Source organism: Antennarius striatus, chromosome 18 (genome assembly GCF_040054535.1).
Source record: "Antennarius striatus isolate MH-2024 chromosome 18, ASM4005453v1, whole genome shotgun sequence".
NCBI lineage: Eukaryota > Metazoa > Chordata > Actinopteri > Lophiiformes > Antennariidae > Antennarius > Antennarius striatus.
In genome coordinates, this window is record NC_090793.1 from 19,978,969 (window position 1) to 20,031,381 (window position 52,413).

General features: G+C 50.0%; 1 protein-coding gene across 1 annotated transcript; it reads right to left on the bottom strand.

Moving 5' to 3' along the window:
- Positions 1 to 723: 723 nt before the first annotated feature.
- ephb3a (eph receptor B3a) lies at positions 724 to 28,502 on the bottom strand. Its single transcript, XM_068340341.1, has 15 exons — positions 28,015 to 28,502; positions 21,641 to 21,705; positions 18,651 to 19,323; positions 16,880 to 17,035; positions 13,816 to 14,151; positions 13,059 to 13,183; positions 12,823 to 12,979; positions 12,632 to 12,740; positions 12,145 to 12,197; positions 11,559 to 11,681; positions 10,903 to 11,150; positions 7,890 to 8,105; positions 7,442 to 7,591; positions 4,146 to 4,339; positions 724 to 2,209 (listed from the first exon to the last, which is right to left on the bottom strand). Exons 1-15 carry the CDS (start codon positions 28,076 to 28,078, stop codon positions 2,098 to 2,100), a joined length of 2,781 nt encoding a protein of 926 aa, XP_068196442.1. The 5' UTR covers positions 28,079 to 28,502; the 3' UTR covers positions 724 to 2,097.
- Positions 28,503 to 52,413: the final 23,911 nt, after the last annotated feature.

A 52,413-nucleotide genomic window follows, 5' to 3' on the forward strand; every position in this document is an offset into this window, starting at 1 on the left:
AATCTCACTTCTGACATATCAGAGCTGGGATGCGGTGGGAAAAACTCCAACAGAAATGTTTAAAATAAACTTGTTTTTTGGGGCTTGATTAAAAAGCTGGGCCCCGTTTCAAAGCCAGGCTGAGAAGCATGCAGACTTTCTCCTCCTCAGGCTGGAGCTGGATGATGTTCGTTCCAGGTCCAGAGTCTCTACACTCCGTCTGTGTTTCCCCACAAAGCGTTTGGCTTCACGTCAGACACACGATAGATGCACGTTTCTATCTGAAGGCCTTTTGTGTCGACCTGGTGCTTGCCTCCGGCATAGAATTGATTAAAGAACACGCATGGAACGCCACACCACTGCCGCTCCTCCCCATCAGTGATGACACCGCCGCCAGGAGACGAGCTTCCAGAAACGGGTTTCAGCCTCCCTGCATTTGTACCAGCCGGGCTTGTGTCCTCGCTGGAAGATTAAAGCCGGACGACGGCGCCGTTTGGTGTGAATCCAGATCAACTTTGCCTCCTTGAAGCCTTTCCAGCAGCCTGAAATCCCCCAGAATGCTCCTGTGGTCCTGCTAATTGGCGAGCCGCGTAGATTAACCTTAAATCTTAATGAGTCCAACCGGAGCGGCTGTGATATTCCGACTGAGGAGGTGAAACACACTCGCAATTCCCTCCTTTTTTATCCCTCTGCCGGATGAGAGACCTGGTGAACCCGCCAAGAAATCAAAGAGAATACCACAGCTCCATTTAATAATTTATTTGCATATGATTATCGTAAAAATACTGAAAGAGAAAATGCTTATTTTTGTTCTAGTTTTCTGGCATTTTTTACAATCTAATACACCTTTTAATTGCACAGGAAAAGTCTGCCCTAACAGACACACATGTTCTTCTTTCGTGGTGACATATAGTTTCAGATATGTAAGGACCATAAAACTGTAATTTCTCCATTTGTTCGCCCCTCAACAAGAAACAAACAAGCATATAAACGAGGGTCACAGAGAGGCCTGAACCAGCTCCAGTAGGTGTCGCTGCTGAGCTAACGGGGCTAATAGAAATAGTCATATAGGTTTATATACAGGCAGTCGTTTTAGATAGGAACTGCGCTGAAAGGAAATGAACCCATGAGCGATTCGTTCAGTGTTTAGAGGTCCGGTCTGGATCGCGACCTTTTTTTAATTCCAGCTGATCTGCAACGCATTTGACAAAATGCGTTCCGTCGATGAGTGAAAAATCAAGCATCGTAATAAAAAAGGTAAGCCAGGGTAAAAAAATGCACAAAAAACCAGCTCCTTGCAATCATCGATAATAACTTAGCATTCAAAACAATGCATATATATGAATCAAATAAGGTTCGTTAATAAAAACATGGACGTTCGAGTCCACACAGCAAAAATGCCACCAAAGCAACAGTTAATGTGGAACCAGTTTTGTAAGGACGTTTCCACTTTGGCATGCACACGACCACCACGTGTCCCGCACAGTGTCAGTTCCATCTGTCCTCGGGCGGAAAGACGGCGTGAAGACTTAGATGTTCTGTACAGTTTGCGACATGAAGATCTCCCAGTGCAGGTGGAAGACGGGATTTAAGAGTAGGAGGACATATAAAGGGTTAAAAACAACCGAAAAACCCAAAGGAAATCTGATGATCAGGGTAAAACCAGGGGAGAAAAAGGAAGTTCTAGAGATTTGGAGATGTTTCAAGAGTGTTTAAAGCAAATTCTTGCTCGGTCTTGGCACTGTTGTATTATCTAGACGTCTAGATTGACCTCCCTGGTCCGTCTGTCTGAGGGTGAGAAGGAAGAACCACCGATTCCCAACCGGTAGAAAACACATGCAGACATGCAAACACAACCTGAGAGGGGGCAGTAGGAGGTTTGGCTTCATGTCGATCGTCACAAATCCACAAGAGTCAAGAAATGAACACACACACACTGCAAATGGGAAGTTCTCTGGAAATGGAGCGAGAAAGAAATCTCCGTCGTGGTCCTCTTTCTTCTTCAACCGGCGCTTCCTTCTTTTATTTTTCTGGTTATTTTACATCATTCTGGTCGCGTCAGAGTTTCTAGGTAGTTTGTTCGCCCCAACCCGGTTCGGTCCAGTTGGCGGAGACGGCTCACACTCTGATTGGGAGGGTTTGGCTCAGCTGCTGCCGGATGATTTCCTGACTGGTGTCCGGGCTCTTCCTGTTGTGTCCGGGGAGCGTTCCTCCGAGGCGCAGCAGGTCCCTGCCAACACAGAGCTTTTAGTCGTTTTTGGTCAAATCACGCTTTTGACCTATTTATTTTAGACACTCTGACCTTTTATGTTCTCACGGGCCACATAAAGTGATGTGGCGGGCCACATTTGGCCTTGAGTTTGACACACGCGATCTAGGCCAGTCGACTAATCGATGAACGTACAGCCTCTATTTTGAATTCTAACTTTATTGCTTCTCTTAAAAGTAGTAGAAAATGATTCAAACAATCGACCAAAACTACCGCTCCAAGTTCATCTCAGACATCCACAGCTTGAAATAAGATTTATAAATGTGGAGGGCCACATTTGGCCCCCGGGCCTTGACTTTTACACATGATGCTCTAATCGATCCTGGGCATCAGGCTCCGGCGACCTCGAGTCGTAAACAACCAAAAAAACAGAGTCATGAGGGGAAAGACAGGAATCTGCTGACCCGCTCCGCCTCAGCCCGAATCTTTTCATCACATTTCCCAGTTTTAATAAAAGTTCAACATATTTCTCGGCTATCTCGGGGAAATAACGACGCACCCTCGCCGTCCTCTCCTCCTCGTTCTGAAGGTTCTCCTCGTGTCGCTGGAGATGCTCTGCAGATAAACGCCGGAACTCATATCCTCTCCCTTCCTCTGCTATCTGCTCCCACATCACCAGGCAGCCAATGGCGGGCGAGGATGGAGCGGGGAGCGCTAACCGCCTCCGACGCCACGCAAAAACACCAGAGACGCGCTCTAAATCACGCTCTGACAACACGACCCGCTCTCCCTCTCCCTCTCTCTCCGCTGCATCCAGATGAGGCCTCAATGAAACAACGGCGTGTCGTCTGCGTACGTAGATACGCATGCTAACAAACGCAGGCATGCGCAGACGCTGGCGTCGTCACCCCCCCTCCCCCCTCCCCATGACGCATTAAAAAGCTCATTAGCAACCTAATTAAACACATTCCTCTCTTTTAGCTTCTCCTCCATCTCCCTTATTACTCACACTCCATCACCTCCTGCTTTTCCACCTCAGCAGCTCGGGCTGCCGTCGCTCCTATCACCTAGATTCCAGCATCCAGCCAAGTATCGGAGGACGGGGGGGGGGGTGGATTAAAGCGAGGTCAGCCATTACATTTACACACACAATTAGCTTCACTGAGCCCAAATCCTGGCATCAGAGTTGCTCTTGGGGATGGGTGTTGGAGGGGAAGTGTGAGCCAAGGAGCTGGCCCCGGACCCAGATACTGTATGCATGAATTCTGCCTTTTGTGCCTGTCGGAAACAAAAAAAAAGGAAACCGTTGCCGAGTCGCCGAGTCGAGGATGTGCACTTGATTCATTATACATCACTACTGAGCCAGGGATCTGGCATCTAAAGCAACCTTAATCATACTGTTGACTGGATGCCAAGGCAACAAAATTCAGAACAAACACAATCAGCCAGAAAAGGATGGAGCCGCCGCTCTCCGAATGGAGTCGAGAAACAACTTGTCGACACGCGGGAGGCTACCTATGAATAAGTCAACTTCTACGCTTCCAAAGGAAGAACTGGAAGGAGTCCGGCTGGCAGTTTTAAACCCCCTCAGCTCAAAGGCAAATCCAATCCGAAGCGTGAAACAAAGCAAACCCCGCCAGCCGGAGTTTGTGTCCTGTGACGTCTGGTTCCAGCAGCCCAGAGGCGACACGGCGTGAAGCTCGTCTCCGGACCAGGAGGAGCCTTCATCCCGAGAAGAGCACCACCCGCTTCTGCCGCTATCACAGAAACCTTCAAAAGCATTCCGAGTCCGAGTGAAACAAGCAGAATTCATTTCATCTCCACAATAAACTGCTGCACCAGCTGGTGAATGTGTGTGTGTGTGTGTGTGTGTGTGTGTGTGTGTGTGTGTGTGTGTGTGTGTGTGTGTGTGTGTGTGTGTGTGTGTGTGTGTGTGTGTGCCCATCGCTGCCCTCACCCTGAGTAGGTGCTGGTCACCACCTTCAGGCTGGCGGCGTTGCGCAGCAGCTTGTCCAGGGTGCTGACGATGCGACAGAACTTGGGCCTCAGGTTCCTCTCCTTCATCCAGCACTCCAGCATCAGCTGGTGCAGCACCATGGGGCAGTCCATGGGGGGGGGCAGGCGGTAGTCCTGCTCCACCGCCGTCATCACCTACCGGACAGGAAGTCACTTAGCGTTGGTTCATTTAGGGCGCTTGGTGCCGGCTTCGACTTCCTTCATCCACACCAACTAATCCAACTGATTCAGTTTCTACTGTGAGCCTTAACGTAACATTTGATCAACGCTCAGTTTCTACTGTGAGCATTGACGTAACATTTGATCAACGTTCAGTTTCTACTGTGAGCATTGACGTAACATTTGATCAACGCTCAGTTTCCACTGTGAGCATTAACATAACATTTGATCAATGTTCAGTTTCTACTGTGAGCATTAACGTAACATTTGATCAATGTTCAGTTTCTACGGTTTTCATATACAAATAAAAGTTGATTGATTGATTGATTGATTAGCGGAACCTTTGATCCACGTCAGTTTCAATAGTTAGCATTTGATCAATATTCAGTGTTTCTACTCTTAGCATTAATGTAACCTTTGATCAACGTTCAGTTTCTACAGTTAGCATTAACAGACCTTTTGATCAACATTCAGTTTCAATAGTTAACAATGGAAATGCTAGTATGCTAACGTTCACCGCGTTCACCTTAGTTTAGCCGGCTGAAATGCTAAATGTCACTAACCAGCACAAGAACAGCTTCAAGAACAACTTCAGGTTCATTTTTGTCCCGGCCCCGCCCTCACACCTCTACCCCTCGTGTCGATGGTTCATCCTCTGAGGACCTTCAATATCACGACTGATTCACCAGCAAACGGTCAATCAATGCTACACATTCAAAGCTCGCAATCACGTTTTAGGACGTGAAGTTATTACAATCCATCCATCTGCATAATATTTAAGAATAACCGACCTGACAACTGTAAAACTGTTTTTCTGCTAATTATCCACAGAGCGCTGCTGCTAATGTGGTAAAACATTTAAATTACGTGACATTTCACATCTACAGAGTGAGAGAGAGGCTTGTTAGCACAACAACAGCTTTTCTAAGACCAGAAACGCGTTTCCTTGGCGCTGCAAAAGAAACTTTGCATTCACACGACGTCGCTGAAGATAAGAACTACGACACTGACAAACGCTAACTTTGGAAATCAACGCCACAGGCTAATAACACGGTAGCACGGTTAGCAGAGTCTGTTACATTTAGCTTGTTTGCTAAATGTAAAGGACTTTTCAGCAGTAATGTGACGTTTTTGAAAAATTGCATCCTAAAGACATTTTTAATGATTTTTTGGACCCACGTTATTTTATTATATACGGTAATTTAAACATTTATACATTTGTTTTTTGCGTGCGGTTCCTGGAACGCATTAACAGTGAGTAACGAGGGATTACTGTAATCCAGAGTTACTGCTTTCAATAGTTTCTGCTGTAATATATTCATATCCTCATTTTTATTCTATAAAACAATGCTCTCCAGAACTATAAACACCCACGCGTTCAAACCGGCGCGATCGATACCAAAGACAATGAGTGGGGGGGGGGTGAAAACCTTCCGCTCATTGATTGGATTTGGACTCGGAACAGCGTTTCTCTCCACGCTCCGTGTGGGTTTTAACGTCCCAACACACACAAAAAAAAAAACTAAACCTGCCATTTGGGAACAATAAAGCGTTCCTGCAGCCCCCCCCCCGCTGCTGGTGCTTTGATTCTCCAGCTGTGCTTCTAGCGGCCAGCACCTCTGTTTATATCTCCATTTGTTGACTGGGTTGCTTATTGAGCGACGACTGTGGCACAAAGGCTTTCATTACTGCATGTGGGTTTTGTTATGAAAGTTAGACAGTGATCCCTCGCTCCTCCCGGTTAATGCGTTCCAGGAACCTCACGTGATTAATGAATTCCGCTATACAGCAGTTCCTCTACTGACGAATGTCTCTACGTACGAAGTTTTCTACTTACGAAACGCCTCAACAGGAAAATATCGCCTCTAGTTACAAAAGAAATTTCAAGTTACGAAAGGTTAAAGTACAGTTTGGGCTGATACTGATACGCAACATTCTCATAGCTGCTCTTCCATTGGCTATTACCTAGCATCCTGGCATCCCATTGGCTAAGAGGGACCTCTGTGTGTAACTAGATAGGTGTCTATGCAGCGTCCTCGTCATTCGGCCCTCGACCCATGAGGTGTTCTGATAGTTTTACATAAATATATTAACTTTTAGAGTATTCACTATGGACCCCAAGAAAGTGACGAGAAAAGAGGAAAAGAAAAGACGAAGAAAAGAGTTTTTTTGTCCGTACAAACAAAGCAAGAGGTCATAGAAAAGCCTGAAAAAGGGATGCGTTTGGTTGATCTCTCCAAAGAATATGGCCGTAATGCATCTACAATCACCACGTTATTAAAACAAAAGGAAGTTTAAGGAGTTTAAGGCGTCGCGTGGGTGGTTGGAGAAGTTCAGAAGGAGGACTGGAATTCACTCTGTTGTTCATGGTGGGGCAAGAGGGCATGAAACAAACAGGGCAAAAAACAATGAGGACAGCAGTTAAAAGGTAAATGACCATCATTTTATTCTTTACTCTATTCTTTGTTTTTTACATTATTCACAACTCTCATTTATAGTGTAATAATCTAATTCTAACATGTATTTGTTACATGTTTTGATGCTTTTTTTATGCTTTATAAAACATTTTTGTCTGAATTTTGGGGAAAATCTGCGATGAGGTGGAGTTGCGAGTGTTGATGCACGCATAAATTCCCGTTGTTGTTCAATCTGTAGGGTTTTTTATTTGGCTATCAGCGTTACAAAATCTCTTTTTGAAGCCCGATTTTGGAGCCGTTATTCCTGGGAGGATGAAGTAGAAGAAGAACCTGAAGATTTCTTTTAACTGGAGTAGTTACTGCGTCTGTGCTGTGCAGATAGCCTCCAGGTAACAGAAATAATAAGAAACTCTTTTCCTGAGGAGGCCCTTGTGTGCGTGTTTGTGGTATGGATTTGGGGGGGGTGGGGGGGTGGAGCTGTAAATACTAGAAACACAGCTGCACAAAAACCTGCAACTGGGAGATAAAGACGTCCGAACCGACCCGGGTCCAGAGAGTCACGCTGGAAATCAAAGCCCCAGCGGCTCAGAGGCCGTAAACTTAATGCATGTGCCCCCCCCCCACACACACACACAGATGTGTGTCGGACTGGAAAACTCACGTCCTGGTTGCTCATGTCCCAGTAGGGCCGCTCCCCGTAGGACACCACCTCCCACATCACGATGCCGTAGCTCCACACGTCGCTGGCTGACGTGAACTTCCTGAAGGCGATGGCCTCCGGTGCCGTCCACCGGATGGGGATCTTCCCTCCCTGTTACACACACACACACACACACACACACACACACACACACACACACACACACACACACACACACACACACACACACACACACACACACACACACACACACACACACACACAGCACGGTTGGGGATAGACGTTACAGCTCTCTTGCAGGAGCGAATGCAAATTTCCCAGCACGCTTTGCACGCTAACGCAAATATTGACAGTCGTGAACACTTGTGCATATGCACAGAGCGTGCAACCAGAACGCTGAGTCATCACACACACTCTCACACACACACACACACACACACACACTGACCAGGGAGCTGGTGTAGGTGGGGTCGGCCGAGGTGTCGTCCAGGAAGCGCGACAGACCGAAGTCGGACACTTTGCACACCAGGTTGCTGTTGACCAGGATGTTGCGGGCGGCGAGGTCCCGGTGGACGTAGTTCATGTCAGACAGGTACTTCATCCCCGCGGCGATGCCGCGCAGCATCCCCACCAGCTGCGTCATGGTGAAGCGACCGTCGTTCAGCTGCAAGAAAAAAAACAAAAAGAGATGGAGAAGGGATGAAAAACGAGCCGAAACAAAACGCAAGAACAGGACGACAGGGGAGAGGATGGAGATAAGCAGGAGGACGAGCCAATCCGTCACCGCGGAAACGGAAACATGACATCTGTCACCACGCTAACGGCTGCTCCTGACAGGCGCTGACAGCTGACCTTTTTCACGCGTGCTGTCCAATTAGCTGATTAATTAGAGTCTTTACGGTCGTACGTAACCCATCGGCTCCACGTCGACTCTATGCAGACGACAAACCGCCACGTGTTACCAATTCTTCTTTGTTGTTGCTCAAAACGCATTTTTCCAATTTTAAAGTCTTTTTTCCCGTTTTAAAGTCCTTGTTTTGCAGAATGTCGGCTTTTATGTGAACATCTGAGACGCATCTGAGATCCGGGCGTTCGGGGTTTCGTTCCCAAATCCTTCCGTGTTTGCAGAGCGTGATGCTGTGGGATAAACCGGGGGATGGCGAGACATCAGCACTCCAAACCTCAGACAGCGATTCATGTGCAGCAAGTTCGACCCCCCCACACCACCACCACCACCACCACCACCACACCCCCCCGACCTAAATATTTGACAGAAGTCGTATTTAGAAGGCGGAAAACAAAAAAAGTTTGACATAATCAGTCCGTTCTTTGACTCCAGCAGGAGAAAGCACAGAACACGACGGAGCTGTAAACACACACACACACACACACACACACACACACACACACACACACACACACACACACACACACACACACACACACACTCACGCTTTGTAGTTCACACGCTTCACTGACGTCCGACAGGACAACCAATCAGAGAGCAGGGAAGTGTAAACAACCATGATTCACAACAGGCGGCGTCCCTAGTTGGAGTGTTCCCTGAGTTATTTCTGTATGTCTGCGAATCTTTTCTACATGTGCATATGTTTTGTGCTTGTATGTATGTGTGTGTGTGTGTGTGTGTGTGTGTGTGTGTGTGTGTGTGTGTGTGTGTGTGTGTGTGTGTGTGTGTGTGTGTGTGTGTGTGTGTGTGTGTGTGTGAGGCCTTGCAGCTAATAATCGTTCTCATTACTAATCAATCATCAATAACGGCTGGCGTCCCTTACTGGTTATTTATCACTTATGTTCCGGGTTCTGAATGAAGCTTTACTTTGTTGCCATGACGACCAACCTGCCGATCGGACAAAGGTAATTTGAAGACGCCATCCTGGGCGAATTATTCAATATTTACTGAGGAAAATAAGTGACAGATTGATCGAAGGTAATCTGTGTTGTTTTAAATTGATCGCTGGGAGCGACTTTCTCTCAACTATTACTTCATGATTTACTGATTACAACAAATTTTCGTTTCATTTCATTCTAGTTGATGAGATTAAAACAACATCTCCATCAGATTCTTCTCCATTATTCAATAAAGACAGGATTTTTAGTTTATTGGTGATAATTTTAAAACCCAAACAAAACTTTGTACAGCGAGACAAACTGTCAAATATGAAGAAGAAATAAAGGATCATGTTTGTCATCCTTTCGTGATTAATGGCTTCAACATTGATTGATTATCTAATCCAGGGGTGTCAAACTCGTTTTCCCCGAGGGCCACATCAGCTTAATGTCTGTCCTCAAAGGGCCAGAAGTAACTAATAAATGTAACTAAATGTAACTTAATGTATAAAATAAATGTAACTACTCCTTAATGTTATATAACTCTGAATTTATTACTTATTCTAGTTACAAACATTACAGTTACACGGAAAAAAACATGTTTGTTTGTTCAAAATGGGCTGAATTACTGCATTGTGGGAAACGCAGTTTTTGGTCAAAGCACATTTTTTGACTTATTTATTTTTAGACACTGACCTTTTATGCTGTCGCGGGCCACATAACATGATGTGGAGGGCCACATTTGGCCCTCGGGCCATGAGTTTGACACATGTGATCTAATCCAATCAACTAATCAATGAACAGACAGCCTCTAGTTTGAATTCTAACTTTATTGCTTCTCATAAAAGTAGTAGAAAATGATTCAAACAATCTACAACAACTTTAAATCTCAGAAACATTCGACTTAGAAATACGAGAAACAAACAAAAGCAATAAATTAATGACTAATGCTCACACTTCATCTCAAACACCCACAGCGTGAAATAAAATGTATAGATTGTATTTTTGATGTAAACTTTAAACAGAAACAGAACCCCTCCTTCCTCTGGTCCTTCTCTCCGTTCGGCTTCCGACTTCCTTCCGGTCGGGATCGGACGTTTTCTGAGTCGTCAGCTGCTCTCAACCAACAACATCACGCCGTCTGTCGGTCGTCACGGCGCGTCAGCGTCATCCATAAAACCGCTCGTACGTTTCTGAGGGATTAACCGCTTCTCGGTCCGAAAACGTGGCATCGGTTTGCCGGCGGCGGCGTTAAGTTTGTGTAGGTGGTGACGGTCTGGATGGGAAATCGGATCACTAATGTATTCCGTAGCCGCACAAAGACACTCGACAACACAGAAAGGAGGCTTTGCAAAGGTCTGTCATGTGACGGCCCCCCCGCCAGCCCGCAAAACCTGTCAGCATCAGTCGGTCGCGTCAAGCCGAGACGCGCCGCCTGTCTCCAGGCGTTCCAGTGCACATTTAATCTCCATCACTCATCCGGCGTGCGCCTCGGGGTGTTTCGTCAAACACAACCCAGAGGTGTGTGTGTGTGTGTGTGTGTGTGTGTGTGTGTGTGTGTTCCCCTTCGCTTTGATGCCAACACAGCGTAATCCCCCCCACCCGGGCGAGCTTACCCTGAGGAAGGAATCCAGCGCTCCGTTCTCCATGAACTCGGTGATGATGAGGACGGGGCAGCTGCGGGTCAGGACCCCCTCCAGGCGGATCACGTTGGGGTGGTCGAACTGCCCCATGATGGAGGCTTCGGCCAGGAAGTCCCGCCTCTGGCGCTCGGTGTAGCCCGCCTTCAGGGTCTTGATGGCGACCACCATCTCCCGACGGCCGGCCTGTTTGAGGCGACCGCGACACACCTCCCCGAATTCACCTGAGTCGGGAGAAAACGGTGGAAAAAAGGGGGGAGTGAGGGGAGAGGTGAAGGGGTGAGGACGTGAGGGGGGGAGTGAAGGAGCTCAAGGGTCAAAGGTGTTGGGGTAGGAAGGGAGGGAGTGGCCCGAATAGAGAGAGACGGGGTTTGCGTCGGGCGTCTGGATCCGAGTGTTCACAAGAAAGAAGGACAGGAAGTGAGGAAGAAAGACAGGAAGTGAGGAAGAAAGACAGGAAGTGAGGAAGGGAGGAGGGATCGGACGAGTAGAGCAGACTGTCATCTGAGGTGAGGCGATGACGCATCAGAGAGACGAGCTACAGAATCCTCCATCCTTTCTAAAGCGGAGACCTTGGGTGCTGACGACACCCCCACACCCCCCCACACCGCTTATATTCCACCGCCGTTCACCTGCGCCGATGACTTCCTCTATCTTCACGCAGGAGATGTCGATCTCTTTGGCGAACTCGTGGATGGCGTCGTTGGGGTCCTCGTAGGTGAAGGGGTCGATGTAAACTTTGACCCCTGGGGAGACTGGAGAGGAAACGACACGGTCAGCATTCTACGTTTTCAGCCAATCGGAGAGGCAGGATCCATGACATCATCGGCGGGTAAAGAAGTGTTTTTTTTAGTTTTTTTGGAGGAAGAAATGTTATTGATTAGAGTCAGACGCTTTGTGAGTCACAAACGCAAAACCACACCGAGGTTTATTTATCTGGATGTGGATTTGAAGTTCTTTTTTTTTTTTTTTTTGTTCCCGGGTAAAATAAATAAATCCAAAACTCCCAAACATGTAAACAAAGTTTACATATAAAAGTGAGTTTAGTGTGGAGCACGAGGAGAACGTCAGGACATCACGGGACGGCCGCCTGATGGCTTCCTGCCTCAGTCCGCTGACCAGGTAATTGATCGAATCAGTCGAGTTAACTGTACCGGCATGACCACACACACACACACACACACACACACACACACACACACACACACACACACTCACTGTATTGCTGCAGCTTCTCGGTGTACTCCAGCTCCGAGCCGCTGCGCTGCTTCCTGTAAACAAGCACAAACAAAGTCACGCCGGCGACATCGGTAATCCTGTCAGTCTCGGAACGCAACGCACTTCCATGAGACACAAAAGTGTTTTAAACAGCCTATCAGAGTGTGGGAAAGAGGTCATACAGATATAAGGTGGTTTAATATCAGTATAATATCAATGATAAAATAATTAGTTCGTTGTTACATCGCGGAATTTCGTTTTTGCGTCTGGTTCCTGGAACGCATTAACGACAAAGAACGAGGGGTTAATGTACTTCCTGGTACGGCCGGTGAAGCATCTCAACTCCAGCCGGCTGTTTACGCTGCAAAGCGAGTCTGACCCATTAGAAAGTGTGTTAAAATTTAATTAAGGTGTTTGTTTGGAGCCTAACGAACAAAAATGAAACCGTTGCCGCGGGCGTCCGCTGCTAAAAAATCCCAACACTCACTTAAGGCAGACCACGGCGATCACCACCAGAGCCACGATAACCACCAGCCCCGCCGAGGCCGAGCCGATGATGAGAGGCAGCTGGTCCTGCACCGACGTCTGGGGGTCACCTAGGCGACAGCAAACACAAACTGACTGGAGGACGACCCTGAAGCTGATCGTCCGTCAGCAGAAGCAAAGTGTCGTCCGTACTGTGCAGATTGGTGCTGAAGTCCATGGGGTTGCTATAGCGACCGTATCCCGCCACCGTGCGAGCCCGCACCTGCACCACGTAGGGCGTGGCCGCCCGCAGACCCTCCACCTTGGCGGAGCTGTGCTGCGACGTGACGGTGTGAGACATGGCCTGGCCCTTCAGTGGAAACAGGAAGTAGCGTTAGAACGTCTTCCTTCCGCCCAGCTTCCTCTTCCTGTTTGCGTCGGACTCTCACCCTCTCGTGGTATTTGATCTCGTAGTCCAGGATGACGCCGTTGGGCTTCTCGGGCGGCAGCCAGGACAGGCTGAGCGCGTCGGAGGTGGAGCGCATCAGGTGGACGGTGGGCACCGCCGACGGCGCTGAAACAGGAAACACAGCTGACGCGACAGGAAGCTGCTGGCGTTAGCCGCCAAGATTTACTCATTCGATGTTACGAACCATCAGAGGAAGATACAGTGTTTTCCGCACCATGAGACGCACTGGACTATAAAGCGCCCTGGATTATAAAGTGCACTGGATTATGAGGCACACTGGATTATAAAGTGCACTGTTGGTTTTTGATAAAATCAAAGGCTTTTGGGTGAGCCTTATAGTCCAGTGCGCCTTATAGTCCAGAAAATACTGTAATTATTATTCAAAACGCCTCATCCTGAACGGCACGCGCTTCACCTTGACTGCCCCGCTGTTTTATTGATTTGCGACGCCTGAAAGTGACTCGATCGACAGTCGTTGTCTCGGGTCCATAAACCACGCCGAGGTGGATTAAGTGCGGAATAACGGAGAGAGTAATTATCGCCTCTGAAAGGTGCTCAGCGGTTTGGTTAAATGACGACGCTGCAAATATGGAGCGGGAGAATGCTGGAAGGTGACATTGCGGGTGACGTTGACGCTGATTTCCCGTCTTGTCGATGGCGATTCCGCCGCTCCTTCAGACGGAGGACGCCTCCATCGTGACGCTAAGTGCTATTGATCTGCGATGGATTCCACTCACCGGCCTGGTTGGTGGTGATGTTGACGGTGGAGTATCTGGGCGAGGCGGGGTTCTTCCCGGACACCCCGTTGACCGCCTGCACCTCGAAGCTGTAGCGGGTGTGGGCCTGCAGGTTCCTCACCACCACCTTCCGCTGCCGCAGCCCCAGCCTGCGGGGGGCGATGTCCACGTTGTCGTCGCAGCGCGTGCAGGGGCTGCGGTCGCGCAGGCATTTCTTGCACACCACGTTGTAGACCAGGTCGCTCCGCCCACCCGTGTCCTGAGGCTCCTCCCACTCCAGCGACAGCGAGGTCTCGTTCACGCTGGAGATGACGCTGCGCGGCGCCGACGGGATGGCTGCAACGGAAACGCGTAGGAGGGAGGATTTGTTTCACATACGGCCATTAAATTATCAGCAGTAAGTGGTGCGACAAATATTCTACTATAACTGCAAAAAGGCTAATATTAATTTTAGACTGGTTTTTTTTCTGTTGTTGGTTGTTTCAAATCCTGAGGCTGCAGGAAAAAGAAATTTGATGAAAAAACAAGAAGGAAAAATTGATGTTGGTGGAAATAAATGAAAAAATATACTGAGAATAAAACACATCTAGATGAATAAACAGAGAATTACTCTACAATTCATTTTCACTGAGGGACACATCAGCATCACCGCTGTCCTCAAAGGACCTGATGTAACTAATAAATGTAACTCAATGTAACTCAATGTAACTAAATGTAATGTAACTAAATGTAACTAATAATGTAACTAATAAACTAATAAATGTAACTAAATGAAACTCAGTGTAATGTAACTAAATGTAACTACTCCTTAATGTAACTAATAAATATAACTAAATGTAACTCAGTGTAATGTAACTAAATGTAACTACTCCTTAATGTAACTAATAAATGTAACTAAATGTAACTCAGTGTAATGTAACTAAATGTAACTACTCCTTAATGTAACTAATAAATGTAACTAAATGTAACTCAGTGTAATGTAACTCAGTGTAATGTAACTAAATGTAACTACTCCTTAATGTTAAATAACTGAATTTATTACTTATTCAAGTTACAAAACATAACAGTTGCACAGAAAATCTTTTTAATTTTTTCAGGTTATTAAACCCACAGAACTCCATCAATCAAGGATCAAACTATCAATCAATAAAGAAAAATAAAGACATTAACTTTGTTTCTTGTCAAAGTTAAAATAGACTTAATTACTGCGTTGTGGGAAATTTAGCACACTTTTGACCTATTTGTTTTTAGACACTCTCTCGCGGGCCACATAAAATGATGTGGTGGGCCACATTTGGCCCCCGGGCCTTGAGTTTGACACATGCTCTACAGACAGGGAAGAACGCTCCTTTATGAAAAGCACAATCCCACGCACTACCCAGAATCCATTGCTCCTCTCAGTGCCGGGAACTCGGCTAATCCACTCTTGATGGAAATTCGTGTTCTGGTGTCGTTGTGACCCGACGCCTCCGTGTTTCAGCGAGCGGCGCTTCGTTCTGACTGAAGCGCGTTTGAGACCTGGATCAGTACGGTAACCACCGGGGGGGGGGGGGGGCAGAAAGATAGCGGCTGCCAACACATCCCATCATCCTCTCACCAGCAGAGAAAAGACAACCAGAAAACCAGAACCAGAAGCCGCCGGGGCCCCCGAGTCGGGCCCTGAGCTGACTGTCCCCTCCAATCAGAGCGGAGGGCTCGTCTGATTGGACCCCCGTCTGCGCCGCACGCTGAGTCCAAGCTGCCGGCCGCTGACCGGCTGCGTTCCATTTCAAACACCAAGCACCGGCTGCCTGGACTGGGCTCCAACACACACCACCAGGCGCACGCGTGTGTGTGTGTGTGTGTGTGTGTGTGTGTGTGTGTGTTTAGTCAGAGGTGGTGCTTGCGTCCCGGCCCGCCTGTCTGCACACTGGCCACCATGTTCCTGTGACTGGGATCTTGGGACCACATTGGCGGGGCCCCCGTGTGTCACTGAGGATGGCAAAAGGCCCCCGGGGGGGTGATTCTCACACGACCATGACAGCACATCGGGCGTCCACTCAGATGCCTGTTTGATTCATGGTTTTTTTTAGATCTAACAGAGGGCCTCAGGTGGGTTTCCTGTTTACCGTCAAAGCTAGGCTACCTAGCGTTAACCCTTTCCTGACTGTGTTAAACTCTAACTAACTAACAAACCGCTAACTAATCCAGCAGCTGGAGAGAAACGTTAGCATTCAATGTTGTCTCTGTTCTGTCCTCCAATAACTTCTGATAGCTAGGCTAAGGTGAAGCTAAGCTAATTCAATTCAATTAAAAAAACTTTATTAGTCCCCAAGGGGCAATTGAAAGCACATGAAGGGGGTATGGGGGTAAAACATAGTGTAAACAGTGTAAACATAAATAATAAACATAAATAATAAACAATGACAAATATAAATACAATGTTTATTTTGAATAATAATTAAAAACCTGCTTAGTTTAGAACCTAATTTGTTCAAAACCTAATGGGTTAGTTAGTTCAGAAACTAGTTGTTTTAAAACCTAGTTAGAACAAAAACCTAGTTAATTTAAAAAACTAGTTAGTTCAAAAACTAGTTAGTTTAAAAAACAATACAGAACCTAGTTAGTTTAGAACCTAATTTGTTCAAAACATAATGGGTTAGTTCAGAAACTAGTACGTTTAAAACCTAGTTAGTTATTTCAAAACGTACTTAGTATAAAACATTTTAGTTCAATAAACCTAGTTAGTTCAAAACCTAGTTAGTACAAAACCTAGTTAGTTTAGAAACCAATTTATTCAAAACGTAATGGGTTAGTTAGTTTAAAACCTAGTAAGTTAGTTATTACAAACCTGGTTCATTTAAAAACCTAGCTTAGTTGTTGAACTAAATTGAAGCTAAACTAAGCTGAAACTAGACTTAAGTTTAAACTAAACTAATCTGAGAAGCGCTGCCTGCAGTTCATTTCCTTCCATCCAGTCGTGAACAAACGTGAACACGTGGGAGCGACACCATCCCGAGGATAATTCTTCCTCTCATCTCCACGTTAACCAGAACGTTCCTGACAGTAATAACCAGTGACTTACTGGTGCAGACGGCGTCGGGGGGGTCGGTGTCGGCGCGGTAGAAGCCGCTCAGGCAGGGGCAGATGCTGGAGCCTCTGGCGCTGGTGCGGCTGTGGGACGGGCAGGGGGCGCAGGAGCCCTCCCCATACTTGGATTTGAAGGTTCCGGGGATGCAAGCTTGATGAGCGGGAGAGAAAATAAAGAGACAATAAGAAGCAAACAACAACAAAAAAACAACTCGGCGCTGTCACTTCTCTCAAAGACGCGCCGATGTGGCGTCTGTCAGAACGAAAACCTGCACCTGTCAACAATCTGGAAAGATCAGGAAATCTGGAGATCACGTGTGAGGAGCGGTGAATCACCAGCTTCACGCCGAAGAGGAGGACGGGATGAAGATGGAGCGCTGACAGCAGATTGCTGTTGTTGAGACAAAGAAGGATGGAGAGGAGGGATGCACCCCGAAACCATCCATCAGCGGCTCGCGGCTCCAAACCGGCGCCGGCCGATGCAAAAAGGCCGCGTGCAAAAAAACATCTCCGGATTAACGACGAACAAATCGATTCAAACGACGCAAATCAGTGACTAGAAAAACCCGCGAACGAGACGACGCGTCCGACAGATTAATTAGAATTCCAAACTGTCGCAGTCAAGGTTGTCTGATAGGGATAAACCGGCGTAAACCCGGATTAAAGACGGCTTCAGATTAACGGGATTAGCCACTAAAGGTCTGGATATCCGCCTCCAGAGCGCCCCCGGGGGTTTGTTGTTTGCCTCATTCTTAACTGGTGGTGTAAAAGTGGGGTTTCTGGCGAACATCTGCCCCGCCAGCGTGGGGGCTCGTAAAACCAGTCACTCCTGGGGGAGGAGGGGGTGTGATTAACTAGTTAGGATAAGTGGTCTTCCAGTTTGAACTCCAGTTTCTCCTTAATTCCCAGCAACGGATCCACAGTAGGAGCGCCATAAAACGCACTCCCATGATGCACCGGGACATATTCTTCTTCCATGACGCAGATCATCATCATCATCATCATCATCATCATCATCATTTCCCTCTATTTGCTTTCCTCTGTTCTTTTTCGGGAAGATGCTCAGCAACCCTACCTCCTTTCCTGATGCCACGCCCCCCTCCCACTTGTCTCCGCCCCCTGCGTGATAAATGCGATGGGTCGCATCGGTCTAAACGGTGTTAATGATCGCTGCCGTCGCTTGGAGATGAACTAACTGGAGGCCGTGCAGGAAATGACACTTCCTCCCACCGCCGCCGCCGCCCCCCCGGGGGGGGCTTTTTATCAAGCTTTTAACCTTGAGTCGCCAAAATGGCACCGAATGAGCTCTCCCCGGCGCTTGTTGGACACCATTCCTCACCGCCGAGGCTTCGCTCGCCTCATTTTGAATTCCTGCCCCCTCCCTCTGTGTTCATTCTTCTCTTTTCTGGCCGCTGCTTCCATCCCATCGCCGCCAAAGTCGCACCTTTTATCTCTCTTTTCTCCGTTAATATCTTTCTCCTCCAAACTCCAGTGGCCTTTCTTTCTTTTTATATATATATATATATATGTATTCATTGTGCCGTTTCTTCCACCGGCGCCCCGCTATCTGTCCCCCCCTCCCATCTCTGCTCTCACAATATTTGTATTCTGCTCCTCTCTGCAACACCTCATTAATTCATCCTCTCCTCCACCCTCCTTCACCCCCTTTCAGGAGCCACACAATAAATGCTGAGGGGGGGGCACAGATGGAGGCGACTTGCGCCGAGCATGTAAAGGAGATTCGGTTAAATACGAGTCACACCCACCCTGACACTGGGTGCTGTCTGCGGACGGCTCGAAGCCGGCCACGCAGGTGCACGAGCCCACGGGAACCATCCACTCGCCGTCGCCGTTGCAGTACAGCTTGAGCGGCACGGACACCTCCATGGCGTTCAGCACGCAAGCCCCCGGGGCGATCACCAAGGAGGTGGCCTCCGCCCCCGTGGCCGTCTCCGGGAAGACGGCGAAGTGGGCGATGGTGGTGGAGCACTTCTTGAAGAAGACCCTGACGGAGATGAGCGACATGCAGGCGCCCAGATCCTGGAAGGCCAGGTAGAAGCCGGCCCGGGACAGCGGGCCGAAGCTGCGCACTTTGGTGTTGATGCGTCCCGCCTCCAGCAGCGAGAAGCTCTCGTCCGGGGCGATGGTGTCCACCTTCACGTAGGGGTTCTCCCTCCACAGGGGGCTGGTGTCGGTGGCCGTGTCCCCGTCGGACTCGTAGTAGAACAGGTTGAAGGTCTCTTTGCAGGAGCCGGGGATGTTGGGGATGCTGGCACAGTCGCGCACCGAGAACTTGAGCTCCACGTAGACGCGCAGGACCCCCCGGCGGGGGACGAAGTCCGTCCGCAGCCAGTTGTTCTGGCTGGGCTGGCGGACATTACACACCTGGTAGGTCCGGATGGGGCTCATGGAGTCGTCGTAGCCGCTAACCTCCTCCCACTGTGGAAGAACAGGGAGAACATGAATTTAGAGCGGGTGGGGGACTAAAGACCACCAGGGGTCTCAAACTTATCTTCACCGAGGGACACATCATCATCATCACAGCTGTCCTCAAAGGGCCAGATGTAACTAAATGTAACTAAATGTAACTAAATGTAACTCAATGTAATGTAAAATAAATGTAACTACTCCTTAATGTTAAATAAAAATTTACTTATTCAAGTTACAAACATTACAGTTGTAACATGAATCCTTTTAATTTGTCAGGTTATTAAACCCACAGAACTCCATCAATCAAGGATCAAACTATCAATCAATAAAGAAAAATAACAACAAACACGAGTTAGGACATTAACTTTGTTCAAAATGAGTTAAAATGGGCTTAGTTACTGCATTGTGGGAAACGTAGTTTTTGGACCCATTTATTTTTAGACAATGACCTTTTGTTCTCTGGCGGGCCACTTAAAATGATGTGGTGGGCCACATTTGGCCTTGAGTTTGAAGGATGAGATGAGACTGAATTAGATTTTCTAATCCAACAGTAATGATCAGACACAATGATCCAATACGCTATTAATTAATATTGAGTATTGTTAATGCTAATTCTGACCAATCAGGCAGGGAATATAAAAACCCAGTGGGTGTTGTGAACATGTGGCTGTGAGGAAGAATTCTAATTGCATGAATCATTCCAAAAATTAATTACTGACTATTAATAGAAATTTACCCCCCCCACCACCCCCCACCCACACCCCCATTCAAATTCATTTAACAGATTTTGCCTGTTTGACGATTCTGTGTGATTTTGATCTCGGAATCTGCCGATTATTCATCACAGCGCAGTCGGATTGGAGAGGAGCCCCCAGAGATCTGGTGTCTCCAACACACACATCTGTTATCGCCACTGAGAGGGATGAGAAAAGGGAACCCCCCCCCCCACCACCACCCCATTCCGTCTACCTATAAAGCAAACGGTGCGTTATTTATTAAAACGGTCATCTAAATGCAATCCTGTCAGCGTGATTGCGCCGCTTCCTCTCCTGAGCACTCCAGATGATGCGGAATATTTTATCTAAACCGTATATTCTCATGTCTGCACACGTCAACGTGGCGCCGACACGAGCATCCGTCATCGTTAGTGGAACAGGTGGTTTTGGGGGGGGTGTCGCTTCTGCATCAGGTAGCCTCGAACACGAGGAACCGGCGTGACTTCAAGCTGGAGAGGAAGTCACATGACATCACGCTCCGTTTGGGGGTAACTAACATCACAGGTGCTGATAAATGGCCGCATTAGTCAATAAATTTAGTCTATTAGGAAATAACCTTGTGGGAAGTCAATCTTTCTTGATTTTTTCCCCTCTTAATTCCGCCTCAGTCCGATCGCTTTGGTTTCCATAACAAATGAGCCTCCGAGAAATTGATTATTTCAAACAGGAAGAAAATAATGCATAACTCATCTCACGTCTCCAGAGCTCCTCGTGCAATTTATTCCCCCGACGATGAGCCCGAGCGTTGGCCGTCGGGCGTCGTAAATCACCAGCAACACGTTGACGCAACTACCTGACAAATATGATAATTGCTGCTCCCTGAACGTATGGGCTTGTCAGGCGGGGAGAGGAAGCCGCCGCCACGCCGCTGACATATGACTCTATGGATGCTGGGACATTCAAGAGTCGGGGCCCTCGCCACGGAGATTGGAAGGAAAAGAAGGAAGGGAGATCGTTTCCATGGTAACCCACCATTTCCATTGACTGACTTTGCGCTCACGTAGCGAAGACAAATTACACCGGCCTGGGAGTGGGGGAGGTCTGCCAGGCTGTTAGCCCCCGGGTCAAATCCGTGTTGTTTTATTTTCTCCTCGTTCCTATAGGGGTAGTTGAAGGCGGGGGGGGACTGAAAACCTTAATTTCTGCCTCTAATGCCCTCCTGGGCTTATATTACAAAAGACACACACACATTCTTTCAATTATCAGGCTGTATCCTGAGGAGTCACGCCAGGTGGAGCATACCTAATAGTCCCAGCATGCCATGGGGCTTCCGCCTGCACGTTTTTTGCTTGTTTAGAGGCGCGTTCCACGTTTTCTTAACACTGAGAAATCCCTGATTCCTTCCACTGCTGTGTCACGCGGCGTGTTTCTCATTTGCTTTTTAGTATCCAGGAACGCAAACATGCAAAAAACAAAGATATAAAACAGTGGGAGGTGTGCGGTTCCAGGGAGACCGGGCTTCTATTAACAAGGCGAATGGAACAGAAATAGGAAGGGGTGAGGTTGGGGGGGGGGGTAATAAACAGACACATGCACACATGCTAACTCACCCCGCTCTCGGGGAACGTGGTCCACGCCAGCTCCGTGGTCGCCCAGCGGCTGTCCATCAGGGTTTCTGCAAGCGGAGGACAAACCGGATTGTTGTTCTGCATTCAGGAGGAAGGTAACCCCCCCCCGCCCCCATCCCGAAACCCACCCCCCCATCATCTCCTACATCTCTGCACCCACATGCACTTGTGAAAGCGCTGACAATCATAGCGTATCTCTGCCTAATTAAGGCTTTTCTTCCGTCTGTGTTTGGCACTCGTAAAATTCACTCCATTCAATATTCATTTGTGGAACGGAGAACAAAGAACATCCTCCAGACGCTGTCAGAGTGGGAGGGGGGGTGGGGGGCCCCAAATTTGGTTCCCATTTGGTGATGTGAGCTCCTGATCTCCACCAGGAGGGAAGCTGAGGAACAAACAGTCATCTTGGCTGTCAATCAGCCGTCGTCGCCATCGAGCGGTGGTCCCAAAAAGCTGGGAGTGGACCCCCCAGCAGAGGTAACCCCTCCCTGGGTTCTCATCAGGCGTCTGCGGCGGCATCGACTCCCATCGTTCTGTTGCTGTTAGCACATAATTACTGAGACAATTACGCGTTCTTGGTGGAGACTCAACGACACGGCGCCTGCTGTGCACCATTTGCTCACCAGTCAGTGGCGACGGCGCTGAGGGGAGGTGTGAGAGGGTAAACAAAGAGAGTTCCGCCTGGAACAACAGGGAGAAACGCTCGTCTACTGGTGTCAGAACGGAGGTAGAAATGAAATAGTGTCGGCTTTGCGAGAGTGTCCTTGAGAGGTTCTGAGTTGGAAGATAAAACACGTTGGAGTGCGTCTTTGGCCATCATTTTTTGACAGGGACGCGTGCTTCAAGCGCACTTCAACAAAAACATTCACAATTTCTCCATTTCTCCACTTAAATTTCGAACCCGGAAATCTCCGTTATGTTTTGATCTCGCGCGAGTTTCCCGTCACGAGACTCACCTGCGTGATTCTGTCTTGTTAAAATTGACCAAACGGCAACACGATTGATTGATTATCACCATAACCCCGAAAAAGATGCAAAAGTTGGAGAAAAACCAAGTGACAATGAGTGTTTTCTTGAATAAAAACAATCAAAAGTTAATGAAGAGACAGAGACAAATATTAATACTACAGGTATTACTACAGATATTACTACAGATATTACTACAGATGTTACTGAAATGTTTGTGAAGGTTCTGTCAGGTTAGTTCAGTGTCCGCAGGAGAAAATATGGATTAAAGGAAAACTATTGAGTAAAAAGCAAAAGTGAAAAAAAAATTACATCTTTCTTTATTTTTAAAACTTAACTTAAACTTAAACTTTAACATTTTGATAAAAATAATATATAATTTTACTCTTTTTTTTCTTTTTCCTTAAACAGTTATGATATTATTAATAAAAACATTCAAACTAACAGTTTGTTTAGTTTTTATATTGTACTATTGGTTAAACTCAATCCTTGCGTACTCTTCTAGCGTATATTCTTTTATTACTTTTGTGATGCAGAAACTTCATGTTGGGATGAACACATTTTTCTTGTAGCGCATCCCAGGGATGCACTACTTTCTGGAGGTAACATGAACTCTGGTCCCGATGGCTTCCCTTCAGAGATTAGCGATCTCAGCCATCCGCATCGGTTCAGATTGGATCGCGGCCCTCAGCTGGGGTCGCTTTGATCATATGGAACCAAGCCCCTCCTCTTTGGACCACTTCCTGTGGATCACGGATCCACATCTTCATCTGGATCCACTCCAAATGGGAACACAGCCCCACTGATGATAATCCTGCAAGAAGTTTAGGTTCCATTCCTGGTCAAGTTTCTGTTTACATGTAAAAATCTTAAAACGGTGTCAGAAGTAGATCCTGAACTTCCTGAATGAGTTGAGAAATATTCCAGTTGGAGGGGGAGGAGGCGAGAACCAGGAAAACAGGATGACATCATCAGATGTTGTACGGTTGCACCTGAGCCATGGCAACAAAGCGGTGATGTCACTGTGAGATGTCATTCTCATCACCAACCCCCCCCCCCCCCCATCTGACCATTACAGATACGTGAAATCCATTGGAAGCGGTTCTGATCCAGATCTGGATTGGATTCAGGATGCATCAAATGTTCCAAAAATAAAAAAGAGAAAAAGTTTAACAGAATCTGCAAAAAAATAAAAAAAAATAAAAAAGGACTCCTCTCTGGGCCGAAACACAGAATTTAATGAAAACCTGTCAACGCTTTATGAGATATCTTAGGGCTTATTAAACAAACACGGCCAATCACATCGCCTCCTCCGGCTCTCGTTGGCGTGGGCGACGACGGGTTGCTTTTTCTCCTTACGGGGGTGTTAGAGACTCGTTCACATTTAACCGACGTGACAGCGGCAGCCAAAGAAAATCATATTTTCCTTGACGTAACGTAAAAAACAAAACAAAAGAGGGTTGAGTTCTTAATGAAATGATCAATCGAATTTCAATCCATGTGATCAGCGGACGGATCATTAATTAGTCACGCGGCAACATGTATGTGTTGGTAGTTTTTCCACATGTTCCTATGGAAACGGCTTTGCCCTCCCTTTGCGGACGAATCCGATTTTAATTAATTATTAAACGACAGAAATGCCGCGTCCCATTTCGAGACGACTCCCACGTTGATCTGCTATTCGTCTTATGTCGACAACGGAAATCACATTTTCCTCCACGCGACGTTTAGTAGGTAATATTTATGCAAATGCCACTTAAATACAGAAGCAAGTCTTGTTATGCGTTTATAAAGCCCCCCCCCCCTCCCCCCCGCCTGCTCCTCCGTTCTTGCGTGACGGGACTTGAGTGACAGCGGTTAATAACTTTAGTTGTCAGGCCCAGACGTACGATTGTGAACAAGGTTGTTTAACTGATTAGCGTGGCTTCAGCCGGGGAGGAGGAACTAATCAGAGGCATCGGCGGCTGTCGTCTCTGCTTGGCTACACCCCGACCCGCGGCGCCACGAGGTTGGGTGGGTTCTCACGCCGCCGATCCGGGACGATCCGGGCAGGTCATGCAGAAAACTTCTAGTAAAAAGGCGAGTCCAAGCTGGCGTGGAAGCTGGATTTCACCTCCCCCCCCTCCCCCAAAACCCCTCTGACCTTTGACCCGACGGTGGGACGGGAGAAGACAGAGTTCCCCCTGGGAGATTTTGAAGAAACATGACAGCTTACGTCTGAATCCGAGCTCGGATGATCCTTCGAAATATTACATTTCAGTATGAAAACAAATATAAAATGCGGCTTCAAAATAAGAGCGGTCCCATTTGTTCCACAGTTCTCTGCTTTCCTGTCAAATTTACAACACGCCTGAGATCGCATGGCTGCTATAACTCAACACCCCCCCCCTCCATAAAACTGCAGCAGCGCTGGAGTCCTTCTCCCCCCCCCGGGGTAAGAAAACAATGATGCAGTGGCAACTTTAGAGCATCACCACCACCCGTGGCATTTATGGCTTTTCTGCGATTGGCCACAGAAGACGAACACACGCTGATGCTTTATTCACTTTCTGACTTTTGGGGGGGGGTTCATGAAAAGGGGGGCCAAACATGAAATATTAACAGCCGAGCATCCAAAAAAAAAATTCCAACATTGTCTGATCTCATTTTATACAAATCGCTTGAATTTGAGTTTATTTTTTTATTCTAAGGACATTATTCTGAGGACATTATTAAATGGTCCAGTTGTTGGTTTTCCACTCCATCACCTGCTGGAATCTTTTATAAAATGCTTTCTGAGCGCTCGTCCGTCTATTTTACAGCCTTTTAAAACATCCTTACAGTAAACGCTGACTGTAAATGAGAGCGTTACCACGTAAACGTGTCACGCTTCTTCACGCTTTTACTGCAGCGGGGCGGGAGGGGAAGTCGTCGCTCCGGTAAATAAACGCTCACTGGTTCCGGTCCAGGATCCATCATCAATAATCAAACAGTCGTCAATAGGAATAAAACTGATTCCACAGCTGAAACCCACCACAAGCCCCCCCACCACTCCCATCCACACACCCCCAACCTGGGGTAATTAAAACCCACCCCCCGATCTGCCCTTCATGTTTACCCTCAGAGGACAAACATTCGTTAACCCCTGAGCGGTGAGTAACAGTGAGTGTGGTCTTGTTGGGGAAACGGGGGCCATCATCATCACGCCTTGGGGGCCCGCTGGGATCCAGGGGGGGGGCGGGGGTAGGTAGGGTTGGGGGGGCAGCTGCATTGATTTAGTCGCTGACACTGGAATTGATGAGGGATGGAGCTGGACACGGTCCAGGAGAGGCAGATTGGACCCGGAGCGACTGGGGGGGGCGAGGGGGGGTTGATGTGGCTACAGCTCAGAGTCGAGGTGGGCACTCCCTCAGCGGCGCCGGCCCAGCCTCGGGGGCCGCAGCTCTTGTTAAGCTATTGACCTTTAATTCACACTTGTCATCCAACGTGTTTCACACGGGGGTCCCTGTGGGGGGGGCAGGGGGCGGGGGGATTGATCTGCTTACAGTCTGTTTAAGCACCCGCTGATCTGATTGGAGGGGGCAGGTGATGGGGGTGTCTGGGTTCCATAGGGGCAGCAGAGGAACGCCCAGACAGGGAGAATGGGGGGCGTCCCCCCGTCCTGTAGGGGGTCCGAGCTTTACGTTAGCTTCATGTTAGCTCTATGTTAGCTCTATGTTAGCTTTAAGTTAGATATATGTTAGCTCTATGTTAGCTCTATGTTAGCTTTATGTTAGCTCTGTTAGCTTTATTATGTTAAGTTAGCTTTATGTTAGCTTTATTTTATGTTTATTTTAGCTTTATATTAGCTTTATGTTATCTTTATGTTAGCTTCATTATGTTATATTAGCTTTATGTTCGGTTTATGTTCGGTTTACGTTAGCTTTATGTTAGGTTTATGTTAGGTTAATGTTAGGTTTATGTTCGGTTAATGTTAGGTTTATGTTGAATTTGTTAGCTTTATGTTAGCATTATGTTAGCTTTATTCTGTTATGTTAGCTTTATTATGTCCTGTTAGCGTTATGTTAGCTTTATTATGTCCTGTTAGCGTTATGTTAGCTTTATTTACTCGTTTTTTGTTTCCCACAGCTTTTATTTCTAACAAATCAAAAAAGACAAGACAATTACGTCAATCCCAACTGGCTAGAGGTGAGAGGCAGGGTACACCCCAGACGTGTCGCCAATACTTCGCTGGGCTAAGTTCAATCAGTAATGGCATTTTGATTTATTATTATTATTAATATTATTATTATTAATATTATTATTACCCGCTTCTGTTTTCCCTCCTTCTGTTCATCCATTGGTAGTTTTGTTGTTCATTGCTAATGCTAATGCTAAAATCTGTGTGATGACATCAGTTCTTTCTCAGTGCGAGCGCGGCAGCCAATGAGAGTGATGGCCCAGACGGCCGATGACGCTGCTGCTACCGGTCATCAGTGCTAACATTATCTGGAAATGCATCTTCACTGGAACATGGGCCCATCGCCACGGCAACCTCAGAGAACACGTGAAGCTGACTGAAATCCTGTAGCTGGACACGCCCCGGTTTGGGGGGTTTTCTATTTTTTTGGGGGGGGGGGGTCCCCAAAAGAATGCATCCGGTGCATGTTTTGAATGGGGGGGTCACATGTGGAGATTTTTGTCATATTTGTGCTGAAAATTAAATTTATGTTCAGGATTTTAAAACTGGGGCAATATGACACCCCAATAATTTTGATTGGGGGGGGGGGGTTAATGGGTTTATAGCTGTCATATCGCGACGTGCCAGTAGACAGTAGACTGCCTGTTTTGGGGCCCTTTTTCCTAAACCTGTTTTTTTTTTTTTTGGATTATTTAATTTTTTGTGGAGGCGGGGGTTCCTGCCCCCCACCCCTCACCCCCACCCCGGAGGTGTGCCCCTGATCCCCACTCATCTCGTGGGTGTGACACAAACAGGGACAATAGCAACAGGGCAGCCTTTCAGCCGCAGTGGAGACGCGGGGATCCCGGTGCGCGCAGACACCGACGCGCTCCGGGTGTGGAGGTGCGGACCTGATGGAGGACAATCGGGGATGGGGGTGGGGGGTGGGGGCCCTCACAGAACGGGACCACACATCCAACACCACAGGAACACCCCCAAAATCCACCAAACCAACAGCAGATGTAACCCCCCAACCGGAGCCACAGTTGCGTAAAACACTGGATTGTTTTTTACACCAGCGGGACGGACTGACCCACGGAGATCCAAACACACACACACACACACACACACACTGAGCGTCTGCCGCTCCGTGGGTCTCATTGTGTAACCCTCTTTTCCCTCCACGGCCAGATTCTAACGCGTCCCGGACATCGCGGGGCGCAGGAGTGGGAGTTAAAACACAAAGACGTACCTTCCACGGCCAGCACCGCGGGGACAAGGAGGCTGCACACCCACAGCAAGTAATCCATCGTCATAAAACAGGCGTTTGCAACATGAATAAAGGTGTGGACACTGGATCCCTCGGATGGATGGAGACTCAGAGACGGAGAACCGCAGCTCTCATGCCGTTAGTTGTGATGGGGGGGCTCTCACCGCCCCATGTCCAAGAAAAACGCTCCGGGCGCTTCTCCCGACGCGTTCAGTCAGGTCCCGTTATTCCTGGAGTGTGATGCTATGCTGCGTCCGTTCTCATCAGTCTCCTTCTCTTTATCTGACTTTAACGGCACCGAACTGCTGTCCAGGGGCGCATCCCGCCCGAACCGGGTGGGGGGGAGTTGTGGGGTTGGTGGGGGGCGCAGAGGAATCCGTGCGCTCCGCTCCGCTGCGCTGCGCTCCGGCGGCTCCGTCGAGCTGTTGCTCGTCTGCCGGGGATGAACGTCGGACTGGGAATGGAAACACTAGGACTGGAGACGGGGAGGGGGCTGGGGGCTGGTGGGGGCTGAGGGGATTGGGGGGGCTGGGGTCTCAGGCTGCGTCAAGGCGCACAAAATCAACGCTAACATTTACTGTTTCAAAATAAAAATCTACACCTGTGTGAATCCATTTAATTCTAATTAATGGGTTTATTTATGATGAAGGCATGTTTTCTTCTCATCATTGCATATTTTATTTCAATGCTTAAATTTTGCCAAAAACCTATAGAAATTGTTGTGGGATGTTTTTTATAATTAATAAAAATAATTATATAAATAATAATAATCATAACAAATTAACAAATATAATAAATATCAATAAATATAATAATAATAGTAATAAAATTATTTAAAAAAGAATTTCTTAATAATTTAATAATTATTGATCGAGCAGCTGCCTGGAATAATTTCACTTGTGAGGATGAGGAACCAGCTGGTCGGACGGTGATGACATCAGAGTGCAGAGGTCATCAGCTGGACCAGAGAACAAGCCCCCAGTGTGCTCAGCTGGAGAATGAACACACTGAGTGTGTTCATTCTCCAGCTTTTATTTCCCATCAGGCAGTTTGTAATATGAGGATCAAACTGTCCACAGAACAATATCACATTGATGCGATCTGTTCACACACAGCTCTTCTTTCATTTCATGCTATTTATTAAGAGACATGACGGTGAGTCACACCTGGAGCGATGACATCATCCAACAAGTGATGTCATGGAATTTGTTCGTGTCGCGCGCCAAACAAACACGTCCGGAAGTCACCTTTTTGGGTGATGAGATCCAAATGTAATTAGATGTGATTTAAAAAAAACAAAACTAATTAATTTTCTTTACGAAAAAAAAACAATTAATGCTTTTATTTTGAAATCAAAGGTGTTAAACTTCCTGTTTTGTGCTGGAAATGCTGCGCGCTTGACGCAGCTGGCGGGGAGCGCGGAGGATGAGGGGGTGAAGTGATGGGAGGGGGAGGAGGAGGAGGAGGAGGCCGGAGGAGGGGGGGTGAATGCTGGTTGGTTGTCCGGCAGCCCCCCCGGTATTTGTCCGTCCTGGCAGCAGGTGACACCGGGCTGGACGCGCCGCTTACCGCCGGTAGACAACGATCAATTCTGGCGTGAAGTGGACCGCGGGCTCTCATTGGTGGGAGCGGCTCCAGCAGTGGATGCACAGCGCCCCCTGCGGGTCATGGAAGGGATGGGGGGGGGCTCTGAGGCCACGGAATAAATCCACCTGAAATCCGGATTCAGTGCAATGTGAACACTGTACCTGAAACCAACTGAATCAGGTGTAAAATAATTCGGTTTTAATTATTAACTGATTCTCGTGAGTAAAAACTTAAACTCCTTGTTAGCAGCTTTTTAAAAAAAAAGTTTTTAAATTAAAATTAAATTTTTTTAATCATCCAAATTCGAAGCAACTTTTTTTTGTGTTGTGAATTAAACGTGTCAGTTTTCAAAGTTCTAAGACGGGGGGGGGGCAGACTGTCTGGACGCCCGGCTTTGACATCTCATTTGCATAAATATGATCTGAAGTCGTTGTCGGAGGTTTTGACGTCCCAGTCGTCCCCGGCGACGCCTGGCAGCCTGGGGTGGTGGTGGTGGGGGGGGGGGCAGAGTTGCTTCAGACCTGACGGAGCTTCTGGGTTTGTAATTAGAGCTCCTACAGCCGATCAGGTCCCTGAACGCCTCGTGGCGGCAATCATCATCATCATCATCATCATCATCATCATCATCATCATCATCATCATCGCCTCTGAGGTGGTTCAGTTTCACATCACAGTGACGTCCCCAGCGTCTCCACGCTCTGCCCACCCCCCATTAGTCCACGCCGACCTTTGACCTTTAACGGCGGCGACCACACCCACCCGCTCCGTCGTCCCTCGGCGGGCTCCAGTGGAGTGTAAAGAGTGTTTGCTGGCTGGCCTCGGCTCTCAGCTCCCCTTCACACTCTAATTCATCCCTCTGTGCCCCCCCCCAGTGCCCCCCACCCCCGCTGCTGCTGCTTAAATCCGTCTTCTGCAAGATGCTGCAACACACACGAGCTACAAAGTTCCTCCCTCCAGATCTCCCGTTCTCCTCCCACACACACACACACACACACACACACACACACACACACACACACACACACACACACACACACACACACACACACACATACACACACACACACACACACACACACACACAAGCAGCTCCTCCACAAAGTTTCTTTTGTCCCCCCCGGCTTTGTGCTCTAATTAACTACAGTTCAGTTCCCAGCAGGCTCGGCTCGGGTCAGCTTGACCCGGCTCGGTTCGGGTCGGCTCGGGTCGGCTCATCCCGTCCCTTCCATCCAGGATGGGGGGGAGGGGGGGGGGGGCAAATCAGGAGACTCAGTAATTAAATGAGACGTCTTCTGCTTTCATTCATTAAAAGCCCCAAACAGCCAAAAGAGTTTGGGGCAAAATCCACAAATCTAATCACCCCCCCCCATACCCCCCCGGTGGTTTTCTTCTTATTTCGAAGCCAAATTTTGACTGATGGGAATCGCAGAATGCCCCGAGACACCCCCCCCCCCCCCTATGTGGCTAAAAAAAAGAATCTGATTGAGTTTCTGTAAATGAAAAGACCCTCATGACGCGTTCCAGCCCCAGATAGCAGGATTTAACCCCCCCCACCGGACCCTGATCGCTGTGTTTCTGCTGCCGCCGCTACGACAGGTGGAATAAAGAATCCCCCCCCCCACTGCTTGAGGAGGAGATATTATTTATCCAGCTCTGAGGGGGAAAATCCATATTTTACAGATCGAGGGGGGGGGCGTCCCATGATGTGCCTGATAAATACACATGTTCCACTCTGTGTGGATTTATGTCGTAATGTGGAATGCAGCCAGTTCCTCGCCCCCCCCCCCCCCCCATCCTAAAATATTTCTCATCATGACTAGAATAAAGCTGGAGCTGGAGCAGAAGTCCTGTTCTCCTCCTCCTCCTCCTCCTCCTCCTCCTCCTCCTCCTCCTCCTCCTCCTCCTCCTCCTCCTGTTTCATTCACTGTTGATCCTGCAGAGACAAACTCCTGCTTCATGTGAGTTGCAGGAGTTTCTCAAAGCGATTTTCCCGCGACTGGTTCTCATTATTAACCGGTAAAGAGGTCAGTCGATTATTTGCTGGGTTTTCTTACAAACGTTTTGCAATTTAATGAGAAATATCAACCTAATGAAAATAAAAACAACAACAACAACAACAACAACACAGGAAAATCACACAAAAGAAATCACCACTTTAAGCATCCGGATCCACCCGTACAGGGCTAGGCTAGGCTAGGCTAGGCTAGCTGCTTGGCATTCCTTCATTCTTTCACTCTGAGCTCCACAAACAGCTGAGTCAGCTTTATGCTTATGCAAAATATTCCAAACAGGGGTGAAGCATCACGTTTACCCCAGAAGATCCGATCCAGAAGACGCCTGTGTGATTTTTTTAATTACCTGTGAGACACGATTAAATGCACCACCGGAGCCACTTCCTGTGAGCGCCGCCGGCCCCCATCGATTGTAATGACACATGATGATGATGATGATGCTGCTGGTGGTGGTGGTGGGGGGGCGGGGGTAGCTGGCTGTGAGCCGCTGCTTGAGGGCACCGACGCCGCTGGGCTTCCCACAAACCGCCGCTCCGGCGCCGCTGACTGATTCTGACGTCTCCTGACTCGGCTCTTCCGGCGAAGCTGTCAGTGTCACCCCAACGGCGCCGGGGTTGTTGGGGCGGCGTCTAACTCCCCAGCTTTTCCCAGCTAATCAGTGGAAAAGCTGTCAGTTATTTTCCAGGAAACTGGGGGGCAGGTGGTGGGGGGGTGGGGGGGTTCAGCTGGAGATTTCAGGATTGCAGGGAAGCGAGTGAAAGCTCACCTGTGAGGCAACGCGCGGCAAAAAAAGTAATTAAGAACAATTCCATTTTACCCGGCGCGGACTCTTTCTGCAGAAGTCTTTTCTTATTCCTTCAGAATTATTCACAGGAGGCGTTATTGATGATTTGCCACATTCTGCAATTTTCCCACCATTCTCCTCCTCCATTATTCATCCACCTCTACTTTTTAATCTCCTGTGAGCTGACTCAGAGCCGCACTTCTATTTGCAGACTGTTCCTCCTCTCCGCTCATGTCTGTAGCATTGATTAAATGGACCCCGGTGGGCCGGGGGATTACATCGGCCTCTATTTGAAATGGCACTTCTACACTGTTTTTTCCATTACTGAGCAAACTATTGGAATTGTGGGTAAGCTGCCGTTGATTTCGCCGTCCGCTCGCCCGGTTCACATGAGGTCCATTTGCTGCGATTTAACAATTACTAGCTTTGGCGCGTTTGCATCCGCCAACTGCCCCCCCTCCACACACACACACGCACACACACCTGCAGAAAGGTGTTATTGGGGAGGGAATGGGAATGCTGGGAGAGGAAAAAGAATTACAGCTCGCGTCCCAACGCTGATGATTAGCACATGCTAATGCTAAGCGGCGACGACACCTCGGGGGACTCCGACGTGTCCATCGTGTCTGATTTTTGCGGACAGGTGCAGCGTCCGCCTCGCTTCTCCCGACCCCCGACCCCCCCTCCATCGCAGGAGGAGTAATTGGTGTCAGACGGTTTTGCTTCTTGCCCTCCTCACTCGGGGTGAAAGCTGTCGGCGGCGCCTGTGCCTCGGCTCCGCTCCAACTGAAGGTCCTCATTTTAACGGAGTGCAGCTCGACCCCAAATGACCCCAAGAGGGAAGGAAGCCACGCCTCAGAATGGCTACTGTTAGCATGTTAGCATTCTATCGCGCTGTTTAATGAGGTCGTCCTGCAGCTGATTGGATTTTATTTCACACGTTTAAATAAAAGACATTTTAGCCCCTTTCAGCGCCTGCTTTTGGTTCTCTGGAGGGTTTCCAGCAGCATTAAATTAATTTCCAATAAAGCCGTTATTCTAATGAGCATAAAAACCTGTCCTAGCATTGAGTGGATAAAGAGGAAGTGATGCCAGAGGGGGGGGTGGAGACCCATACAGCGCTAAAAGGAGGCGCTAACACTCCTGCAAAATGCTAACAGTCATAATGGAATGATGGTTCTGTCCACCTTCAGCTCAGGTTGACTCTGTGGGCTTAAGACTTAAATGCCCCCGCCTGCAGCGGGAGCATCAAACAGCCCCCCACCCCCCCGCCCTCCCCCTCGGAGAGGAGCGTGACCTCATCCGCCTCCGGGTGGAGAATAAAGCCAAGGGTCAACCTGCAGGTCGAGGGCTCTGAGAAGGCTTTTCATAACGAGGTCAGGGTCAGTGTGTGTGTGTGTGTGTGTGTGTGTGTGTGTGTGTGTGTGTGTGTGTGTGTCTGTGTGTGTGAGAGAGAGAATCAAGCATCTTAATAAAACCCCCCCCCAACACCAACACAGTCGACTTCAAATGATAGCTGTGATGATGATGATGATGATGATGATGATGATGATGATGATGATGATGATGATGATGATGATGGTGACCAATCGTGACTGCCTTCCCCCCCCCCCCCCTCCACACCTGGACACACACACCTGTAAAACTGGAGCAACTGACTGGAATCATGTGGCTTCCAGCTGTGCACCAAAGTGGGGGAGGGGGACATTACAGTCACCTGTATCACATGATGTTTGGGGGGGGCGTGGTTTTGAAGGGATCAAAGAGCATCTCATGAATATGCATGAACGTCTGCAGGAGGCGTTCACTGCTCAGGACCTGCGTGGAATTCTGCGTTTTCAGACTCATTGCTTTGATTAAACTTGAGTCGTTTTCCGGACGCGTCCATCAGGATGGGACAGACCGGATGAGAAAACACACAGCGCCACCTTCTGGGCCTTTCTGCAGAGACGTCGTTCCTTCATGCAAACGCTGCAGCTGCAGAAGAACAACTGTCTGCAATTAAAATGAATCCTCTTGACATAAACCCTCCAGATTCCTGTCCTGACGGCAGGCTGCAGACTAAATGGTGCTGACGGGGGGGAAATGTCAGCCGTCACTGTGGATCCTGTGAGAAGCCACCGGTTCTCCTTAATGCTTTATATTCTATTCTATATTCTCTGTTCTGCTCTTTATCACAAACAGATGACGGTTTAAAAGCTGCTGACCTGAGCAGGTAGAGACGTGACATCCTCTAAAGGTGAGGTCACACACTTTACTTGAATCACATTAAAGTATTTCCATTATTTATTCTGGCTGTTGTCTGTTTCCCACGTCAGTTAAAGAAATTGTGATTTTAGCTTTTGATTTTGGTTTTTTACCCCTCCATTGCAGACATGAATTAATAATCCTAAATAATGTATGATGATATTTTTTTAATTCAATTTTTTTCGATTGAACTTTAATTTTATATGCTGATCTGATTCCCAAGAAAGAAATTAATTAAAAAAATTTTTTTGCTCAGTAGTGGAACTGATCTCCTTTTTCTATTTTGGAAAATAATTTAAACATTTTCCTTCTCATCTTTTATTATTTCTGTTATTTTTTTTTTTTACATTAATTCCTGGGATGTCTGATGCAAACATAGATAAAAAGAAAAAATGAAAAAATCCCCTAAAAAAAATCCAGACATCCACAATTCAGTTTAGAAAATTTTTTTTTTGCGTTAACAGATGATGCTGTTAGTCCTCCGGAGCAGCAGGGGGCGATAGGTCGACTATAAACCAAACATCTAACTGCAGGAAGTCGATCAGTTAAACAGAACCAGCCAATGAAACAAGAAGGATGGTGAGATGGTTGAAGGACTGAACATGTGGGATGGAGAATCAGCTAAAAATGGGAGGCGACAGGTATTTTACCTGCATCATGTGACCCAGCTGGTGGCGGGGATGTGGGCGGAGTCAGACTCCATTGTTTGGGGAAATGAGGAGGAGCAGGCAGGTGGTTTGTTTGTGCAGAGAGCGCCCATTGGTCCTCTCCGTTAGCCAACCAATGCTACACATAGACGTGTAAATTATTCACGTCTGTTTTTCATTATTTAGACTTTTGCTTTGCAGTCGTGTGAATATTAATCTGCACCTTGAGGACTAATATATTTAACGTTTACGAGCCGTCTGACGACCGGCGCCGCCACACAGGAAGCGTCAATCACAGGAAGTAAAAGCTTCTTTTCTCGCTCTGAGACGTCTTTATGCTCATTTTCATGATGTGGCGAGAGATGAAATGAGACGTAATGAGAATATGTGGAACGTACATCACAGCTTTGGGTTTCATCTTTAAAATACGAGTAACAATATTGTAGGTTGGCTCGTTTTATCAGAAGCTTATCAGCAGGAGGAAAACAGGGATGCTGATGCTGACAACTTCTCTAACTTCCTTTCTGGTCGTCATGGAAAAAACAAAATAGTTGCAGTTGTGATCATCAGTCCTGGAGAATTGTTTTATTTTTGTATTTTCGGGTCCATACATGCAAAAACGTCACCTGACAAATAACAAATACAAGACGGTGAAACAGCGCTCACACGAAGGGCATCGTTCTAAGAAGGGCATAGAGGGGCTGGTCCTCTGTGATCTGATTCCAGGTGTTTTTATTCTCTTGTATTAAAAAGGAACATTTTTCTTCCAGCAGCAGCGGCCAGAAACCGTCGTGTTCACAGTGATCTGTTGTGTGATAAAAGGAACGAGGATGTCAAGGTTTGTGTGTGTGTGTGTGTGTGTGTGTGTGTGTGTGTGTGTGTGTGTGTGTGTGTGTGTGTGTGTGTGTGTGATTCTGTGTGTCTGTGTTTGTCTAATGGATGAAACTGCAAATAACTTGTGTTGTAGTGATGAAGAAGAAGAGGAAAGAAAGAGTTGTGATGCTTTTAAGTATTGAGTTAAAGTTCAAGAAAAGTCCAGGATGTAGAGAAAGACGACGATGATGATGATGATGATGATGATGATGATGATGATGATGATGATGATGATGATGATGACAATGATGATGATGATGATGATGATGATGATGACTGTGGTTTCATGCTCGTGTTCATTTTACTCAGGCAGGTCTCGGACTCCTTGTTTCTCTGCTTTTTTGAGGTGATCAGTTTAAATTTCTCAGTAAAGAAAATTTCAACTGATCACAAAAAAGTTTCTCATCCTGATTTGTTTGTAGTTAATAGAAACAATAACAGAGAAGTCGGTGTGTTTCACCTCCAGCAGAGCAGATGGTTCAGAGTTCAAGGGAATCAATCCAACAGCAGGAGACAGGAGCATCATTTAAAATTAAAGAAAATTAAATCATTTGAAATCTCTAATCTCTATGTTCAGACAGACAGACAGACAGACAGACAGACAGACAGACAGACAGACAGACAGACAGACAGACAGACAGACAGACAGACAGACAGACAGACAGACAGACAGACAGACAGACAGACAGACAGACAGACAGACAGACAGACAGACAGACAGACAGACAGACAGACAGACAGACAGACAGACAGACAGACAGACAGACAGACAGACAGACAGACAGACAGACAGACAGACAGACAGACAGACAGACAGACAGACAGACAGACAGACAGACAGACAGACAGAGATGTCTGGATTTTGGCGCTTGTGTTGGTCCAGATCCAAACAGATGGATCCAGAAATTCCAATACTGCATTTGGCCCCCGTCTCTCATTAGAACCCTTCTGGTAAACGCCCCAACATACAGCAGAGGTTTGTTTTCACTTGTTTTGTTCTTTTTGTTTTTTGAAGAAGGGGGGGCTTAAAAATGAAAGGATGAATAGAAAGAATAATATTAATATTAAGGCATCAAAAAGATTGATTATCACCCACTCACGTCTGTGATCAATAAAGATGCTTGTATACATGTATATATATAAATCTATATTTATAGTCATATATATTTGTATATCAATCAGCTAATGTTGCTCAACAAACGATCTCATTCACTTGCGATAATTAAGCTCATTGTTTTAATTGTAATTGCGGTTTGGCAGCAGCAGGAAGTCAAACGCGGAGCCAATAAAACGTCGGCATTAAATGGAAAAATTGAACGTGTGGATGGGAAATGATTGGCCCACGCCGTCTGAATGCTAATGAGGGACGGGGGGTTCCAGACGACGGCCTGCGAGGAATGAAATCTCTCATAAAGGAACCGGCCAGCGGATGAGAGAATAAGAAACACAATATGAGCCCCCCCCACCACCACCACCACCCTGCCTTCACCCCTCCACCCCCCCCACCCCCCATAAATAAATTGCTTGTGCTCTCCAGTCTCGGCGTGTCAAGGTCGCGCTCGACATTCTTCAGCGGCGAAACCATCGGCTCACGAACCCGCTGGAGACACGCCCCCAAACGACAGGGACCGCCCCCACAGCCGGAAGGTGACGCCCACTCTGGTCACCATGTGATCTTCACACACACCAGTTCCACAGATGGATGGATGGATGGATGGATGGATGGATGGATGGAAGGATGGAAAGATGGATGGATGGATAGGTAGATAGATAGATATACAGATGATAGGTAGCTCTTCGTTGGAGATGGACCTTCCCCCCACCCGTCTCCTGGAGCCGCAGGAGGGGCGGGGTTTGAACCCGTGATGGAATCTCCTGAACAAACGCCGGCGGTCCTCAGGAGACGGATGATGTCTTTAGCAGAAGATTTCACAGCGGCTTAACGCACATGAAGGAGAATTAAAGATGAGCGGCACGCGTGTCGGCAGACGAGCAGCAGGAATCTCAGCAGGCTTCATTAACGGGGAGTGTTTGACGCCGGGGACGTCCTCTGAGGAACGCGCCGTATGGATTTATTCTAGCGGGTCGTCGGAATAAATCCTTATCAAAAGTCACGTCGCGTCTGCACAGATAGAACAAACACACTCCTCACGGGAGTGTGTGTTTAGTGTTCGTGATCCCCAGAGGATAGCCCAACCATGTCAAAAGAACCGGGTTCAGGTTTACGACGCTGCCCTCTAGTGGAATGACCTCCTCATCGCTTCTCATCACTTTACTGTAAATGTTTTGCCATGCGAATGGCAATTACCGCAAAGCTAAAAATCCATCCCTAAATCTGAGTCCTGGGTCAAAGGTCGACATTCTGAAATAAAAACGTCAAGTTGATGCTGAGAAAGGTTCAATTCAGCAAAAAATGCCTCAAAATCATTTTACTTTCGTCTGATTGGTTGCAGTTTTGAGCTAAAAACACGGTTTTGTGTGTGTGTGTGTGTGTGTGTGTGTGTGAATGTGTGTGAGAGAGAGAGAGAGAGTGAGAGAGAGAGAGAGAGAGAGAGAGAGAGAGAGAGAGAGAGAGAGAGAGAGAGAGTGAGTGGTCGTGTTTCATTCTGTAGTTTTTATCTATTTAAAAGAAGCTGGTAGGAGGAAGAATAATCGACTCAAACAGGAAGTGAGTTTGAAAAAGTTTTTAATTCAGTAAAAAATAACAAGAAAACAGTTTCAGGAAAAACCTTCAGTTTGAAGAAACAAACAGTTTCATCTTAACCCATAAAAAACAAGGTGCCGCCAATCAGGTAAAGCATTAAAACACATTAAAATGCATGAAAACCACTGAAGAAGAGAACAAAGGTGCGGAGAATTAGCATCAATATCCACCAGGGGGCGACGGCGTTTCCTCAAAGCGCTTTGGGGCAGTACTTCCTCTCGAACGTGAACACGTCGAAATTCCGGTGGAAGCCCTTGGCCATAGTAGGCTCCCAGCTGGCCATAGTAGACCCCTACCAGGCCAAAGTAAAGCCCTAGCCGGCCATAGTAGGCCACTGGCTGGCCATAGTAGGCCCCTACCTGGCCGTAGTAGTTCACTAACTAGACATAATAGATCCCTTCCTGGCCATAGTAGACGACTGGCTGGCCATAGTAGGCCCCTACCTGGTTATAGTAAATCCCTACCTGGCCGTAGTAGGCACACAGCTGGCCATCGTAGACCCTTACCTGGACATGGTAGACCCCCAGCTGGCCGTAGTGGGCCCCTACCTGGTCATAGTAAGCTCTTAACTGGCCATATTAGGCCCCCAGCTGGCAGTAGTAGAACCCTTCCTGGACATAGTAGGCCCCTAACTGGCCATAGTAGATTCCTAGCTGGCCATAGTAGGCCCCCAGCTGGCCATAGTAGGCCCCTACCTGGCAGTAGTAGGCCCCCAGCTGGCCATAGTGGGCACCTACCTGGCCATAGTATTCCCCTAGCTGGCAACAGTGGACCCTTAGCTGGCCATAGTAGACCCCCAGCTGGCCACAGTAAGCCCATAGCTGGCCATAGTAGGCCACTGGCTGGCCATAGTACGCCCCCAGCTGGCCTTAGAAGACCCCTGCCTGGTCATAGTGGATCCCTAGCTTGCCATAGTAGACACCTAGCTGGCCATAGTAGGCCCCTACCTGGCAGTAGTAGGCCCCCAGCTGGCCATAGTGGGCACCTACCTGCCCATAGTATCCCCCTAGCTGGCAACAGTGGACCCTCACCTGGCCATAGTAAGCCGTTAGTGGGCCATAGTACTCCCCTAGCTGGCCATAGTAGGCCCCCAGCTGGCCATAGTAGCCCCCTACCTGGCAGTAGTAGGCCCCCAGCTGGCCATAGTGGGCACCTACCTGGCCATAGTATTCCCCTAGCTGGCAACAGTGGACACTTAGCTGGCCATAGTAGGCCCCCAGCTGGCCATAGTAGATCTCGAACTGGCTATAGTAGGTCCCTGGCTAGCCATAGTAGACCCCCAGCTGGCCACAGTAAGCCCATAGCTGGCCATAGTAGGCCACTGGCTGGCCATAGTACGCCCCCAGCTGGCCTTAGAAGGCCCCTGCCTGGTCATAGTGGATCCCTAGCTTGCCATAGTAGACACCTAGCTGGCCATAGTAGGCCCCTACCTGGCAGTAGTAGGCCCCCAGCTGGCCATAGTAGACCCCCAGCTGGCCATAGTAGACCCCTACCTGGCCATAGTAATCCCCTAGCTGGCAACAGTAGACCCCTTCCTGGCCATAGTGGGCACCTACCAGGCCATAGTAGGCCCCTACCTGGCCATATTAGGCCCCTACCTGCCATAGTAAACCCCTACCTGGCCATAGTAGGCCCCTACCTGCCATAGTAGACCCCTACCTGGCCATAGTAGGCCCCTACCTGGCCATAGTATTCCCCCAGCTGGCCATAGTAGGCCCCTACCTGGCCATAGTATACCCCTACCTGGCCATAGTATTCCCCCAGCTGGCCATAGTAGGCCCCTACCTGGCCATAGTAGGCCCCTACCTGCAATAGTAGACCCCCAGCTGGCCATAGTAGGCCCCTACCTGGCCATAGTAGGCCCCTACCTGCAATAGTAGACCCCCAGCTGGCCATAGTAGACCCCTACCTGGCCATAGTAGGCCCCTACCTGGCCATAGTAAACCCCTACCTGGCCATAGTGGGCACCTACCAGGCCATAGTAGGCCCCTACCTGGCCATAGTAGGCCCCTACCTGGCCATAGTATTCCCCCAGCTGGCCATAGTAGGCCCCTATCTGGCCATAGTATACCCCTACCTGGCCATAGTATTCCCCCAGCTGGCCATAGTAGGCCCCTACCTGGCCATAGTAGGCCACTACCTGCAATAGTAGACCCCCAGCTGGCCATAGTAGGCCCCTACCTGGCCATAGTATACCCCTACCTGGCCATAGTATTCCCCCAGCTGGCCATAGTAGGCCCCTACCTGGCCATAGTAGGCCACTACCTGCAATAGTAGACCCCCAGCTGGCCATAGTAGACCCCTACCTGGCCATAGTAGACCCCTACCTGACCATAGTAGACCCCTACCTGGCCATAGTGGGCACCTACCTGGCCATAGTAGGCCCCTACCTGGCCATTGTAGACCCCTACCTGGCCATAGTAGGCCCCTTCCTGCCCTAGTAGACCCCTACCTGGCCATAGTAGGCTACTAGCTGGCCATAGTAAATTCTTAGCAGGCAATAGTAGACACCCAACTCGCCATAGTGAGCCCCTATCTGGCCATAGTATACCCCTACCTGGCCATAGTAGGCCCCTTCCTGCCCTAGCAGGCCCCTACCTGGCCATAGTAGGCCCCTACCTGCCATAGTAGACCCCTACCTGGCCATACTAGGCCCCTACCTGGCCATAGTAGACCCCCAGCTGGCCATAGTAGACCCCTACCTGGCAATAGTAGGCCCCTATCTGGCCATAGTATACCCCTACCTGGCCATAATGGGCATCTACCTGCCCATAGTATTCCCCCAGCTTGCCATAGTGGGCCCCTACCTGGCAACAGTACACCCCTACCTGGCCATAGTAGGCTACTAGCTGGCCATAGTAAATTCTTAGCTGGCCATAGTAGACACCCAACTCGCCATAGTAGGCCACTACCTGGCCATAGTAGGCCCCTTCCTGCCCTAGTAGACCCCTACCTGGCCATAGTAGACCCCTACCTGGCCATAGTAGGCTACTAGCTGGCCATAGTAGGCCCCTACCTGCAATAGTAGACCCCCAGCTGGCCATAGTAGACCCCTACCTGGCCATAGTGGGCACCTACCTGGCCATAGTAGGCCCCTACCTGGCCATTGTATACCCCTACCTGGCCATAGTAGGCCCCTTCCTGCCCTAGTAGACCCCTACCTGGCCATAGTAGGCTACTAGCTGGCCATAGTAAATTCTTAGCAGGCAATAGTAGAGACCCAACTCGCCATAGTGAGCCCCTATCTGGCCATAGTATACCCCTACCTGGCCATAGTAGGCCCCGTCCTGCCCTAGTTGACCCCTACCTGGCCATAGTAGACCCCTACCTGCCCTAGTAGGCCACTGGCTGGCCATAGTAGGCCCCTTCCTGCCCTAGTAGACCCCTACCTGGCCATAGTAGGCCCCTACCTGGCCATAGTATACCCCTACCTGGCCATAGTGGGCACCTACCTGCCCATAGTATTCCCCCAGCTTGCCATAATGGGCCCCTACCTGGCCATACTAGGCCCCTACCGGGCCATAGTAATCCCCTAACTGGCAACAGTAGACCCCTTCTTGGCCATAGTGGGCACCTACCAGGACATAGTAGGCCCCTACCTGGCCATATTAGGCACCTACCTGCCATAGTAGACCCCTACCTGGCCATAGTAGGCCCCTATCTGGCCATAGTTTTCCCCCAGCTGGCCATAGTAGGCCCCTACCTGGCCATAGTATACCCCTACCTGGCCATAGTAGACCCCTACCTGGCCATAGTAGACCCCTACCTGGCCATAGTGGGCACCTACCTGGCCATAGTAGACCCCCAGCTGGCCATAGTAGGCCCCTACCTGCCCTAGTAGAACCCTTCCTTGATATAGTAGGCCACTGGCTTGCCAGAGTAGACCTGAGCTGGCCATAGTAGGCCCGTAGCTGGCCATAGTAGGCCCCTACCTGGCCATAGTAGACCCCCAGCTGGCCATAGTAGACCTTTGGCTGGCCATAGTAGACCCCTACCTGGCCATAGTCGGCCCCTATCTGGCCATAGTATACCCCTACCTGGCCATAGTGGGCACCTACCTGGCAATAGTAGACCCCTACCTGGCCATAGTAGGCCCCTATCTGGCCATAGTATACCCCTACCTGGCCATAATGGGCATCTACCTGCCCATAGTATTCCCCCAGCTTGCCATAGTAGGCCCCTACCTGGCAACAGTACACCCCTACCTGGCCATAGTAGGCTACTAGCTGGCCATAGTAAATTCTTAGCTGGCCATAGTAGACACCCAACTCGCCATAGTAGGCCCCTACCTGGCCATAGTATACCCCTACCTGGCGATAGTGGGCACCTACCTGCCCATAGTATTCCCCCAGCTTGCCATAATGGGCCCCTACCTGGCCATACTAGGCCCCTACCTGGCCATAGTAATCCCCTAGCTGGCAACAGTAGACCCCTTCCTGGCCATAGTGGGCACCTACCAGGCCATAGTAGGCCCCTACCTGGCCATAGTTTTCCCCCAGCTGGCCATAGTAGGCCCCTACCTGGCCATAGTATACCCCTACCTGGCCATAGTATTCCACCAGCTGGCCATAGTAGGCCCCTACCTGGCCATAGTAGGCCCCTACCTGCAATAGTAGACCCCCAGCTGGCCATAGTAGACCCCTACCTGGCCATAGTAGACCCCTACCTGGCCATAGTGGGCACCTACCTGGCCATAGTAGACCCCTACCTGGCCATAGTGGGCACCTACCTGGCCATAGTAGGCCCCTACCTGGCCATTGTAGACCCCTACCTGGCCATAGTAGGCCCATTCCTGCCCTAGTAGACCCCTACCTGGCCATAGTAGGCTACTAGCTGGCCATAGTAAATTCTTAGCAGGCAATAGTAGAGACCCAACTCGCCATAGTGAGCCCCTATCTGGCCATAGTATACCCCTACCTGGCCATAGTAGGCCCCGTCCTGCCCTAGTTGACCCCTACCTGGCCATAGTAGACCCCTACCTGCCCCAGTAGGCCACTGGCTGGCCATAGTAGGCCCCTTCCTGCCCTAGTAGACCCCTACCTGGCCATAGTAGACCCCTACCTGGCCATAGTGAGCCCCTATCTGGCCATAGTAGACCCCTACCTGGCCATAGTGGGCAGCTACCTGGCCATAATAGGCCCCTACCTGGCCATAGTAGGCCCCTTCCTGTCCTAGTAGACCCCTACCTGGCCATAGTAGTCCCCTACCTGGCCATAGTAGGCCCCTTCCTGCCCTAGTAGACCCCTACCTGGCCATAGTAGACCCCTACCTGGCCATAGTGGGCACCTACCTGGCCATAGTAGACCCCTACCTGGCCATAGTATGCTACTAGCTAGCCATAGTAAATTCTTACCTGGCCATAGTAGGCCCCTATCTGGCCATTGTAGACCCTTACCTGGCCATAGTAGGCCCCTACCTGGCCATAGTAGACCCCCAGCTGGCCATAGTAGACCATTGGCTGGCCATAGTAGACCCCTACCTGGCCATAGTAGGCCCCTATCTGGCCATAGTATACCCCTACCTGGCCATAGTGGGCACCTACCTGCCCATAGTGGGCACCTACCTGGCCATAGCAGGCCCCTACCTGGCCATAGTAGGCACCTACCTGGCCATAGCAGGCCCCTACCTGGCCACAGTAGGCCCCTACCTGCCATAGTAGACCTCTACCTGGCCATACTAGGCCCCTACGTGGCCATAGTAGACCCCCAGCTGGCCATAGTAGGCCCCTACCTGCCCTAGTAGAACCCTTCCTTGATATAGTAGGCCACTGGCTTGCCAGAGCAGACCCTGAGCTGGCCATAGTAGGCCCGTAGCTGGCCATAGTAGGCCCCTACCTGGCCATAGTAGACCCCCAGCTGGCCATAGTAGACCCCTACCTGGCAATAGTAGGCCCCTATCTGGCCATAGTATACCCCTACCTGGCCATAATGGGCATCTACCTGCCCATAGTATTCCCCCAGCTTGCCATAGTGGGCCCCTACCTGGCAACAGTACACCCCTACCTGGCCATAGTAGGCTACTAGCTGGCCATAGTAAATTCTTAGCTGGCCATAGTAGACACCCAACTCGCCATAGTAGGCCCCTACCTGGCCATTGTAGGCCCTTACCTGCCCTAGTAGACCCCTACCTGGCCATAGTGGGCACCTACCTGGCCATAGTAGGCCCCTACCTGGCCATAGTAGGCCCCTACCTGGCCATAGTAACCCCCTAGCTGGCAACAATAGACCCCTACCTGGCCATAGTAGGCCCCCAGCTGGCCATAGTAGACCATTGGTTGGCCATAGTAGACCCCTACCTGGCCATAGTAGGCCCCTATCTGGCCATAGTAGACCCCTACCTGGCCATAGTAGGCCCCTATCTGGCCATAGTAGACCCCTACCTGGCCATAGTAGGCCCCTACCTGCCATAGTATACCCCTACCTGGCCATACTAGGCCCCTATCTGGCCATAGTAGTCCCCTTCCCACCCTAGTAGACCCCTACCTGGCCATAGTATACCCCTACCTGGCCATAGTAGGCTACTAGCTGGCCATAGTATACCCCTACCTGGCCATAATAGGCCCCTTCCTGCCCTAGTAGACCCCTACCTGGCCATAGTAGACCCCTACCTGCCCTGGTAGGCCACTGGCTGGCCATAGTAGGCCCTTACCTGCCCTAGTAGACCCCTACCTGGCCATAGTAGGCCCCTACCTGGCCATGATATTCCCCCAGCTGGCCATAGTAAATTCTTAGCTGGCCATAGTAGACACCCAACTCGCCATAGTAGGCCCCTACCTGGCCATTGTAGGCCCTTACCTGCCCTAGTAGACCCCTACCTGGCCATAGTAATCCCCTAGCTGGCAACAGTAGACCCTTACCTGGCCATAGTGGGCACCTACCTGGCCATAGTAGGCCCCTACCTGGCCATAGTAGACCCCCAGCTGGCCATAGTAGACCATTGGCTGGCCATAGTAGACCCCTACCTGGCCATAGTAGGCCCCTATCTGGCCATAGTATACCCCTACCTGGCCATAGTGGGCACCTACCTGCCCATAGTATTCCCCGAGCCTGCCATAGTGGGCCCCTACCTGGCAAAAGTACACCCCTACCTGGCCATAGTAGGCTACGAGCTGGCCATAGTAAATTCTTAGCTGGCCATAGTAGACACCCAACTCGCCATAGTAGGCCCCTACCTGGCCATAGTAGGCCCCTATCTGGCCATTGTAGACCCCTACCTGGCCATAGTAGGCCCCTACCTGGCCATAGTAGAACCCCAGCTGGCCATAGTAGACCATTGGCTGGCCATAGTAGACCCCTACCTGGCCATAGTAGGCCCCTATCTGGCCATAGTATACCCCTACCTGGCCATAGTGGGCACCTACCTGCCCATAGTATTCCCCCAGCCTGCCATAGTGGGCCCCTACCTGGCAACAGTACACCCCTACCTGGCCATAGTAGGCTACGAGCTGGCCATAGTAAATTCTTAGCTGGCCATAGTAGACACCCAAATCGCCATAGTAGGCCCCTACCTGGCCATAGTATACCCCTACCTGGCCATAGTGGGCACCTACCTGGCCATAGTGGGCACCTACCTGGCCATAGCAGGCCCCTACCTGGCCATAGTGGGCACCTACCTGGCCATAGCAGGCCCCTACCTGGCCACAGTAGGCCCCTACCTGCCATAGTAGACCTCTACCTGGCCATACTAGGCCCCTACCTGGCCATAGTAGACCCCCAGCTGGCCATAGTAGGCCCCTACCTGCCCTAGTAGAACCCTTCCTTGATATAGTAGGCCACTGGCTTGCCAGAGTAGACCCTGAGCTGGCCATAGTAGGCCCGTAGCTGGCCATAGTAGGCCCCTACCTGGCCATAGTAGACCCCCAGCTGGCCATAGTAGACCCCTACCTGGCAATAGTAGGCCCCTATCTGGCCATAGTATACCCCTACCTGGCCATAATGGGCATCTACCTGCCCATAGTATTCCCCCAGCTTGCCATAGTGGGCCCCTACCTGGCAACAGTACACCCCTACCTGGCCATAGTAGGCTACTAGCTGGCCATAGTAAATTCTTAGCTGGCCATAGTAGACACCCAACTCGCCATAGTAGGCCCCTACCTGGCCATTGTAGGCCCTTACCTGCCCTAGTAGACCCCTACCTGGCCATAGTAATCCCCTAGCTGGCAACAGTAGACCCCTACCTGGCCATAGTGGGCACCTACCTGGCCATAGAAGGCCCCTACCTGGCCATAGTAGGCCCCTACCTGGCCATAGTAACCCCCTAGCTGGCAACAATAGACCCCTACCTGGCCATAGTAGGCCCCTACCTGGCCATAGTAGGCCCCTACCTGCCATAGTATACCCCTACCTGGCCATACTAGGCCCCTATCTGGCCATAGTAGTCCCCTTCCCACCCTAGTAGACCCCTACCTGGCCATAGTATACCCCTACCTGGCCATAGTAGGCTACTAGCTGGCCATAGTATACCCCTACCTGGCGATAGTAGGCCCCTTCCTGCCCTAGTAGACCCCTACCTGGCCATAGTAGACCCCTACCTGCCCTAGTAGGCCACTGGCTGGCCATAGTAGGCCCTTACCTGCCCTAGTAGACCCCTACCTGGCCATAGTAGGCCCCTACCTGGCCATGATATTCCCCCAGCTGGCCATAGTAGGCCCCTACCTGGCCATAGTATACCCCTACCTGGCCATAGTGGGCACCTACCTAGCCAGAGTAGACCCCTACCTGGCCATAGTAGGCCCCTACCTGGCCAGAGTACTCCCCTAGCTGGCAACAGTAGACCCCTACCTGGCCATAGTGGGCAGCTACCTGGCCATAATAGTCCCCTTCCTGCCCTAGTAGACCCCTACCTGGCCATAGTAGACCCCTACCTGGCCACAGTGGGCACCTACCTGGCCATAGTAGACCCCTACCTGGCCATAGTTGGCTACTAGCTGGCCATAGTAAATTCTGACCTGGCCATAGTAGGCCCCTACCTGGCCATTGTAGACCCCTACCTGGCCATAGTAGGCCCCTACCTGGCCATAGTCGGCCCCCAGCTGGCCATAGTAGACCATTGGTTGGCCATAGTAGACCCCTACCTGGCCATAGTGGGCACCTACCTAGCCAGAGTAGACCCCTACCTGGCCATAGTAGGCCCCTACCTGGCCAGAGTACTCCCCTAGCTGGCAACAGTAGACCCCTACCTGGCCATAGTGGGCAGCTACCTGGCCATAATAGTCCCCTTCCTGCCCTAGTAGACCCCTACCTGGCCATAGTAGACCCCTACCTGGCCACAGTGGGCACCTACCTGGCCATAGTAGACCCCTACCTGGCCATAGTTGGCTACTAGCTGGCCATAGTAAATTCTGACCTGGCCATAGTAGGCCCCTACCTGGCCATTGTAGACCCCTACCTGGCCATAGTAGGCCCCTACCTGGCCATAGTCGGCCCCCAGCTGGCCATAGTAGACCATTGGCTGGCCATAGTAGTCCCCTACCTGGCCATAGTAGGCCCCTATCTGGCCATAGTATACCCCTACCTGGCCATAGTGGGCACATACCTGCCCATAGTATTCCCCCAGCCTGCCATAGTGGGCCCCTACCTGGCAACAGTACACCCCTACCTGGCCATAGTAGGCTACTAGCTGGCCATAGTAGGCCCCTACCTGCCATAGTAGACCCCTACCTGGCCATGCTAGGCCCCTACCTGCCCTAGTAGAACCCTTCCTGGATATAGTAGGCCACTGGCTTGCGAGAGTAGACCCTGAGCTGGCCATAGTAGGCCCCTAGCTGTCCATAGTAGGCCCCTACCTGGCCATAGTAGACCCCCAGCTGGCCATAGTAGACCATTGGCTGGCCATAGTACACCCCTACCTGGCCATATTAGGCCCCTATCTGGCCATAGTATACCCCTACCTGGCCATAATGGGCATCTACCTGCCCATTGTATTCCCCCAGCTTGCCATAGTGGGCCCCTACCTGGCCATAGTAGACCCCTACCTGGCCATAGTAGGCCCCTACCTGGCCATAGTAGACCATTGGCTGGCCATAGTAGACCCCTACCTGGCCATAGTAGGCCCCTATCTGGCCATAGTATACCCCTACCTGGCCATAATGGGCATCTACCTGCCCATAGTATTCCCCCAGCTTGCCATAGTGGGCCCCTACCTGGCAACAGTACACCCCTACCTGGCCATAGTAGGCTACTAGCTGGCCATAGTAAATTCTTAGCTGGCCATAGTAGACACCCAACTCGCCATAGTAGGCCCCTACCTGGCCATTGTAGGCCCCTACCTGCCCTAGTAGACCCCTACCTGGCCATAGTAGGCCCCTATCTGGCCATAGTATACCCCTACCTGGCCATAATGGGCATCTACCTGCCCATAGTATTCCCCCAGCTTGCCATAGTGGGCCCCTACCTGGCAACAGTACACCCCTACCTGGCCATAGTAGGCTACTAGCTGGCCATAGTAAATTCTTAGCTGGCCATAGTAGACACCCAACTCGCCATAGTAGGCCCCTACCTGGCCATTTTAGGCCCCTACCTGCCCTAGTAGACCCCTACCTGGCCATAGTAATCCCCTAGCTGGCAACAGTAGACCCCTACCTGGCCATAGTGGGCACCTACCTGGCCATAGTAGGACCCTACCTGGCCATAGTAGGCCCCTACCTGGCCATAGTAATCCCCTAGCTGGCAACAGTAGACCCCTACCTGGCCATAGTAGGCCCCCAGCTGGCCATAGTAGACCCCTACCTGGCCATAGTCTGCCCCTATCTGGCCATAGTATACCCCTACCTGGCCATAGTGGGCACCTACCTGGCCATAGTAGACCCCTACCTGGCCATAGTAGGCCCCTACCTTGCCATAGTAGACCCCTATCTGGCCGTAGTATAACCCTACCTGGCCATAGTGGGCACCTACCTGCCCATAGTAGGCCCCTACCTGGCCATTGTGGACCCCTACCTGGCCATAGTAGGCCCCTACCTGGCCATAGTAGGCCCCTACCTGCCATAGTAGACCCCTACCTGGCCATAGTAGGCCCCTACCTGGCCATAGTAGACCATTGGCTGGCCATAGTAGACCCCTACCTGGCCATAGTAGGCCCCTATCTGGCCATAGTATACCCCTACCTGGCCATAATGGGCATCTACCTGCCCATAGTATTCCCCCAGCTTGCCATAGTGGGCCCCTACCTGGCAACAGTACACCCCTACCTGGCCATAGTAGGCTACTAGCTGGCCATAGTAAATTCTTAGCTGGCCATAGTAGACACCCAACTCGCCATAGTAGGCCCCTACCTGGCCATTGTAGGCCCCTACCTGCCCTAGTAGACCCCTACCTGGCCATAGTAGGCCCCTATCTGGCCATAGTATACCCCTACCTGGCCATAATGGGCATCTACCTGCCCATAGTATTCCCCCAGCTTGCCATAGTGGGCCCCTACCTGGCAACAGTACACCCCTACCTGGCCATAGTAGGCTACTAGCTGGCCATAGTAAATTCTTAGCTGGCCATAGTAGACACCCAACTCGCCATAGTAGGCCCCTACCTGGCCATTTTAGGCCCCTACCTGCCCTAGTAGACCCCTACCTGGCCATAGTAATCCCCTAGCTGGCAACAGTAGACCCCTACCTGGCCATAGTGGGCACCTACCTGGCCATAGTAGGACCCTACCTGGCCATAGTAGGCCCCTACCTGGCCATAGTAATCCCCTAGCTGGCAACAGTAGACCCCTACCTGGCCATAGTAGGCCCCCAGCTGGCCATAGTAGACCCCTACCTGGCCATAGTCGGCCCCTATCTGGCCATAGTATACCCCTACCTGGCCATAGTGGGCACCTACCTGGCCATAGTAGAACCCTACCTGGCCATAGTAGGCCCCTACCTTGCCATAGTAGACCCCTATCTGGCCGTAGTATAACCCTACCTGGCCATAGTGGGCACCTACCTGCCCATAGTAGGCCCCTACCTGGCCATTGTGGACCCCTACCTGGCCATAGTAGGCCCCTACCTGGCCATAGTAGGCCCCTACCTGGCCAGAGTACTCCCCTAGCTGGCAACAGTAGACCCCTACCTGGCCATAGTGGGCAGCTACCTGGCCATAATAGTCCCCTACCTGGCCATAGTAGGCCCCTTCCTGCCCTAGTAGACCCCTACCTGGCCATAGTAGACCCCTACCTGGCCACAGTGGGCACCTACCTGGCCATAGTAGACCCCTACCTGGCCATAGTTGGCTACTAGCTGGCCATAGTAAATTCTTACCTGGCCATAGTAGGCCCCTACCTGGCCATTGTAGAACCCTACCTGGCCATAGTAGGCCCCTACCTGGCCATAGTCGACCCCCAGCTGGCCATAGTAGACCATTGGCTGGCCATAGTAGTCCCCTACCTGGCCATAGTAGGCCCCTATCTGGCCATAGTATACCCCTACCTGGCCATAGTGGGCACCTACCTGCCCATAGTATTCCCCCAGCCTGCCATAGTGGGCCCCTACCTGGCAACAGTACACCCCTACCTGGCCATAGTAGGCTACTAGCTGGCCATAGTAGGCCCCTACCTGCCCTAGTAGAACCCTTCCTTGATATAGTAGGCCACTGGCTTGCCAGAGTAGACCCTGAGCTGGCCATAGTAGGCCCGTAGCTGGCCATAGTAGGCCCCTACCTGGCCATAGTAGGCCCCTACCTGGCCATAGTATACCCCTACCTGGCCATAATGGGCATCTACCTTCCCATAGTATTCCCCCAGCTTGCCATAGTGGGCCCCTACCTGGCAACAGTACACCCCTACCTGGCCATAGTAGGCTACTAGCTGGCCATAGTAAATTCTTAGCTGGCCATAGTAGACACCCAACTCGCCATAGTAGGCCCCTACCTGGCCATTGTAGGCCCTTACCTGCCCTAGTAGACCCCTACCTGGCCATAGTAATCCCCTAGCTGGAAACAGTAGACCCCTACCTGGCCATAGTGGGCACCTACCTGGCCATAGTAGGCCCCTACCTGGCCATAGTAGGCCCCTACCTGGCCATAGTAACCCCCTAGCTGGCAACAATAGACCCCTACCTGGCCATAGTAGGCCCCCAGCTGGCCATAGTAGACCATTGGTTGGCCATAGTAGACCCCTACCTGGCCATAGTAGGCCCCTATCTGGCCATAGTAGACCCCTACCTGGCCATAGTAGGCCCCTACCTGCCATAGTATACCCCTACCTGGCCATACTAGGCCCCTACCTGGCCATAGTAGTCCCCTTCCCACCCTAGTAGACCCCTACCTGGCCATAGTATACCCCTACCTGGCCATAGTAGGCTACTAGCTGGCCATAGTATACCCCTACCTGGCCATAGTAGGCCCCTTCCTGCCCTAGTAGACCCCTACCTGGCCATAGTAGACCCCTACCTGCCCTAGTAGGCCACTGGCTGGCCATAGTAGGCCCTTACCTGCCCTAGTAGACCCCTACCTGGCCATAGTAGGCCCCTACCTGGCCATGATATTCCCCCAGCTGGCCATAGTAGGCCCCTACCTGGCCATAGTATACCCCTACCTGGCCATAGTGGGCACC

Coding starts and splice junctions, on each gene's coding strand:
- ephb3a (XM_068340341.1), bottom strand. CDS start 28,078: ATGACGATGGATTACTTGCTGTGGGTGTGCAGCCTCCTTGTCCCCGCG. Junction 19,324..21,640: donor CCACGTTCCCCGAGAGCGGG/GTGAGTTAGCAT, acceptor GTTCTTCCACAG/TGGGAGGAGGTTAGCGGCTA. Junction 12,741..12,822: donor CTTCAGCACCAATCTGCACA/GTACGGACGACA, acceptor GCTGTCGCCTAG/GTGACCCCCAGACGTCGGTG.